At 45.7% G+C, this 72,089-nt stretch overlaps 1 protein-coding gene across 1 annotated transcript; it reads right to left on the bottom strand.

Annotated features, from left to right (window-relative positions):
* Positions 1-9,398: 9,398 nt before the first annotated feature.
* On the bottom strand, positions 9,399-42,959 carry LOC126297910 (cell surface glycoprotein 1-like). Its single transcript, XM_049989218.1, has 5 exons — positions 42,768-42,959; positions 36,447-36,578; positions 34,884-36,371; positions 34,010-34,645; positions 9,399-9,440 (listed from the first exon to the last, which is right to left on the bottom strand). The coding sequence occupies exons 1-5, from the start codon at positions 42,957-42,959 to the stop codon at positions 9,399-9,401; spliced, it is 2,490 nt and encodes an 829-aa protein (XP_049845175.1).
* Between the last annotated feature and the right edge of the window lie 29,130 nt (positions 42,960-72,089).

The raw sequence follows: 72,089 nt of genomic DNA on the forward strand, positions 1-72,089 counted from the left end.
TGTTAACACAACGTAGTTTTCTGTCATATATTATCTGATATAATGGCAGATACAGCTACGAAACCAAGTTTAGTCCATGTGATACAAAAGACTGAAGGAAATACGTATACTAACTTCATTACACGTAAAAGACTTTTCCATTTTTGTCTCTGTATCATCACTGTAATGCACATAGTTAATATTCAGCTTAAGAGTTACTTATTTATTAGAGCCACAGTATGTTTTTACATTTATGATGCACAGGATTATCATTCGACACTATACACTATCTAATGGAGATATAAAAATGAATACCGAACTAGTTGTAATATTAACTGACATCTTTGCCTTGGAACAACACAAATGACTGGAATAGATGTTGCGAATTCTTTCAAGATCTGCTTCCAGAGATAAAGCCATATCATTAAACGCTGAATAGATAACTTTGACGAAATCGTTCATAATTCATAGTCAGCACCGAATCATGGCTATAATGTTATAGATATATCATAGTATTCGCAAACAATCTTAATGGTTGTAGAAAAACAGGTATAGAAAAATACCGCTGCATTAACTACATGTTATTACTCTACTTACAAGAGGACTAATTAATCATAAATGAGAATGAAACATGATGTGTATGATTATTTTCTTAAATTAGTGACAATTAGCATTCAATCATCCACTCACAGATTTATGCCATGGCCTTAAATACGAATATATACAGCATGTAATTTTTTTTATTTCGAGTGGAGCCTCTATGGACTGCGTAGTAAAAACCTATTTCATTTTAGTGTCTAGGTCTTGTTCTTGTGCCGGCTTTGACTTCCTGTCAGTACCTTCTCAGCCTACCAAGAAGTGACTGATTATGCTCTTCGGACAGAGCACCTCTCCATCTTTTGGACGCTGATGCCATTTTAAAACCTTGGTAGCTGTTCACCAATATTCGAAATTTGTTCCTGTCAGGAATTTCTCTCTCTGAGATACCAATCTGCCTAAGATCTTTTTCACGTTCTTCAAACCATCTCGGCCTTGTTTTCTTAGATTGGATGAAACTGCACATTCTTTTTGTTAGTCGGTCACCGTGCGTCCTCATGAGATGACCGTAAAATAACAATCTCTCTTCTTAATGGATTCTGTGATACGTTCTATCTTGCTGTACAAGTTCTCATGTGCTCTCATTCGCCACTGTCCATCAACCCATCTATTAACTAGGATTTTCCTTAATATCCAACACTCTCGATTTCCAGTTTGAAGAAATAGTTTGAAAATAATTTTAAAATTTTCACATATTTTCAATACTCTTAGCTAAGAAATCTTGATGTATCACCTGCAGACATATGTTTAAGACTTATAGTTGAGTAATCTTGACAATTCAGCATGTAAATATATTTCATACTAGAGACGTGAGGAGCTAAACTATACCAAGATCAGCGAATATGACAAACTGTTGTATGGAGGGAGGAACGGTTGGTTGAAACAAGTCATGAACAAACACTTGGGAAAGGAATGAGGGTCTTTTTGTTTGGATTTATTGAACCATACAGTGAACGAATATAAATTCATAATTCCAGAGAAATTACACTGCAAATTGTTTTAAGAAATAGGTTTAAAATTATATTAAAATTTTCACTTATGTTCAATACTCTTGATGTATCAACTGTAGGCATATGTTCAAGACTAATAGTTAAGTGCTCTTGATACGTCAGCTATAGACGAAGTAGAATATGAAAGGAGAACTCAGCAGAGATTGGAAGGATACACATAGCAAAGAGTGCTCGTGCAATCATAGACAGAACACCAAATTTCGTATACACACGTTATCTTACATAGAAAGACAGGGCCATGTACACTAACGGAAAAACAGAAACATCAAAAAATAATGCAGAGTATTGAAATTTCTGGAATACATTTGTCTTGGTAATATATTTAAGTGTTTAACTTTACGAGAACACAGGATAATGTATGCTCGAGATACGCCATTGCAAATGTGAAATGCTTGCACGTTAATAACCAGGAGTAACCGTCAGAATGCTGAATACAGGGAGCAAACGTGCATTATTCTGTTTTACAAGTGCCGGTGGTCAGTTTGTAGGATGGAGCTCCATGTGTGTTGCACTTTGCTGTAAATACAGACACAGTTAGTGTTGTTTGTGGAGGACTCTGGAGTTGACGTCCGATGATGTCCCATACGTACTCAACTGAAGACAGTTCTGGTGATCGAGCAGGCCAAAGCAATATGTCGACACTCTTCAGAGTGTGTTAGGTTACAACAGCGGTATGTGGGCGAGTGTTATCCTGTTGGAAAACACATCCTGGAATACTATTAATGAGTGGCAGCGGAACAGGTTGAATCACCAGACTGATTAACAAATTTGCAGCCAAGGGTGTGGAATAACTAAGAGATTGCTTCTGCTGTCATGAAAACGCGCCCTAGACCATAGCTCTGTGTCTAGCACACTGACTGGTTTGTTGCAAGCCCTCAACTGGCGTACTTCTAAACAACACATGGTCATCACTGGCACCGAGGCAGAACTAGCTTTCATCAGAGAACACGAAGACTTCCACCCTGCCCACCAATGAGCTCTCGCTTTTACACCCTGAACTCGCGGATGGTGGTGGCTCAAAAATGGCTCTGAGCACTATGGGACTTAACATCTGAGGTCATCAGTTCCCTAGAACTTAGAACTACTTAAACCTAACTAAGCTAAGGACATCACACACATCCATGCCCGAGGCAGGATTCGAACCTGCGACTGTAGCGGTCGCGCGGTTCCAGACTGAAGCGCCTAGAACCGCTCGGCCAAACCGGCCGGCGATGGTGGTGGTTTGGGGCTTCTGGCATGCAGGTGCTCTAAAAGGAACTGATTTGTAACAGTTCGTTATGCCACTGTGGTGCCAACTGTTGCTCAGATTGCTGCTGCAGATGCAATATGACGCCCCAGAGCCATATACGACCATACATTCTCATGATTAGCGCTGCTGCGAGCAATTATGTGTAGCTGCTACATTCTTGCCAGTTCCTTTTGCAATATCGCAGAAAGAACAGCCAGCTTCTCGTGGCCCTATTACACGATTTTGTTAAAACTCAGTGAGTTGTTGATAACGGCATTCTTGAGTAACATCAACTCGTCACCTGCAATCTCAATGGGTAACTAACGCTCACGTCCGTTAAAGCTTGTATTTAAAGAAAACATGATTTTCACCCCCCATGTCGCACAACTCCTTCTTTGAGTTATGATTTTATTCCGTCAGTGTATTTAAGGATCTCCATGACAATAATACAGGAGCACTTGTTGGAAGGGGCACCTACAATTTCATAGCACTCCGTCTTCAGGCCACAAGTGGCCCATCGGGACCATCTGACCGCCGTATCCTCACTGGAGGATGCGGATAGGAGGGGCGTGTGGTCAGTACACCGCTCTCCCGGTCTTTACGATGGTTTTCTTTGACCGGAGCCGCTACCATTCGGTCGAGTAGCTCCTCAATTGGCATCACGAGGCTGAGTGCACCCCGAAAAATGGCAACAATGCATGGCGGCTGGATGGTCACCCATCCAAGTGCCGGCCACGCGCGACAGCGCTTAACTTCGGTGATCTCACGGGAACCGGTGTATCCACTGTGGCAAGGCCGTTGCGACAATTTCATAAGGCTTTCAGTAAACTGTTACTCTCTGCTTTGAGTAAATTGCAGGAAAACCGCAAACTGTTTACATCTCCTTTTTTTTTATATAGCACAGAATATAAGTGGGAACACGCTGAACTGTAGTTGGTACCCATTCATAGCTAGATAATTTTCAATTTCATGCCCGCCTGTAATTTTCGAAACAAGAGGAGTTTCAAATTACTAGTTGCATCATAGTGTAGTACTGATGTTTGTAGCAGACTGAAAGCCCATGTTTTCTCGGTCAGTTTCAGCATATATTACTTGAAACCGGAAAAGGATAGACTAACGCTCATGACAGGAACAAAAACACTGGCTTTCTTCGCCAACTAATCGACCTAGTCATTATAAACCAACACTAAATGAGCTGGGGACCTAGAGAGTCTCATGTATCTTCGTTTGTTTAACAATGATTCTCGTATGTTACCCAATACTTGAATATTAATTTTACTGTTCCTTTATGGGTTTTAATGGGCTGCAAAACACTGCTTCAGTTTGACAGCATCAGATTCTGTAGCCCTGCTTGACAGCCTGATAAGAGTTGCTCCTGGTTCACTGTCGTGGTAAAAATTGCTCATTGCTCCAAGGCATGTCCATAGGTATTGGAACTGTACCATGTCCAGTTTATGAAGTGCACCTTTAGCAGCGTTGTGATGTGAGAAACATCCAAAATAGATGACTGAGTCGACGAGACCCTTGTACATAATAAAGAGAATGCAAGATTCTGCACCCCACCATGTCCCAACTACAGATCTAATCGCATTTATGCTTTTCTTACTTTGTCTTTCTTACAAAAGGTGTGTCATCAGTTCATGGGAAAAACAGCGAAGCAGACTGCCACACCCTTTTAATTCTTGTGGTACGTTATTATGCAAATAAGCCACATTTTTGTATGCACATTAGAGTCAGTTCCACATACAAATCAGTTACATGTCAAATTAAATCCAAACGAAGTCAGGGAGACTGCGGAAACGCAAGTTTATTCTTGGTTGCCATACCAGAGGGTTTCCGTAGGTGATAACTTACTTTTCATCCATATAGATCCTTGGATGTTTCACTGCATGTGCTGGGTATGGTATAAAGAGGTGCGTGTTTCGCGTGTAGAGAAGCAGGGCAGCTCAGCGGAAGAAACGTTCCAACCACCGCTAGATTGTGTCGTGCTCTGGTGTCCCAATCAGGAAGGGGCAGGACAGATGCTGCAGATAGCTGTGTACTGTGATCTGTCGGCTTCCTGGAGAGAACTTTCATCCATATACTGTTAAAGGTTCGTAGAAATGTCAGTGCACGATCTGTCAAGATAGAGAGCATAGGATAGTGTACATAATCGATTCTAAGGTCAGAGTTCGTCGAGAGATTCAGCGATTTCTTTAAATTTTCAACTGAAACCATCAGTACAGGAAATGGTATGACTGGGAGAATGGCTGGACGTTAGACGAAGGGAGGAACCAAGTTGTCAAGCTTATCTTCCACCCAGTTCTCATTCATTTCGCTTTGGTCCAGGTTCCAGTTACAGGTTATAAGCTTCCTTATTATATTCCGCACATCTAACATCATACTATCTCCATTCAACTTTTCACATTAAGTTAACCAGTTAAGACTTTTACTTTTTTAAATTGCTCCTAGATAAGCGTCTTTCTCCTTATACTGTAGATAATCTTCTCAAGATGAAGAAATCTTGTTCTACTTAAGTGTTTGTTGATGTTGCACAATCACCCAAGAACATTTCGTACTCAACCATGTCGCGAAGTTTCTAATATGTCATGACGTAGCATGTCGTTTGGAGACACAGAGGCCTGTTACCTCATTTAATACTTGCGCTAGGTTACTTGCACTGGGCCTGTTTCTCGTACTTCGGCGGTTGTATTCTCTATTATTTTTGGGAAATACTGCCAGTTATTACGAAAAAATTTCACATCTGAAGTAAACTGATTGTAACGCGTCGTCCAGTATTGCCCAAGTAGAAACACTTCGATTGCTGACGAGCTTTTGCGGATAAAAGACACTAGGCTAGGAGGGCTATCATTGTCATGTTAGCAAAACTTTGTCTAGGGCCGTCTGTATACGATTTCCTACAGCTCGTGTTGTGGGCAACGAAATCCCCACGGATCAATAGGGTCTTTCCGGGGAAGAATATCCTGATAACATAATGAACGATATAGAATATAAATTATTTTGTTGTACTGCAGCCAACCTCGTGAGAGGGTAAATGATACATATTGCCGAAATTGTAACTTCTTTCCGTAGCAGGATAGCAACACTTTCTTTTCCGTCTCGTCTACACTACCTAATAATAGAGAATATTCTAAAATTGATCTGTCTCTCCAGTTGGAAGCACGTTTCGGAAATGCAGGCTGTGTGTGTTCTCTCAGCAGGCTCTTTCTGTGGGCTAGGGCTGGCCGACTATTCCACTGAAATCTCATGAAAATCATGGTTCGAAATAGTGTTTATAATTCTCTTGCTAAAATCTGTGATGTCTAACTCTGCTGTGGTGGATACCTCACTACCATTTTTAATATGAGACTGCAGTCTGTTTATTCCAGTACATTGAGGGATGACATATGATTCCGACACATACTCTGGGGTCAAACGACAGCACTGAAACTTCCTGAGGGTGAAATCCATTAGGTCTACTAAACTGCCGATTTTCTGGTAAAAACAATTGGTGCGTGAATCTGAGGGGGTAGGTAATGAGGTATCGATGGGAAAAGGGAATCCACCTTGCTCATGAACAGGCCGATGAAGAGATGGGATTGAGCTATAAGCCGGTATATCAAAAATGTAATCCCGAACCTGAGAGTTGAATATATGCCAATAGTTATCGTTAAAGTGGCTCCTGTGGTACTTTGAACGATATGTTATTGAGCATGGCCAGCTTGTTTCCTTGATGCTGTATGTATAAAACGGGAAAGTTAACAGTAGCCAGGTGGCTTCCACCACAATTCAAACACACTAAAATAGTAGCTGTGCTGTTAGTTGACGAGTGTCCTTAGCCACATTTTCTACAGAGCTCGAGACTACGGGATTGGGTGCTGATATTCCTAAACCTGAGGCATTTGTGACAATGACGGGCGGGGGTATAATATGTATGCACTACGTACCTAGTCTCGTGCAGATAAATGTTCTTAGAAAGAATATGTGACTTTAAAGTTAGGCAACATGTTTGGTTTCCAGAAGTAGCTGAATTCCATTTACGTTCCTTTGAAAAGGGCACGGCCGATTTCCTTCCCTAATCCGATGAGACCGATGACCACCCTGTTTAGTCTCTTCCCCCCCAAAAAACCAAACCAATCTATTCACTAATTGTTTTCTTGGAGAATATTTTCACGCCATTCGCTTTAACTGCTGATTAGATTTCGGAAAGTATTTTCAGTTCGTCAGATTATAAAGTTCCTCCTCGAATAGCACCTTACTCACACACCATGCAAGTAGATATGAAAGCCACTAAATCGTGCTTTGCAAAGAAATCAGATTGTAGTAAGTGGTTTGCTGAGAGTACTTTAGTTCCTTCCACTTGTATTATTTTGTCACTGGCAGAGGTAACATTAACAGTAGAACTCAAAAGGGAAATGAAATGTTGCATTGATAGTAAACCGCAGTAAATATTAGTATCCCAAATTTTATTCAAAGAAATATAGTTTATAGATTATGCATTAGTTAATTATAATTATTAGATCACCAAATTATAATGAGAATGTCCTGTTTTATACCTACTATAATCGTAAATATTGCGAAGAATAGTAATCTATGGTTAACAATATTGCTCTTATTTTCAGCATGTGCCAAGTGTACTAATTTCCCAACAAGCATTGGAGGCAATCTTGCCAACACTATTTTGCTTTCAGTATACATATAGTACGGGCCAATATAATTTGGTTTATACTGTTGCTAATAAATACAGCGTACCTGTCATTATTAGCTGTATTGACAGCAGCACTACCATTTTTCCCATCAGGTTTGAGTGGAAACTCCTTCAGTTGCTATACTTGTGGGTTTATTTTCGGTAGCCATCTTTCTCTCAATAACGGGCTGATTGTCTACCTCCCTGGCTCGTTTCCTGTTTTCTTGTCAACCTCCCTGGCTCGCTCACTATTGTAAACTGCTTACTGAACTTCAATATTGACGACATCTTCACAGTGACTGTTCGCAGAGCAAAGTGCACAGGCATCTGCCATAGTAACAGTAGCTTGGCTTGGTCAGCGTCCATACTGTGCAAGATGAGTGGATCACACTTTTCATATAAGGCTGTGGCGGTACGCCACATAAAGTGATAAAAATGATATTAAATAACTTCGCAAACATACCAAAACTGACGTAACGAAATACGTTATTGTGTGAACTTTCAAATATATAAATATTATCTCTTTTCAGAAAAATAACAAAGACTCTGTAATCAATTAATATGATCTGCGAATGTAATTGCAATCTTTTTTTGCAAAATATCTCTTCTCTTCCCTTTTCTTCGTAGTGTAAGAACTCATTTTGTGATGAGGCACGAAAACGTGTAAGTTTCATGTAACATTTAGCCTAACTATAATCAAATATTACTTAAAGGTGTTGTCAATTTTTATATGCACCAGCTCCTCTCCTGTATTCATGAAGTGGTAAATTTAATTTCTTTATGCAAATTTTGTAGGGGAACATTGGTGCAGAGGTCAGAGTCATTGTTCTAAATGATAACGGCCTAGAGTCGTAATAAATATCTTAATATTTTCTAATTATGAAAAGTAAAAATAAATATAAATGTAGGAGATTTCTCTTTATTAGCCGTTCTTCCTTTGCAACAATAAAAGTAATCAATGTTTTCAATATTGAATCATATTTGAGTAAACTGAGTTCAGTAAATTTTCTTAATCCTCGCGTAACGAATTCGCGAGAATCTCCATAGCCTTACATTTTCACAAAAGTAAAAATAATTAACAGAAATCAATTTTAACAACAAATAGTCATATATGTGGAATTTTGTTTGCATATTGGACCACAAGTTTAAAGCCCTGAGATAAAAAGAAGTCGTATGCTTAAGCCATACGCATTATAAAGATTTTCATTCTGATACAGAGTTAGCGGCTCGTAAACCTAAAATAACAGAAAGGCGTCGGCCGCTGGCTTTTCACTTTTTCTTTTGATTTGTTATTTTGTATTTCATTGGAGGCATTATTTTAACTGGTACATTGTAATATGTTTGTGGTGGCGTCTTTTAACATAAAAACACCGTGTCGGGCAGATTAACTGCGAGAAGCACCACAACTGAGTCACTGACTTAAGTAATTGTCCAGTTGTGAAGCACGCACAGCAACATTAACTTCAGCTTTTCATAATACATAAAAACCAGTACATAAAGCACCACCGCAATGGCGCCCAAAGCGTGGGGCACAAAGCGGTTGTGGAGGTACATAAAGCACCACGACCATTGCAGCCCAAAGCGTGCAGTTCGAACCACTTACATAAATATACCCGAACAGATGTGCAAACAGATATATAGTTGTAGTGAGTTTTTGGTTAAACTCAGAATCTCAAATTAAAGCTTAAATGAAAATGTATGTTTTGTGTATGTAGAAATTCCACGTGGTACATATTTTAATAATGTAAAAATAAACTGTTTCATGTACCACCCTCATCATAATCCTACAAGCAGCCTATCCATGTGTCAGAAGTGGGTGCAGTAACTGATCCTTGGGATGCAGCTTTGAGAGAAATTCAAATAACCAGAACCATAAAAAAACTACAAAAGGTAAGTGTGCAGATACAAGTGCTGCTGGCTAGGTGACGACAAGACAGAAACGAGCAGGGGACCAGGCACTCTGCACAGTGAAAAATTTTAAACAGTCTACATATTTTAGTGAATTTACGTATGCATATTTTTGCAGTGAAGTCAAAGCGATTCATTTACTAAAAGCTGTGAATGATAGTGTTCAATCTGAGTGTCTGAAACAGTTTAGTGCAGTGCATATTTCATACGAATTTGCTTGCCAGATTTAGCGTAAAGGAATTTAAAGAAAAGTGTGCGCAAAGGTAATTTCAGAGCATAGATCACATGATAATTTTGCAGTATTTTTGATAATTAATAATTAAGTATAAGTAAAACTTGCAATGCAGCTGCAGAAAGCTCTGTATAGGTGTACCAGCTCAGTTCATGTACAGAGTCAAGTTATGAGTCAATTTGAAAGAATTTTAGTTAACGGTAGGCTTACATAAATAAGAGAAAGTGAATTCAAGTAGAAATTTCTAATTTTTCGTGTTTTTTTTAGTATATTGTGACCCAATTTCACTTAAGGTATGTGTTATATTTCTTGTTTTTCGTGTGTGTCTTCTGTATATTGTCATTAAATAAGCATGGGTAGCCACATAGTGAGAAATGTACCGAAAGTGAGGCTATATCTGAGACGGAAATGGACGATAATGTCTACGAGTTCCAAATAACTGACTCATTGGAGAATACCCGATCACAAATTCCTCAAAAGGAGCCAGAAATGGGACCAACATCTTACGATTTTACTGAAAATACTGATCAAGCCAACTGAGCACACATGTTCATGGCATTAGCACCAAATCGAAGAGTGATGTCACAGCATCAACTGATGGTGCATCAGCAGCAGCAGTTACTAGTCCTGATTTTCTTGCGATGTTGTTAGCAAAATTAGTTACCCAGGACAGACAACTCGAGGAAAAACACAGATAAGAACCCATACAACGCGAACAAGCACTTTGGCATCAGGTAAGAGACGTGTTACAATCAGAACGTAAGGAACGTGAGGAAAGGGAAAAGGTACAAGCCGAAGCTCTTGAAGAAGGAGATAGGGTTGAAGCCCTGGCTAGGGAGAAAAGAGAGAAAGAGCGTAATACCCTTCTTGTTCAGAAATTAAACGCCCTTTTAGAAGGAGAAGGCTATCATCTCACATCTATCACAAGAGATGGATGTGATAAAACAATAAGTTTCGGAACTTGTAGAGCAAAACAAAGATATTCCAGAAAAAATCAGTAAACTTGACAGTAGGGCAAATAGGCTAGGCAATGCCCATGCTGTGCTTGAAGGTCAAGTAAAGGTTATCAGCCGGACCCAAACTTAGACGAGCGTATCTCTGAGGCGGTGGGTCGGTTACAAATCGATCCACCCATCACATCACGTGTTGCCCTACAACACATGAACCGAGATACTCTGGAGAGTAAAGAGCAATACGGCAACTTTCCAGTAAATATACCCTGTGACGATAAATTTGTCTGCGAGAGTCAGCCAAGCCAGACTGCACCGACTTTCACGGGCATTATTGGTGCCGCGGATTCAGGCGTATTAACAACCATTGCCCAACTAAAACATGAGGAATCGTTGATAAAACATAGACAGTTTATAATATACCTTAATGATAAAAAGGTTGTGCATTCTGTGATCTACATAAAAGTTTTTAAAACTTGTTGCCTCTCTCATGAACAGAGGCAAAAGATTCAGTTTGTTACATTCTTTATAACAGGAGATGCAGCGCTGTGGGCACTAGAAACGGCCGAACAGTGCGAACCGTTTTCTGATTATGAAAACAAATTTCTTGCAAGCTTCTGGTCCCGATCTGTACAAGAAAAAATGCTTCAAATGGTTCTGTGCACTGTGGGACTTAACATCTATGGTCATCAGTCCCCTAGAACTTAGAACTACTTAAACCTAACTAACCTAAGGACATCACACAACACCCAGTCATCACGAGGCAGAGGAAATCCCTGACCCCGCCGGGAATCGAACCCGGGAACCCGGGTGCGGGAAGCGAGAATTCTACCGCACGACCGATCTGTACAAAAACGTTTAAGAAAATGGGTCTACAACACCGAACTGTTCAACCCCCACCAGGGGAATTTAAGAAAATGTTTTGAGAAATATCTCAATAAGACGCGCTATTGGGATGAACCGATGTTGACAAGAGATGTACTGAGAGTTCTTAAAGAAAATCTACCCATTGCCATTCGAGAAAAACTCGTGCATGTCCCAGGCACGGACTTAGAGCAATTTATGTCAACACTAGATTCTTTGCATTTAATCCTAGAAGATGCTCGTCAAAATGAATATGGCAATGTGGACAGCAGTCAAAACAACAATAAATCACGACAGTCGAATAGCAGCAGCCGCAGAAATAATGGGCTTGTAAAGAATAATTACTTTTCAAATGATGAAGCGTACAATAAAGGCAGGCGGGGCATAACCAACCAACCGAGTAACAGTAATTGGCATCCCAACCATGCGGAAGGAAACCAATATTCACGATCTACTTACTTACAGAGTAAAAACGGCAATGAGCGATACAACCGCAAAAGGAGAGGTGAAGAAGAGGGTAGCCCCAACTTCTCACAGAAAATCATGCCCACTGCCAACGACACTGGCAACGCCCAGGGCCGGCAAACTGGCAGGCAGAAAGTCAAATGTCAAATAATAATGTACCGATCGAACACATAAACGTTATACCCATGCCACCGTCACCACCGCATTCACCTAACCCCGATGCGCAAATGTATGTACCACAGAGTCAGTCTTGCGCTCAAAATGTGAGCGTGAGGTTTGTGGACGTCACAGATGAGACACCAGTAGCGGGAGACAGGCCGTCTAACAGCGGCCGACCACTGTAGACCCCTTCCAGTCGGTCGCCAGTGGAAGACTGTGTGTGTGTGTGTGTGTGTGTGTGTGTGTGTGTGTGTGTGTGTGTGTGTGAGGGGGGGGGGGGGGGTGCTGAATGTAAACGTGTGTATGCTGAGATACAATGATGGCCAGTATTTAAAGGCGAACTAATACCTGAATCACGATAGCGAAGTACGGATATTACGGAATTAATTCAGGCTGCCTTTCAGGCTGAAATTAACCATATTTTAATGACAGTGATTCTGGACACCGCTGCCAGCACATCCGTGATACATGAACAGATATTTCGTTGTGTGGGCAAGAACAGAAAGCTGCTGATTTTACCAGTGGAAAACTGTAGAGCTGTAGAAGCCCTAGGAGGGATGGGGCAGATAATAAAAAAACCAAATGCAGGTAGAGCTAAGACTGGAAAAAGAATACTAAAACATAGACTTTCACGGCCGGAAATATCATGTCCATTATAATTATCCGGGCTGTTATGCCGTGGTCGGCGTTGGACCTTCCATCGAGCTACGGGTCCCCTTGAAGATGTCTACCGCAGTCGGAGACGAAACGTTGGGAATCGACACAGAATTCATCAACCGACCACGGCATAACAGCCCGCAAATTATAATGGACATCACTGGAAAAAGAAGGATTAACAAGATCACTTCTGGTGGTTAGAAATCTCGCCGTACCCTGTGTCCTGGGTTTCGATGCTCGCCGGAAATGAAGGCGAAAATTGACCTTGCACGGGGCATCTGCACCTTAATATACCATGATAAGCAGATCGAACTGGTATTAATCAGGACGCTTGATGCGTGCACGAACTGTTGTCAGCACGTTAGTGTAGTGTTCCCTGACAATCTCACACTAATGGAGGTGAACAATCTCCCAGTGAAAATGATACGGCAGATGCCAACTGAAAGTTCCCCCATTTATATTTTCCATCTGAAGATCTTTAATAAATGTAATCGTTGGGAAACCATGAGAACAAACAAATAAAAATATAATTGATCAGCGGGAACATTATGACCACCTACCTAATAGCCAGTATGTACACCTTTGGCACGGATAACAATGGTGACGTGGTGTGTGGCGTGGAGGCAATGAGGCCTTGGTAGGTCGCTTAAGGGAGCTGGAATCATACCTGTACACACCAATCACGTAATTACCGTAAAATTCAGGTAGGAGGGCGATGAACTCTGACGCCACGTTCAATCACATCCCAGATGTGTTCGCCGGCCGGGGTGGCCGAGCGGTTCAAGGCGCTACAGTCTGGAACCGCGCGACCGCTACAGTCACAGGTTCGAATCCTGCCTCGGGCATGGATGTGTGTGATGTCCTTGGGTTAGATAAGTTTAAGTAGTTCTAAGTTCTAGGGGACTGATGACCTCAGAAGATAAGTCCCATAGTGCTCAGAGCCATTTTTGAACCCAGATGTGTTCGACGTTCGACTGGGTTCAGATCTACATCTATATCTACATTTATTCTCCGCAAGCCACCCAACGGTGTGTGGCGGAGGGCACTTTACGTGCCACTGTCATTACCTCCCTTTTCTGTTCCAGTCGCGTATGGTTCGTGGGAAGAACGACTGTCTGAAAGCCTCCGTGCGCGCTCGAATCTCTGATTTTACATTCGTGAGCTCCTCGGGAGGTATAAGTAGGGGAAGCAATATATTCGATAACTCATCCAGAAACGCACCCTCTCGAAACCTGACGAGCAAGCTACACCGTGATGCAGAGCGCCTCTCTTGCAGAGTCAGCTACTTGAGTTTGTTAAACATCTCAGTAACGCTATCATGGTTACCAAATAACCCTGTGACGAAACTCGCCGCTCTTCTTTGGATCTTCTCTATCTCCTCCGTCAACCCGATCTGGCATGGATCCCACACTGATGAGCAATACTCAAGTATAGGTCGAACGAGTGTTTTGTAGGCCACCTCCTTCGTTGATGAACTACATCTTCTAAGGACTCTCCCAATGAATCTCAACCTGGTACCCGCCTTACAAACAATTAATTTTATATGATCATTCCACTTCAAATCATTCAGCACGCATACTCCCAGATATTTTACAGAAGTAACTGCTACCAGTGTTTTTTCCGCTATCATATAATCATACAATAAATGATCCTTCTTTCTATGTATTCATAATACATTACATTTGTCTATGTTAAGGGTCAATTGCCACTCGCCGCACCAAGTGCCTATCCTCTGCAGATCTTCCTGCATTTCGCTACAATTTTCTAATGCTGCAACTTCTCTGTATACTACAGCATCATCCGCGAAAAGCCGCATGGAACTTCCGACACTATCTACTAGGTCATTTATATATATTGTGAAAAGCAATGGTCCCATAACACTCCCCTGTGGCACGCCAGAGGTTACCTTAACGTCTGTAGACGTCTTTCCATTGATAACAACATGCTGTGTTCTGTTTGCTAAAAACTCTTCAATCCACCCACACAGCTGGTCTGACATTCCGTAGGCTCTTACTTTGTTTATCAGGCGACAGTGCGAAACTGTATCAAACGTCTTCCGGAAGTCAACTAAAATAGCATCTACCTGGGAGCCTATATCTAATATTTTCTGGGTCTCATGAACAAATAAAGCGAGTTGGGTGTCACTCGATCGCTGTTTCCAGAATCCATGCTGATTCCTGCAGAATTGATTCCGGGTTTCCAAAAACGACATGACACTCGAGCAAAAAAAATTCTAAAATTCTACAACAGATCGACGTCAGAGATATAGGTCTATAGTTTTGCGCATCTGTTCGACGACCCTTCTTGAAGACTGGGACTACCGGTGCTCTTTGCCAATCATTTGGAACCTTCAGTTCGTCTAGAGGCTTGCGGTACACGGCTGTTAGAAGGGGGGCAGGTTCTTTCGCGTACTCTGTGTAGAAACGAACTGGTATCCCGTCAGCCGGCCGCGGTGGTCTCGCGGTTCTAGGCGCGCAGTCCGGAACCGTCGGACCGCTACGGTCGCAGGTTCGAATCCTGCCTCGGGCATGGATGTGTGTGATGTCCTTAGGTTAGTTAGGTTTAAGTAGTTCTAAGTTCTAGGGGACTGATGACCACAGCAGTTGAGTCCCATAGTGCTCAGAGCCATTTGAACCATTTTTGGTATCCCGTCAGGTCCAGTGGACTTTCCTCTGTTCAGTGATACCAGTTGCTTTTCTATTCCTTGTTCACTTATTTCGATGTAAGCCATTTTTTCGTTCGTGCGAGGATTTAGAGAAGGAACTGCAGTGCGGTCTTCCTCTGTGAAACAGCTTTGGAAAAAGGTGTTTGGTATTTTAGCTTTACGCGTGTCATCCTCTGTTTCAATGCCATCGTCATCCCGGAGTGTTTGGATATGCTGTTTCGAGCCACTTACTGATTTAACGTAAGACCAGAACTTCCTAGGATTTTCTGTCAAGTCGGTACATAGAATTTTACTTTCGAATTCACTGAACGCTTCACGCATAGCCCTCCTTACGCTAACTTTGACATCGTTTAGCTTCTGTTTGTCTGAGAGGTTTTGGCTGCGTTTAAGCTTGCAGTGAAGCTCTCTTTGCTTTCGCAGTAGTTTCCTAACTTTGTTGTTGAACCACGGTGGGTTTTTCCCGTCCCTCACAGTTTTACTAGGCACGTACCTGTCTAAAACGCATTTTACAATTGCCTTAAACTTTTTCCATAAACACTCATATTGTCAGTTTCGGAACATAAATTTTCGTTTTGATCTGTTAGGTAGTCTGAAATCTGCCTTCTATTACTCTTGCTAAACAGATAAACCTTCCTCCCTTTTTTATATTCCTATTAACTTCCATATTCAGGGATGCTGCAACGTTCTTATGATCACTGATTCCCTGTTCTGCACTTACAGAGTCGAAAACTTCGGGTCTCTTTTTTATCAGTAGGTCCAAGATGTTATCTCCACGAGTCGATTCTCTGTTTAATTGCTCGAGGTAATTTTCGGATAGTGCACTCAGTATAATGTCACTCGATGCCCTGTCCCTACCACCCGTCCTAAACATCTGAGTGTCCCAATCTATATTTGGTAAATTGAAATCTCCACCTAAGACTATAATATGCTGAGAAAATGTATGTGCAATGTATTCCAAATTTTCTCTCAGTTTTTCTGCCACTAATGCTGCTGAGTCAGGAGGTCGGTAAAAGGAGCCAATTATTAACCTAGCTTGGTTGTTGAGTGTAACCTCCACCCATAATATTTCACAGGAACTATCCACTTCAACTTCACTACAGGATAAACTACTAGTAACAGCGACAAACACGCCACCACCGGTTGCATGCAATCTATCCTTTCTAAACACCGTCTATGCCTTTGTAAAAATTTCGGCTGAATTTATCTCTGACTTCAGCCAGCTTTCTGTACCTATAACCATTTCAGCTTCGGTGCTTTCTATCAGCGCTTGAAGTTCCGGTACTTTACCAATGCAGCTTCGACAGTTAACAATTACAATACCGATTGCTGCTTGGTCCCCGCATGTCCTGACTTTTCCCCACACCCTTTGAGGCTGTTGCCCTATCTGTACTTGCACGAGGCCACCTAACTTAAAAAACCGCCCAGTCCACGCCACACAACCCCTGCTACCAGTGTAGCCGCTTACTGCGTGTAGTGGACGCCTGACCAATCCAGAGGAACCCGAAACCCCACCACCCTTTGGCGCAAGTTGAGGAATCTGCAGCCCACACTGTCGCAGAACCGCCTCAGCCTCTGATTCAGACCATCCACTCGGCTCTGTACCATAGGTCCGCAGTCAGTCCTGTCGACGATGCTGCAGATGGTGAGCTCTGTTTTCATCCCGCTAGCGAGACTGGCAGTCTTCACCAAATCAGATAGCCGCTGGAATCCAGAGAGCATTTCCTCCGATCCATAGCGGCACACATCATTGGTGCCGACATGAGTGACCACCTGCAGATGGGTGCACCCTATACGGCGGACATGCCGCCGCCGCCTCCCCCCGTTCACCTTCTCCAGTTTGCCGATGGCACCGCCTTCCTTGCCCTTGCCCTCACCCTGCAGCGCTCCCAACACCTTCTCCAAGCCCATCTTGACCCTTTCACCGCTTGGTGCAACCAGTGGTTGCTCAAGGTCCTTCCCTCCAAAACTCAGGCGATCATTGTAGGCAAAACCACCCCTTCCTTCCGCCTCCTTGATTTCTATCTCACCGTCTATGGCCGTCCTATCACCCTCACCCCCACCCTCAAGTACCTTGGCGTCACCCTCGACCGTCGCCTCTCCTGGACCCCCATCTTCGGACAATCCAAGCCGAGTCACGCTCCTGACTCCGTCTCCTCAAGCTCCTTTCTGGCTGTACCTGGGGTCTGGAACCCTCCACCATCCTCTACACCTATAAATCCCTCATCCGCCCAATCTTTTGTTACGCCCATCCAGCCTGGATCTCAGGCCCCCCTAACTTTTACAAATTCCTTCAAATCCTCGAACACCATGCTCTTCACCTCGCCTATCGCATCCGTCTCCCCTCCCCCACGCGGATCCTGTACGATCTCATTCCATTCCCCCACCTCCTCTTTTTCCTTGAGAGGATACGCATCCTGTACACCTCCCGCAAACTCGATCCTCTTCACCCGCTTGTCTCGCCCATCGTCTCCCACCCCCACCTGCTGCCGCGCCTGTATTCGCACGTCCCACCCGGTCTCCATCTCTACACTCTCCGTACCCTGTCAAAAGGTGGCTTCCGCCAGGTCCCCCTCCCTGATGATATCCTCCTCCCCTCCATCTACCCCTCCTATCAACTTTGATCCTCCCCCCCCCCAATTCCTGTGTCCTTTCCTCTAGTCCTCTAGGCACCCTCCCTCCCTTCTCTTTCCTTTTCCCCCGTCCCCCTTCCTCCGCCCCTCTTCCCCCGGGCTTCCCCACCCCCTTCCTCCCTCCCCCTATCTCACCTGCCTATGGCATCTCTGCTCTCCCCTCTCCCTCTCCCGCTCCCCTTCCTCCTCCTCCTCTCTTGGCAGGTCCCCGGACTCGCACACGCTCAGTGAACATTCCCGCGCCGGAGATCGTCGCCATCAGTGTCTCGTGTGTGTGCCTTCGATTGTGTGTAGTGTTCTTTCGCCGTCACGCCACCACTGTTCACATGTGCCGTCGCCGTCATCTATGTTATGTGTCAACTAGTGTTAGTGATATTTCTCGTCCAGCGTGAACAGCTCCATGTTTTTTGTTTTTTTAGTGTCTACATATTTTGCCCGCCGTTTTGATTGTATTCTCTGTGCCACCTATATGTAATGCTTATTGTAAAACTGAGGGCTGAAGAGCGGCGTACTATGCTGCTGCCAGCCCACCTTTGTATAAGATGATCAAAATCACAATAAAGAAATAGAGAGAGAGAGAGAGAGAGAGAATCAGATGCGCCAGCAATCGCAGCATGTTGAATTTACCTGAAAAGACGTTTTAGTGAAGCTGTATTATCAGAATGGGGAATGTGCTAGTTCAGCGTTACGATCCTATCGCCATAGGAAGGGAATTCGAACGGGTAAAAGTGCGTTGACAAATGCAGCTGTGGCGAGAATGATTTCGAAGTTCGGGTTGTTTAGACGATCGACCCCGTAGTGGCCGACAGAGCACAAGGATTAATGTTGCTGAGACAGTTCAGGAAGAAGTGGAGACTGTAGCGGGTTCGTCTATGCACGGGGAAGTCAGCACTCCTGCAGTCGCACGTCGCACCGGCATTCCATACACTACTGTTTGGTTTGCACTGAGGCGTACCCTCCGATGCTATCCGTACAAAATCCATCGGCATCATGAACTGTTACCTGGGGATTTAGTGAAGCGGGGGGCATTTGCGGTGTGGGAGTTTCAAAAGATGGCGGAAGATGACGATTGGTTGAGTAACGTGTTGTGGACCGACGAAGCCCATTTCACGCTCCGAGGGTCTGTCAACGCCCACAACTGCAGAATTTGGGCTACTTAGAACTGTCTTGGAAACTCCATTTCACGACGATAAAGGCACGGTATGGGTTGGACTTACCACATCTACCTTTATTGGGCACTTTTTCTTCGAGGAAATGCGTGATTCTGATTTTGTAACTGCTACCGTGACGGGTGAGAGGTACGCCGAAATGTTACAGAATCGCATGATCCCCAGCCTGGCTGATAAACACCTGCTGGAACGTACGACGTTTATGCAGGATGGCGCTGCACCCCATATTGCTAGACGCGTGAAAGATCTCTTGTGCGCGTCGTTTGGTGATGATCGTGTGCTCTGCCGCCACTTTCGTCATGCTTGGCATCCCAGATCCCCAGACTTCAGTCCGTGCTATTATTGGCTTTGGGTTACCTGAAGTCGCAAGTTTATCGTGATCGACCAACATCTCTAGGGATACTGAAAGACCACATCTGACGCCAATGCCTCACCATAACTCTGGACATGCTTTACAGTGCTCTTCACAACATTATTCCTCGACTACAGCTTTTGTTGAGGAATGATTGTGGACATATTGAGCATTTCCTGTAAAGAACATCATCTTTGCTTTGTCTTACTTTGTTATGCTAATTATTGCTATTCTGATCAGATGAAGGGCCATCTGTCAGAAATTTTTTGAACTTTTGTATTTTTTTGGTTCTAATAAAACCCCATGTGATTCCAAGCATGTATGTCAATTTGTACCTCTCTATCTACATTATTCCGTGATTTATTCAGTTCTCAAATTTATACTGACTTTTTGATCACCCGGTACTTGCTGTCGAGAGAGCGTCGGCGGCGTGTTGCTTGCGAGTTTGTCTTTGGCCTCTCTCCTGATTGTGGCAACAGTCCAACGTCTACTATCGATCTTCTTGCTGCATCTTTGCTGACTGGTGTCCTGGCGACCGCTTACGCCAGCACAGAGTAGACCACTGACCACATCGCAAACTTACTAAATTGTATTGCAAAAGACCTTGTTTGCAGAAAATCACCCAGGAACTTTATATGAAGAAGAATATAAAAAGAATTGTGTACGAAGAAACTGTAGAAACATTTCTAGACGATATAAAACTGTGGACCAAAGTGTAATAAAACTTAACTACAGCCAGCCATTATGGCCGAGCGGTTCTAGGCGCTTCAGTCGGAAACCACGCGACCGCTATGGTCGCAGGTTCGAATCCTGCCTGGGGCATGGATGAGTGTGATGTCCTTAGGTAAGGTAGCTTTAAGTAGTTCTAGGGGACTGATGACCTCATATGTTAAGTCCCATTGTGCTCAGAGCCATTTGAACCATTTGAATTTAACTACAAAATTTGAGATCAAGTTTCGTGAAAGAGCTCAAAAAGACAGACGCTTTAGAAAGAAGCGGGAAAAAGAAAGGATGAAACCTTAATCAAAAGCTGCTTTTAGTACCTTCATTATTATGTTAAGCATTACTGTGTTAAACTCTATCCGAACAGGCCCTGGGAGGCCCAACGGTACGGAAAGGCCACCGTGTCATCCTCAGCCCACAGGCGTCACTGGATGCATATTGGAAGAGCATGTGGTCAGCACACCGCTCTCCTAGCCGTACGTCAGTTTACGAGACAGGAGCAGCTACTGCTCAACAAAGTAGCTCCTCAGTTTGCCTCTCAAGGGCTGAGTGCACCCCGCTTGCCAACAGCGCTCGGCAGACCGGAAGGTCACCCATCCAAGCGCTGGCCCAGCCCGACAGCGCTTAACGTCGGTGATCTGACTTCAACCGTTGTTACTACTGCGGCAAGGCCGTTGGACATTACTGTGTTACATTTCTTATTTTAAGGTAGGAGTGTTTTTTCTTCACAAAAGATGTATATCAAACCTTTACAATTCTCAGAGGAGTGCAGACTATTCAGAAACCTACTCCGCTCACGTGTGGGTAGCGCAATGGTTAGCACACTGGACTCGAATTCGGGAAGACAACGGTTCAACCCCGCGTACAGTCATCCTGACTTAGGTTTCCCATGATTTCCCCTTAATCGTTTAAGGCAAATGCCGGGATGATTCCTTCGAAAGGGCATGGCCGCTTTCCTTCTCCATCCTTCCCTAATCGGGGCTTGTGCTCCGTCTCTGATGACCTCGATGTCGACGGGATGTTAAATTCTAATATGAAGATGGTATCTGTTCTTTCGGACATGCCAGAAAAAACAGATACCATCTTCAAATAGTTAAGACTAACCGGCCACTGACCTCCTTCTTCTTCTTCTTCTGTTCGGATGCACACGTAATGCCCGAACTCTTACGGGATTCGGTAAGATTGTCTACCGCGAGTAATGAGTGTAATGGGCAGGGGCACTACGAATGTAGTGTTTGGGCATTAAGTTGGGAATGTGGGTCTCACGGGGAGCGTGCAAGGGATAAGTCCCTGCAGTCGCACTATTCTCTGTGCCCTCAGTTGCTCAGTTGGATGGAGCGTCTACCATGTACGCACACATTTTTAACTGTCCCCGTTGATGTGTATCAACGCCTGTCGACACCGTAGGGTCTTAATTTAATTATCATTTCATTATAAAGGGTGTTACAAAAAGGTACGGCCAAACTTTCAGGAAACATTCCTCACACACAAATAAAGAAAAGATGTTATGTGAACATGTGTCCGGAAACGCTTAATTTCCATGTTAGAGCTCATTTTAGTTTCGTCCACCTACGCTCAATGGAGCACGTTATCATGATTTCATACGGGATACTCTACCTGTGCTGCTAGAACAAGTGTCTTTACAAGTACGACACAACATGTGGTTCATGCACGATGGAGCTCCTGCACATTTCAGTCGAAGTGTTCGTACGCTTCTCAACAACAGCTTCGGTGACCGATGGATTGGTAGAGGCGGACCAATTCCATGGCCTCCACGCTCTCCTGACCTCAACCCTCTTGACTTTCATTTATGGGGGCATTTGAAAGCTCTTGTCTACGCAACCCAGGTACCAAATGTAGAGACTCTTCGTGCTCGTACTGTGGACGGCTGTGATACAATACGCCATTCTCCAGGGCTGCATCAGCGCATCGGTGATTCCATGCGACCGAGGGTGGATGCATGTATCCTCGCTAACGGAGGACATTTTGAACATTTCCTGTAACAAAGTGTTTGAAGTCACGCTGGTACGTTCTGTTGTTGTGTGTTTCCATTTCATGATTAATGTAATTTGAAGAGAAGTAATAAAATGAGCTCTAACATGGAAAGTAAGCGTTTCCGGACACGTGTCCACATACCACATTTTCTTTCTTTGTGAGTGAGGAATGTTTCCTGAAAGTTTGGCCGTACCTTTTTGTAACATCCTGTATACTTTGCCAGCGCTGTCCGTTTCCCTGTTGACACCCGGGCTCAGCCGGCTACCCGAACGAACCACGGGCCTCGCGGCGTATCGCGGATGGCCCACTCTGTTGTGTTCCTGGTACGGCTGAGCTCGATTGCCCATGGTGTGGGGAGCAGAACGGAGCGGTCGGTCGCAGGCGGGCTCAGGCGGGTAAATGTAGTTCGATGCAAGACTCCGGTTACAAGTGTTTAAGAAGGCTAGTCCAGGCAAACGACCCTTCAGTTTTTGCTGGTGTTAATGGCAATAGAGACTCAACAATGTGTGTTCCAAACACGAATAAGAATATCTTTAGGAGAGCTGTGACACTCACTCTGTCACAAATATCTCACTCTGACTAACGCTACGTAACTGGAGTAATAAGTCGGTGATGATTTTGAGGTGATTGCTAATATCCTGTAGGACATGTATTACAAGCCTACAACTTAATATGTGTGAAGGTGTTAAACACAAACAATGATGTATCTCAATATTCACATTTTTTCATAAACACGTTTATGAGATCAACATATTAATGAATAATCAAAACCTGTGATAAAATGGCTCTGAGCACTATGGGACTTAACTGCTGAGGTCATCAGTCCCCTAGAACTTAGAATTACTTAAACCTAACTAACCCAAGGACATCACACACACCCGAGGCAGGATTCGAACCTGCGACCGCAGCGGTCACGCGGTTCCAGAATGTAGCGCCTAGAATCGCTCGGGCACTCCGGCCGGCCAAAATCTGTGATGATTATATCTATCCAGGTTTATATAAATATTGAATGAAAAACAGTGTCACTCCAATATCAGTTATTACCTACTCCCCTCGTAAGAATTTAGTATCTCCAGAAGTTCAATGATAACTGACCTATTGAATCCTATAATGCTTGATCGTAGCAGTGACTGAAAGTTGGTAATTAAAAATCCGGAAAATCACACATTCAATACCAGTCCAAAGGAGATAAGACAGACTATAGCCTGGACTCTGCGAGTGTGAAATCAATTTTACTGCTCTGCCGGTGGCCCGCCCGGCTAGCCGAGCTGACTAACGCGCTGCTTCCCGTCTCCGGCACGAATCCGCCCGGGGGATTAGTGTCGAGGTCCGGTGTGCCGGCCAGCCTGTGGATGGTTTTTAGGCGGTTTTCCATCTAGCTCGGCGAATGCGGGCTGGTTCCCCTTATACTGCCTCAGTTACACTATGTGGGCGATCGCTGTGCAGACACTGTCTTCACGTATGCGTACACCATAACTACTCTACCACGCAAACATTTGGGGTTACACTCGTCTGTTATGAGACGTTCCCACGGGGATGCACTGGGGGCCGAACCGCAAAATAACTCTGTATTTGGTGTGGGGCGGCGGCGGGTTGAATGGACTGCTGTGACCTGTTGTGGGGTTGTGAATCACTGAACGCTACAGCTGGGCGAAGCGTTTACCCCGGTTCAATACACACACCCTCTGGCGATGCTACCAATTATGCTCACCGTACGTAAGACTGGGACGTGCCGAGCGGCACTGTGCAGACGTGCCAGCCCCTTCGTGAAGGCGGAATCGCCAGCACTCGAGAAAGGCTCACAGATGCAGCACCCACAACCGCGCCGCTATGTCGAGTGTATCCGGACTCTTTCGCGTCCTACCCGCAAGAACTTGTTTGACGTGGACACCTTCGCGTCCTACCAGCCAGTGCCTCTCAAGCGGCGCCAGTGGTGCCTGTCGCAACATTACGGACCATCGCGGCCCAACCACGAGGTGTCCCTCCGACAGAGAATCCTGTCAGAAACGGCGCATCTTATCCAGCCTCTAACGACAACATGAAACTGCTACCAAAAAGTATTCATTTCGACACTAAGATCTGACATCACACATCTTTATAACAACCACAACTTCTCTCACCAATGTCCATTGCCTCGCAACTGGGTTTGAGAAATTCAGAGGGGAACGCTACGAGGCTCGAGCTTGCTTTCGGTGGGCTGCATTTTCTACAAGCGGCAGATACTAATTATCAAAAGTCAGATAAACGTGGGAAAGTCGCCGCTGACTCCTTCACGTGGCGCTGTACCGCTCGAGGCCGGACATTAGCTACCAGCAGTTGTTGTTGGAGGACAATGTTTGCCGCCCCTTGTAGCTAACTTCTCAGAATATTACGGCGCCCAGGATGTGTTCCTACACATTGGTCACTGAGCTTCTCGGCCGGAAAGTTTACTGTCGCTCTATCTCGAATCCTTTGAACATTCACACGCACCCCACGCATTCACAGTCCATTAAAAACGGCCATAAATATAATAAGCCATAAATATAATAAGGAAAGACGTGCAAATTACACGGGGCCACTCACTGGTCTTTCTCATATCGGTAACATTTTCCGTACCGAATTTCCCTTTTGTCAGCCTCAGTATGATTAATATATTCTAATTATTAATGAAATCGGCACGCACAAGTCTTCCCAACGTGTTTTGCAATCCCAACACAGTGGGTGGATTAACTAGTATCTTCGCCGGAAATAACCCTTTATTCATCGATTTCTAGATATTTTTGTGTTGCCAGGATTAGCATAGTTCTCTGGGGATGCATGATTGCTTCTGTCAGTGTACAGTCCGTGAGGAGGCTCCTTTCAAATAAATAAAAGTTGGACAGATCATGGTGGGATCTGCAAAAGTTGTCAATAGTACGGCAATGTGATCTACACTGAATATTAATTTGTGAAACACGACAGTAAAAACTTATTTAACTCCCTCAAGTCTGTAAACAGGTACATAGCAAAGTTGTTAACAGATAATGTTCCCAATTTGGATGGACGTGTTGCAGATGAGTCCAACATTGCTTGACTGGGAAGTCACCATGTATATGCTGGTAAGATTTTTATTTGTTCTGCTTATTACAAAAGTAAGCCATACATGGTGACATAGGAATGCAGAATAAGATTCATAGGAACGCACATTTAAATTAAAATCATATTCAGGCGATTTCCCTACGTCTGTCGATTAAGATTCTTAGTCAAGCTGGTGATCCATCTGCCAGTCAGGAGAAGCTCTACATTATGACCACCGACCTGCTATCGATACAAACCTGTCCAGGCTATAGCAGAGTCACCTCGCGAGGAATGACTGCAAGTCAGACACACGCACGTTGCATGTCGTATCCGTGTATAGAATGGGGAATGCGCGCGATCTGTCTGACTTCGACCGAAGGCAGATTGTGATAGCCCGGAGACTCGGCACGAGAGTTTCGGAAACTGCACGACTTGTCTGGTGTTAGAGGAATGCTATGATGAGTGTCGTCAACATGTGGCGAAATCAAAGTGAAGCCACGTCCAGACGTCGTTTGGTTGGGCAGCCACCCCTCATTACAGATGCTGGACGTCGTAGGCTGGGCAGTCTTGTAAAACAGGACAGGCGGCGAATTGTGACAGAACTAACCTATGATTTGAATGCTGGGCTGAGTGTAAGTGTGTCCGAATACAGAGTGCACCGAATACTCCTAACGATGGGTCTCCGCAGCCGACGACCCATGTATGTCCAGTGTTGAAACCACGACATCGATAACTACGACTGAAATGGGCAAGTGACCCTCGTCACTGGACATTGGCCCAGTGGCAGAGCGTTGAATGGTCTGATGAATTTCATTACCTTTTTCATCATGCCGATGGGAGGGCGAGAACCCGCCGTCTTCCAGGGGAACAGCTCCTTGACACCCGTACTGCTCGACGGAGAGATTCTGGCGGCGGCTCTATTATGCTCTGGGGAACGTTCACATGGCCATCCATGGGTCTAATGGAGCTAGTGTAAGGCACTATGACAGCCAAGGAGTATCGTACACTGATTGCAGACCACGTCACCGCTTCATGACGATCATGTTTCCCGATGACAGTAGTATTTATCAGCAAGATAATTCGCCATGTCACAAGGTCAGGAGTGTGATGGAGTGGTTCAGGGAACACGGTGGAGAATTCAAGCATATGCGCTGCCGCTCCCCTTCCCCACCTCACCACATCTGCACTGCATTCACCACTGCAACTGCTGTGTTCGGATGCAGGCTGAGTTGGCATTTCTTCGCTCCCAGCTTCAGGCAATGTTGGCTTTCGTCACACAGCTTGAGGCTGTTGCCAATGGGCATCACAGTGGGGGTCCGGATAGGGGTTTGTCGGGGACGGCCAGCTCGTCCCACACATCCCCCGATCGGACTACGGCTGTGACTGCCCGGGATACTGCCCACATTGAGGCTGATCCCTCACCTGTGGTAGAGTGGGAGGTCGTCTCGACATGTGGCAGGGGGCGAAAGACATTCCGCAGGGCTGAACGGAAGGCCTCCCAAGTTTGTCTGACGAACTGGTTTCAGGCTCTGTCTCCGGCTGATACTGATGTTCGGCCAGAGATGGCAGCTTGTTCTGTTCCAGTGGTTGCCCCTCAATCTGCGAGCTCCAACGTCAGGCGCGTAATGGGGCTCCTTAGCAATATGGCAGCAAGACAGTGGAAGAAAACCAATCTGCACTCCGTGTGCATACCGGAGGGAGTCATTCCAGATGTGGAAAGGGTCCTTCCGGTTGTCATGAAGGGTACAGGGTGCACCCATCTGCAGGTGGTCACTTATGTCGGCACCAATGATGTGTGTCGCTATGGATCGGAGGAAATGCTCTCTGGCTTCCAGCGGCTATCTGATTTGGTGAAGACTGCGAGTCTCGCTAGCGGGATGAAAACACAGCTCACCATCTGCAGCATCGTCGACAGGGCTGACTGCGGACCTATGGTACAGAGCCGAGTGGATGGTCTGAATCAGAGGCTGAGGCGGTTCTGCGACCGTGTGGGCTGCAGATTCCTCGACTTGCGCCAAAGGGTGGTGGGGTTTCGGGTTCCGCTGGATAGGTCAGGAGTCCACTACACGCAGTAAGCGGCTACACTGGTAGCAGGGGTTGTGTGGCGTGGACTGGGCGGTTTTTTAGGTTAGGTGGATTCGGGCAAGTACAGAAAGGGCAACAGCCTCAAAGGGTGTGGGGCAAAGTCAGGACATGCGGGGACCAAGCAGCAATCGATATTGTAATTGTAAACTGTCGAAGCTGCATTAGTAAAGTACCGGAACTTCAAGCACTGATAGAAAGCACCGAAGCTGAAATCGTTATAGGTACAGAAAGCTGGCTGAAGTCAGAGATAAATTCAGCCGAAATTTTTACAAAGGCATAGACGGTGTTTAGAAAGGATAGATTGCATGCAACCGGTGGTGGCGTGTTTGTCGCTGTTACTAGTAGTTTATCCTGTAGTGAAGTTGAAGTGGATAGTTCCTGTGAAATATTATGGGTGGAGGTTACACTCAACAACCAAGCTAGGTTAATAATTGGCTCCTTTTACCGACCTCCTGACTCAGCAGCATTAGTGGCAGAAAAACTGAGAGAAAATTTGGAATACATTGCACATACATTTTCTCAGCATATTATAGTCTTAGGTGGAGATTTCAATTTACCAGATATAGATTGGGACACTCAGATGTTTAGGACGGGTGGTAGGGACAGGCCATCGAGTGACATTATACTGAGTGCACTATCCGAAAATTACCTCGAGCAATTAAACAGAGAATCGACTCGTGGAGATAACATCTTGGACCTACTGATAAAAAAGAGACCCGATATTTTCGACTCTGTAAGTGCAGAACAGGGAATCAGTGATCATAAGGACGTTGCAGCATCCCTGAATATGGAAGTTAATAGGAATATATAAAAAAAGGGAGGAAGGTTTACCTGTTTAGCAAGAGTAATAGAAGTCAGATTTCTGACTACCTAACAGATCAAAACGAAAATTTATGTTCCGACACTGACAATGAGTGTTTGTGGAAAAAGTTTAAGGCAATTGTAAAATTCGTTTTAGACAGGTACGTGCCGAGTAAAACTGTGAGGGACGGGAAAAACCCACCGTGGTTCAACAACAAAGTTAGGAAACTACTGCGAAAGCAAAGAGAGCTTCACTGCAAGCTTAAACGCAGCCAAAACCTCTCAGACAAACAGAAGCTAAACGATGTCAAAGTTAGCGTAAGGAGGGCTATGCGTGAAGCGTTCAGTGAATTCGAAAGTAAAATTCTATGTACCGACTTGACAGAAAATCCTAGGAAGTTCTGGTCTTACGTTAAATCAGTAAGTGGCTCGAAACAGCATATCCAAACACTCCGGGATGACGATGGCATTGAAACAGAGGATGACACGCGTAAAGCTAAAATACCAAACACCTTTTTCCAAAGCTGTTTCACAGAGGAAGACCGCACTGCAGTTCCTTCTCTAAATCCTCGCACGAACGAAAAAATGGCTTACATCGAAATAAGTGAACAAGGAATAGAAAAGCAACTGGTATCACTGAACAGAGGAAAGTCCACTGGACCTGACGGGATACCAGTTCGTTTCTACACAGAGTACGCGAAAGAACTTGCCCCCCTTCTAACAGCCGTGTACCGCAAGCCTCTAGACGAACGGAAGGTTCCAAATGATCGGAAAAGAGCACCGGTAGTCCCAGTCTTCAAGAAGGGTCGTCGAACAGATGCGCAAAACTATAGACCTATATCTCTGACGTCGATCTGTTGTAGAATTTTAGAATTTTTTTTGCTTGAGTGTCATGTCGTTTTTGGAAACCCGGAATCAACTCTGCAGGAATCAGCATGGATTCCGGAAACAGCGATCGAGTGACACACAACTCGCTTTATTTGTTCATGAGACCCAGAAAATATTAGATATAGGCTCCCAGGTAGATGCTATTTTAGTTGACTTCCGGAAGGCGTTCGATACATTTTCGCACTGTCGCCTGATAAACAAAGTAAGAGCCTACGGAATATCAGACCAGCTGTGTGGCTGGATTGAAGAGTTTTTAGCAAACAGAACACAGCATGTTGTTATCAATGGAGAGACGTCTACAGACGTTGAGGTAACCTCTGGCGTGCCACAGGGGAGTGTTGTGGGACCATTGCTTTTCACAATATATATAAATGACCTAGTAGATAGTGTCGGAAGTTCCATGCGGCTTTTCGCGGATGATGCTGTAGTATACAGAGAAGTTGCAGCATTAGAAAATTGTAGCGAAATGCAGGAAGATCTGCAGAGGATAGGCACTTGGTGCGGCGAGTGGCAACTGATCCTTAACATAGACAAATGTAATGTATTACGAGTACATAGAAAGAAGGATCCTCTATTGTATGATTATATGATAGCGGAAAAAACACTGGTAGCAGTTACTTCTGTAAAATATCTGGGAGTATGCGTGTTGAATGATTTGTAGTAGAATGATCATATAAAATTAATTGTTGGTAATTCGGGTACCAGGTTGCGAGTCATTGGGAGAGTCCTTAGAAGATATAGTCCATCAACAAAGGAGGTGGCTTACAAAACACTCGTTCGACCTATACTTGAGTATTGCTCATCAGTGTGGGATCCATGCCAGATCGGGTTGACGGAGGAGATAGAGAAGATCCAAAGAAGAGCGGCGAGTTTCGTCACAGGGTTATTTGGTAACCATGATAGTGTTACTGAGATGTTTAACAAACTCATGTGGCTGACTCTGCAAGAGAGGCGCTCTGCATCACGGTGTAGCTTGCTCGTCAGGTTTCGAGAGGGTGCGTTTCTGGATGAGTTATCGAATATATTGCTTCCCCTACTTATACCTCCCGAGGAGCTCACGAATGTAAAATCAGAGATTCGAGCGCGCACGGAGGCTTTCAGACAGTTGTTCTTCCCGCGAACCATACGCGACTGGAACAGAAAAGGGAGGTAATGACAGTGGCACGTAAAGTACCCTCCGCCACACACCGTTGGGTGGCTTGCGGAGTATTAATGTAGTAGATGTAGATACAAAGGTACAGAAGGGGGGAGAGGACGGAGCCTTGGGGCACACCGGCGGAGGGAAAAAGGTGTAGGAATCCGTGCTATGCATGGTGACGTAGGAAAGACGGTGGGAGAGAAAGGGGCAGATCAGACGGACGCAGTTAATTGGAAGGGCGAAGGTTTGGAGCTTGAAGAGGAGACCGGAATGTCATACGCGGTCATAAGCTCGTTTGAGGTCCACGGTTAGGAAGATAGTGGAGCGACGGGAATTAAGCTGGTCGGAATGGAGATGAGTGAGGTGAAGGAGAAAGTCGTCGGAAGAGAAGGACGGCCGAAAGCCACACTGGGTAACGGGAAGGAGGCGGTTCTGGCGGAGATGCTGGTGGATGCGTTGGGTGAGGATAGATTCCAGGACCTTGCTGAAGACCGAGGTAAGGCTGATGGGACGGTAGGAGGAGACGGCGGACGGCGGTTTGCCAGGTTTAAGGAACATCAGGATACCGAAGGTTTTCCACAGGTCGGGGTAGTGACAGGTGGACAGGACGTCATTGTAGAGCCTGGCCAAGGTGGAGAGGAAAGAGACAGGAGCTTCACGAAGGGTACAGTAGGTGACACGATCGTGACCAGGTGCGGTGTTGCGATTTGTGCGGAGTGTAGCAATGAGATCCTGTGTAGTGATGGCGGTATTGAGTTCCGTATGTCCAATGTTGTCCAAGTACTGAAAACCAGGTGCGAGGGGAGGGACAGAGGTGTCAGTTCGATCGCGGACATCCGGGAAGAGGGAGTAATAGAACTGGGGATCATCGGGGATGGAAAATTCATCGGAGAGGTAGGAGGCAAAGTGATTGGCCTTACTAAGGGTGTCAGGGAAGGGGTGATCATCATGGAGAAGAGGATAGTAGGGGGAGGGTTGAGTTTCGGTAAGGCAATGGAAGGCTGACCAGAACTTGGACGAGTTGATAGCCAGGGTAGCATTTAAACGCGTGCATGTCTGTCACCAGTCTCGGCGTTTCTTGGCCGCGAGCAAATTACGAATGTGTCGCTGGTGTTGCCAGTGGCGTCGTAGTGTGTCCGGGTCACATGCGCAGAGGAAGGCATGGTAGAGACGGCGGGATTCACGGAGGAGGAGGACGGCCTGTGGGGGTAAGGTAGGACGGTGGGGGTGGATGGCGACAGTAGGGACGTGGGCCTACACGGCCTCAGACAAGGTCTGCTGGAGAAAGGAGGCGGCATGGCTTACATCGTCAGGGTGGCGTTAGGTCAAGGGGTGGCTATCGACCTGGTATGAGGGTATCCCGGTAGGCATTCCAGTCGGCACGGGAATAGTCATGGACGTACTTAGGGGGAGGGTCATTACGAGGGTCAGGGCGGGGGCGACGACCATCTGAAACGGTGAGGAGGACAGGGAGATGGTCGCTACCAATAGGCTCCAGGACATCCACCGTTATGCGGCCAAGGAGGTTGGGGGAGGAAAGGATAACATCGGGAGTGGAGTTGGATTCGGTGCGGGTGTGCTGGGGGATTGGGACGAGGTCGCCTTAAAGGGAGAGAGGAACCGATGCCACCGCCGTAACTGGGCGGAGGAACGACTATAGATGTTGAGCTCGGCGGCGATAACGTAGGAGGAGAAGGTACAGTCAATGTGGGAGAAGAAATCGAAGGGAATAGGGGCGTTAGGGCGGACATAGATGGTGGCGAAGGTAATGGTAAGGCCGGGGAAGAAGAGACTAAGGATCAGGTGTTCAGTGGGCTCGGGAAGGAGAGGTTGGAGCCGAACGGGGATCTGGAGGTGGTGACCAATGGCAACTCCGCCATGTGCAATCGGGAGGGGATTATCGGAGCGGTGAAGGAGGTAGGGCTAAGTGTGGACGGTGTGGTGGGGTTGGAGGAAGGTTTCATTGAGGAAAAAGGCATCCACACAGTGGGTGGCAAGGGTGAGCAGGAAGAGGTTCTTGTTGGCGGGAAGGGAGCGGATGTTGTTGAAAATGATACGGTACTGTTGCGCCATGATCGGGATTTAGTCAAGGGTGTCAAGATGGGAGAAGGTGAAATGGGCCTGGTTGTTGGAGTAGGTGGTGTACATTTTAAGGTGGAAAACGAAACGGGCGGCGAGGGATATCTGTGGAGGGTGTGGGGGCGCTGAAAAGGATGAACATTCTGAAGGACGATGGTGAGGAATCTGATGATGTCCTCAGCGTTAGGGGGTGGGCGAAGGGAATTGCCGGGAGGGGTGGGTGTGTCCAGAGGGCAGACAGGAATGGTGAGTTCAGGAGTGGTAGGAGGGGGTCGGGCCTAACATTTCTGGTAGTAAGTAGGATGAGGGAGGTTATAGGTATTATAGGAGGGGGGGACTGGAGATTTGGGTACTGCCGTAGAAAGTGGGCTTGCCTACATTGCGGGCAGGTGGGGGCCTCGCGGCCCTCTGATGTTGGGAGTGTTGGATTGAGGAGGGGAACAGTAAGGGTCAACTGGGTTGTGTCGGTGAAAGAGAAGGGCACCCTCCTTCAAGAGACGGGGAAGGAGCAGGGGTAAGGGAGGCATTGGGTCCAAAGCAGGTGACAGGGATGCAGGAAAGGAGGTCTGTGTGGAGGGTAGGGCTGGGGGAGGAGATGAGCACCGAATCACGGCGAGGGGTGAGGAGGGAGATGGAGGCACCAGAAAAATTCTGGCAAAGGAAGAGGGTGAAGAGGGTGAGGTTCCAGGCTTCAAGAAAGGAGGGATCAGGATGGGAGAGAAGGTAGGAGGAGGAGGAGGGGGGGGGGAGGAGGAGGGGGTAGGTGGGGAGACATCCATGGCATCATGGGTTGGGGAAGGGGGACGAGGCGGAGCCTTTTTGGGAGTAGAGGAGGCAGGGGTGCCACTGGGGCGCTTGACGGTGGCGGAGGAGGTGTGGGGGATGGGAGCGACTGGAATGTGGCGGGGAGTGGCAGGTCTCAGTGCTGGAGGTGGCGCCAGAGATGGTGAGGGCGGTGGTGAAGGCGACGGTGAAGATGATAACGATGACGATGATGGCGAAGGGGAGAGTTGAGCGTGGGCCGTAGCCCTCAGAGCGACCACCCTAGCGGGGACCACAGAAACGGAAGGAGCAGAGGGAGGGAGTGGAGGGAAGGGATCAGAGGAGGTACAGGAGGGAGGAGCTGGGGATGGGGCGACAAACAGGGAGGGAGATGGGAGAGTGAGGAGTGGGGGGATGGACTGAGGGGGGAGTGAAGTGGCACACCACGTGATAGTGGTGGCAGCGGCTGAGGGGGAGGTGTATATGATGGCAGTGGTGGTGGCTGTAGAAGAGGTGGTGGGGGTTGACATTATGATAAGAGAAAAAACACAGGACAAGACAAAAAAGCAACGAGAGACACAGAGGAGAATGGGACGGAGACTGACGAAGGAGAGTGGTGCCAAAGCCCCACTCTGCTGTCACTGGCGGGGCGGGGCGGGGGGGGGGGGGTGCGACCCGAATGGCTGTCCGGCGGGGATGCCTCCATGCTGCTGCTGGTGGTGGTGGCGGTGGCAGCTAGGACCACTGCTGGCTGCTGGCTGGGACCGCTGCTGGCTGCGGGATGTGGGCGAGGACCACTGCTGGCTGTGGGCGAGGACCACTGCTGGCCTCTGGCTGCTGGCTGGGAACGCTGCTGGCTCCAGGCTGCAGGCTGCGGGCCAGGACCACTGCTGGCTGCTGGCTGGGAACGCTGCTGGCTGCTGGCTGCTGGCTGGGAAAGGTGCTGGCTGCGGGCTGCAGTTGAGGATCACTGTTGGCTGTGGGCTGTGGGCGAGGACCATTGCTGGCTGCTGGCTGCTGGCTCCTGGCTGCTGGCTGGGACCGCTGCGGGCTGCGGGCTGCAGGCGAGGACCATTGTTGGCTGCGGACTGCTGGCGAGGACCGCTGCTGGCTGGGACCGCTGCGGGCTGCGGGCTGCAGGCGAGGACCATTGTTGGCTGCGGGCTGCAGGCGAGGACCACTTCTGGCTGCTGGCTGGGACCGGTGCTGGCTGCGGGCTGCAGTTGAGGACCACTGTTGGCTGTGGGCTGTGGGCGAGGACCATTGCTGGCTGCTGGCTGCTGGCTCCTGGCTGCTGGCTGGGACCGCTGCGGGCTGCAGGCGAGGACCATTGTTGGCTGTGGGCTGCTGGCGAGGACCACTGCTGGCTGCTGGCTGCTGGCTGGGACTGGTGCTGGCTGTGGGCTGCAGGCGAGGACCATTGTTGGCTGCGGACTGCTGGCGAGGACCACTGCTGGCTGCTGGCTGGGACCGCTGCGGGCTGCGGGCTGCAGGCGAGGACCATTGTTGGCTGCGGGCTGCTGGCGAGGACCACTTCTGGCTGCTGGCTGCTGGCTGGGACCGGTGCTGGCTGCGGGCTGCAGTTGAGGACCACTGTTGGCTGTGGGCTGTGGGCAAGGACCAATGCTGGCTGCTGGCTCCTGGCTGCTGGCTGGGACCGCTGCAGGCTGCGGGCTGCAGGTGAGGACCATTGTTGGCTGCGGGCTGCTGGCGAGGACCACTTCTGGCTGCTGGCTGCTGGCTGCTGGCTGGGACCGGTGCTGGCTGCGGGCTGCAGTTGAGGACCATTGTTGGCTGCGGGCTGCTGGCGAGGACCACTGCTGGCTGCTGGCTGCTGGCTGGGACCGGTGCTGGCTGCGGGCTGCTGGCGAGGACCATTGTTGGCTGCGGGCTGCTGGCGAGGACCATTGCTGGCTGCTGGCTGCTGGCTGGGACCGGTGCTGTCTGCGGGCTGCAGTTGAGGACCACTCCTTGGCTGTGGGCTGTGGGCGAGGACCATTGCTGGCTGCTGGCTGCTGGCTGGGACCGGTGCTGGCTGCGGGCTGCAGTTGAGGACCACTGTTGGCTGTGGGCGAGGACCATTGCTGGCTGCTGGCTGCTGGCTCCTTGCTGCTGGCTGGGACCGCTGCGGGCTGTGGACTGCAGGCGAGGACCATTGTTGGCTGCAGGCTGCTGGCGAGGACCACTGCTGGCTGCTGGCTGCTGGCTGCTGGCTGGGACCGGTGCTGGCTGCGGGCTGCTGTTGAGGACCACTGTTGGCTGTGGGCTGCTGGCGAGGACCACTGCTGGCTGCTGGCTGCTGGCTGGGACCGCTGCGGGCTGCGGGCTGCAGGCGAGGACCATTGTTGGCTGCGGGCTGCTGGCGAGGACCACTGCTGGCTGCGGGCTGCAGTTGAGGACCATTGTTGGCTGCGGGCTGCTGGCGAGGACCATTGCTGGCTGCTGGCTGCTGGCTGGGACCGGTGCTGGCTGCGGGCTGCAGTTGAGGACCACTTCTTGGCTGTGGGCTGTGGGCGAGGACCATTGCTGGCTGCTGGCTGCTGGCTGGGACCGGTGCTGGCTGCGGGCTGCAGTTGAGGACCACTGTTGGCTGTGGGCTGTGGGCGAGGACCATTGCTGGCTGCTGGCTCCTGGCTGCTGGCTGGGACCGCTGCGGGCTGCGGGCTGCAGGCGAGGACCATTGTTGGCTGCGGGCTGCTGGCGAGGACCACTGCTGGCTGCTGGCTGCTGGCTGGGACCGGTGCTGGCTGCGGGCTGCAGTTGAGGACCATTGTTGGCTGCGGGCTGCTGGCGAGGACCACTGCTGGCTGCTGGCTGCTGGCTGGGACCGGTGCTGGCTGCTGGCTGCTGTCTGGGACCGCTGCGGGCTGCGAGCTGCAGGCGAGGAACATTGTTGGCTGCTGGCGAGGACCACTGCTGGCTGCTGGCTGGGACTGGTGCTGGCTGCGGGCTGCAGTTGAGGACCATTGTTGGCTGCGGGCTGCTGGCGAGGACCACTGCTGGCTGCTGGCTGCTGGCTGGGACCGGTGCTGGCTGCGGGCTGCAGTTGAGGACCATTGTTGGCTGTGGGCTGTGGGCGAGGACCATTGCTGGCTGCTGGCTGCTGGCTCCTGGCTGGGACCGCTGTGGGCTGCGGGCGAGGACCATTGTTGGCTGCGGGCTGCTGGCGTGGACCACTGGTGGCTGCTGGCCTGGACCGGTGCTGGCTGCGGGCTGCAGTTGAGGACCATTGTTGGCTGCGGGCTGCTGGCGAGGACCACTGCTGGCTGCTGGCTGCTGGCTGGGACCGGTGCTGGCTGCGGGCTGCAGTTGAGGACCACTGTTGGCTGTGGGCTGTGGGCGAGGACCATTGCTGGCTGCTGGCTGCTGGCTCCTGGTTGCTGGCTGGGACCGCTGCTGGCTGCGGGCTGCTGGCTGCTGGTTGCTGGCTGTGGGCTGTGGGCGAGGACCACTGCTGGCTGCGGGCTGTGGGCTAGGACCACTGCGGGCTGCGCGCTGCTGGCTGGACTGCTGCACGTCGACGGGCTGGTTGGTTGGCACCTGCAACACCTATCGCTTCGATTGGTACCGTAATAGCACAATCGAAGGGCGGTATTCAAACGAATTACCGCCGGAGATGCTGATTCCCTCTCTCATTACAACTACTTTTATACACGATTGTCATGCGCAGTCACTGACGTTTTGCTGTCCAGCGCCATCTGTCGCACATTTTGTGAACTTTTTTTTGTTCTAATAAAACCCCATGTCATTCCAAGCATGTGTGTCAATTTTTACCCCTCTATCTACATTATTCCGTGGTTTATTAAGTTTTCAAATTTCTACTGACTTTTTGATCACTCTGTATTTGGATCGCCGCTGTTGACAGGAGGGCCTCATCAGTCTGAGTCTCAGTTAGTCAGTCAGGGCCTCAGTCGCTGGTGCACCAAGCTGCATCCTAGTTTGGCGTCTGTCATTCATCGCTTAGTGTGACTTGTACTTCACCAGCAGTGAGGCTAACATGGGGTATTAGTGAAGACCTTGTAGCGCAACACATGGACTCATAGAGATAAGTAGCTTCCTGCAAATATGCTTCTGGGGTTTGCTGCTGGATCGTATTGTGTAACTCGCACAATACTTCATTGATGCAACTGCTCGCCAGCCGGAGTGGCCGTGCGGTTCTAGGCACTTCAGTTTGGAACCGCGTGACCGCTACGGTTTCAGGTTCGAATCCTGCCTCGGACATGGATGAGTGTGATGTCCTTACGTTTCATATCGGAGTGCGATCGGCCGTCATCTGACTCCGCCGCAACCAGAAGGAAAGGCAACCTGTTAGTGTCCAGCAACAATGGTAGATCGGAAGGAATCTGGGTTGTACATCCGAACCTTCGCAACTTTAGTGTAGGTGACAGGGAGTACTGTAGGTGTCACGAGTGGTGCTACATCTCCTACCGACATCTGAATGTCGCGTGTGTGGAGGCAATCCGACCAGACTTGGCTCACCTCACCACCCACCAAGTTCGAATCTGATCATCGTACGTTACGATCGCCAGACGTCGCCAATCATCAAATAAGAAAGCAGATGTCTCATCAGTTTTAGTTTAATCTGACGAAAGCCATTGAAGACGTGGTATGTCGCGAAGGTCTGCCATTTTTCTACGACTGATGACGTCGCCGTAAGGTCGACATCTAGATACGACCACGTCTTTTCGTACCTCAAAAGGACGTTCGAAAACACAGAGGGGGTTGAGGCCGAACCCTGCGATCGACCAAACAGCTCCGATGTGGCCATCAGGGTACCTGAATTTCAGTCCCTGGGTGAAGCGTCGCACAACATCAGCGCAGACTTCTTCGGTCTGTAGTATAATGTACACGATGGTGCTTGTGATGGAGAAGTGAATTCCTACATCTTGAGGTGCGAGATGAAGTTCGTCACGTATTAACTGTTCCATTTCGCGCTCTCAAGGTCATGTATGTTCCGCTTGAAACGCGATATTCATAGTCGCACAGTGGTAAGACAACACCACTGCAGGTCAGCACTTAAGGGAAGACAACAACATAGTACCGCGCGCTAACGTTTAAACAGCAACACGCCTGCGGATCGCTGCTTAGAGAGGCGAATACGTCCTCCTCGTTTCACGGCTTTGGAAGAAAGTACCATCTTGATCGTCGCACGGAAATTCAAGCGGCCTGTCCGAAACCGAACGAAAGAGATATACAAAAATTTTACATGGGACGGTAGTAAGCATTGAACCCGAACCAAACACTGAGCAGTTCCGTGCGCTCTCACCCGAGCTATGATAACAACTGATATTAATCGTATCTGACAGCCCGCTCGATTCTGGCGCACAATGGCCTGATGGGCTAACTTCAGTGCTAATTAACACGGAAAAGGCGCAACGTAACAATTATTTCTGAGCACAACCTACCCTGCAACACACCTACAAGCTTTTGAGACTGTTCCTGACCGTAATGCATATGATGTCTCCCCTATGAGTCGTCAAGCGCATTCTCTGGTGATTCAGAATATATTAGTTTTTCCAAAGTGTAGCTGGAGACAGCCCTGTGTTTACCATGTGTTTCTTGCGACGCACATGATAGATGGAAATCGTCGGTTTATTTCCCGTTAAAAACGGGTTCGAATCCTGCCTCGGGCATGGATGTTTGTGATGTCCTTAGGTTAGTTAGGTTTAAGTAGTTCCAAGGGACTGATGACCTCAGAAGTCCCATAGTGCTCAGAGCCATTTTTTTTTGAGTCACGTAAGACTAATGCCTGTTTTATATCCTGAACGGTTGCAGATACCGAAACGAGGCTTTTGGCAAATGGTAATAATCTAAGTGGCATGTATTTTGGTATGTGGTAAAGAGTCTAGAGTCTTCTATCGCTCGAGATACTGAAGCAATCTTTTTAATGGAACCACATACTTTTCATAACTGCATTCAGTAGCCCTTGGAAAGATACTTACAGTGATACAGCGCTTGTCAATATTGACTTCGAAACCTTTCGCAAATAATTCCCAGAAACGTACTAAAATTGGAAAGCAATAGAGTCTGCTGCTGTGGTGTAAACACCGCCAGCAGAGGTCTCATGCTAGGCCCAACCGGTACACGCAGCAGCGAATGCTTCCGCTACTAAGATCACTCATTGCCTGTACGACAACAGTACAGAGTCAGCTATAGTTTTTGTTTCCGGAACTACTGCATGTGCTAGCTTCTGTCGCATCAGTTGAAGCCTAGGAAAACTATTTCAAATGTCTGCAGGTTTCCAGGTGTTTATGTGAACAACTGAAGTTACTTGAGGCAGTAGTCCATTTAAATCTTCCTCGTTGCTGCCTACTTGTCAAAGCCGAAACAGAAACTTCGGTCGTTCATACTTCATATACAGCCCTATTCACGGAAAAAAGTAACTAATGCATTAACTTTCTTAGATTGGAAAAACAAAAATAATACCTGACCTGTCTCTGCCTCGAGACGTCTGAATGCCTCTTGAAGATAAAACACGTGCTGTCGCACGAATGTCTCTATAGACAGTACTCAAAATTGTAATTACATGGAAATCACTTAAAATAAACCAAACGTTTTATTCAGGATGACTGGCTACATTCACCCACAATATATATATATATATATATATATATATATATATATATATATATATATATATAATTTTTTGTGCTCAAATTGTTTACCATCGACTAAAGAGCACATTTGTATTCAAGAGGAGTCAAATTAGAGGACCTTGCCGGTCATGGTACCGCTGCATTCTATCCTGTCCAAAGTTTAGGAAACTTTTCATTCTGTATTTGCGTTGCAACACGCAAACAGTGAGCTGGGCAGCCGTCGTGTTGGAGCCACGTAATTGTCGCTTATCTAGCAGTACGGTACCTCTTCTAGAAGAACGGGTAGAAAGTTCGTAAGAAGGTGTGCATACGTATTTCCATTGTATACTTCTGGGATGATGCAAGGCTCCACAATGGAATTTCCTATGATGACGCAACATACACCCATGTTCCACGGTCGTTGGTATTGTATCTCATAAAGCCAGCGTGGACTTTCCGCTGACCACTAGTGCGTGTTTCCTAAATTCACGTTGCCATTGTTCGTAAGCCTTGCTTCGTCGATAAAGAGCACTACGTTGGAAAAACGTAGGGTCGTGTCGCAGGCGCTGCAGTGCAAACCGCCAAATTCTGTATGAAGTTCGAAGTCATGTCTTCGGCGTTCATGATGTAGCGACAGATGATAGGGGAGGAATTTGTCGATGATGATAGATACGGATGACGCTCCTCTGGCTAATCCCACATTTCTTGGCCATACGTCTCCTGCCACCTCGCGTATTGATAAGCTTAAAAGTCAGAACAGCTTCTTCATGTGCTCTGTCAATTACAGTCTTTGCCCTTTGACTTTGAAGCTGCCTGTTCGCGCTAGTGGCCTCATAACTCATGAAAGTGCCTGGCACGACGGCCAGCTACGATCAGGAGAGACATTCACATACTGCCGGACCGTTTCGACAGCCTTTCTTTGGCATTCGCCGTATAAAAGTAGGATGTCTAACTTCTCTTCATTGACGTATATGTCTGCATGAAAGGAATGTTGAAGCGGAATAGGCGACACCGTTCCTGGTACTTCTACAGTGAAGGCAAGTAAACGGTCGAAAGCTTGAAACAACGACGTAGCCTTGCAGGAGTGTGCTTACAACGCAACATCCCATACCGGCCGACGTTCTTTCAGTTTTAGAATATTTCAACCTCAAAGTTAACGAGCTTTATTGTCAACTGAAGGAATCCGGGTTCGATTCCCAGCTGGTAGAAGATTTTCTTCACTCGGCGATTGTGCGTTATGTTGTCCTTAGGTTCGTATCGTCGTAACTAACAAACTCGTCTCCAGTACACTATCGTATCGTCTTCCATTACTGACGTGGCTGAATGGGCACGACCCGCAAGCCAATAAACTGAAATAAATAAAATAAAAGCAGTATGCCATTGTACTCGTCTTTTTAAGCGCTTTCAGATGCTGTAAACAAAAGTATATCATTCTATTTTAAAAAATCTTCCTTTCTTCAATATGTCGATCGATACAGGAGTAGGAAAGACTCTTAATCACATAACAAAATTAGTACCCTTTTGCGCACAATCGTCTGCCGAGAACCACGTTTCGATATGTGGAGTCGTTCACGAGATAAAAGCTGTGAGACTTCTTACATGATTCACGGTATGTGCAGGGTTGAAAGGTATCCTGGCATGGGACGCCACAATGAAAGTTCAAATGGTTCAAATGGCTCTGAGCACTATGGGACTTAACATCTACGGTCATCAGTCCCCTATAACTTAGAACTACTTAAACTTAACTAACCTAAGGACATCACACAACACCCAGCCATCACGAGACAGAGTAAATCCCTGACCCCGCCGGGATCAATGAAAGTTAACACGTTTGGGGACTATATAAAAAATAATTGAGAATGTATGAAAAATCGTCTCTGTAGACAAAACATACATGTGCCATTACGTTTGTGTTGAAAGTGATGTTTGTTTACATTTTCGGATTGTGCATTCCTGCCCATTCTGAGAGCCCCAGACATAGATAGGTGCATCGCTGGCCAATTGAGTTTTTCACGTTTTGTTTCGTTTCAGAAATATGAGGTGTCAGAGTTAGGTGGAACACCCTTTAATATTTTTCACCCGTGGGATTCTAGGTATTAGAACAGACGTCTCAAGTCTTGAAAATGGTTATGAACATTCTGTAATTCAGTTGATGTTTCTTGAAGTGCTGTCCGCATTTCTCATAGATTTGTCTAGGTGTACATTTCTTCTTAAACAACTTGAAACACTTCCACGACTCTGTGTTTTGCTTATAGAGTTCGCACGGTTTTCCTCCGCCTAATTTAGTTGGCTCGTTGGCGAATTAGCGAAAGCTTAAATGTTTGATAAGCGGAAGTTGAAATTCCTTTGCATTGCGCATAATAGCACCTATTGCTTCCTGCACTACAAATACAATTTTTCGCAAAAGACCTAACTTAACAATAAAAATGTCCAGTGAAGTTCCAGTGACTGCTTATGTGCTGAAACGTTTCCTCAGAAACGTTGACGGGTGATATTGAAGATGTGGTATTTGCAAAATACTTCCTACTGCGATAGGAAACCAGAGCGCTGAGAAGAAAATGAGAGTACTTGTTTGTACAGCACTGATTTGACGTACGCAGATTCAGAGACAGCAAGCACTGATACCGACGTCTGACATTAACGACCACTTCAGTAGTCTTCGTTTCTCGCGCTTGACGCTTGTTTGAGCTCTTTGCGGTATTATATAACACCTTTGTGGTTCAAATCGGTCTGATCACTGTGGGACTTAACTTCTGAGGTCATCAGTCCCCTAGAACTTAGAACTACTTAAACCTAACTAACCTAAGGACATCACACACATCCATGCCCGAGGCAGGATTCGAAACTGCGACCGTGGCTATTGTCGATGGGGCAGCCTTGCTAACACTGTGAGTTCGTGATGTATTTCCCGGGTTCGTATTTTTAATTTTATTAAGAAGTGACTAATTACTAAGATTTCAACATTTGCGTCCGATGTGCACATAACCAGAATGGTTTCATTATCAGTTAAATGGGCTCAGTCACCCACCGTCAAAAAACCTGTGACCTCGCATGCGAAGCATGGATCCCGAAAAACGCATTCACACACAGGGAAGCAGCGAGCTGCAGGACGTGGCGTCCACGCCGCTTCTGGGTCGATGTGGCAGGTTAGTACCAGAGGCCGACAGCAGATGGTGCACAGGGCGTGGCCGGCGTAGAGAGCCTGTATAGGCCTATACAGACTCTGTAGGCCGGCGTAGAGAGCCTGTATCCCTATACAGGCTCTAGGCCGGCGTGCCTGCTGCTGCCTCTCACTGCTGCTACTGCCCACTGCCAAGCTACGAACGTAAAAGCCAGCAATAATCATCAGCCCCGGATCTGCAATATTTCCGAACCAGAAGAAAAACTTGATAGTGCCCCCCCCCCCCCCCCCCCCCCGCGAGCGTTTGAGATAGGACGTTAAACATTTTAAAAAAAATATCGATCTTTCAAAAATATGTTCATTTTGTAGCGCACATCTTTCTGAAGAGTTTGATATATAAAATATATACGTTCGAGGAAATGCAAAACATATTTCGTCTTAAGTGTGCCTAAGTGCAGTGTCTCTAAACACAGCGTTAGTCTATCGCACGTCACGTTATTTCGCTCTGTGGAAGTCAAAAGTGTATATTTTGTACTGGAAACCATCAAACCAATTTTCAGGACAGTGGAAGTTAAAATGTCCTGTGGTACCTCTCCCGCTACCAGTCGGCCGGTTTGACATCCTACCCCCTTTTCATTAAAAAAAAAAAATCCTCGCAATTAACACTCGATGGGATTATTTGTGACCGGGAGAGTAACAACTCTTCAGAAACTTTGCGCTCTTTATTGCCTATTAGCTAATAACTTTCTCTTTAGTGTAATATAAAATTAAATATAGGAAATACACACACCAAAATAAGTTTTTTATCACCTCAGTTCAGAGAGTTTCGGAACCTGCAGAGAAAATTGGAATAGAGATCAACATAAACATCATTTCCGCCCTTTCTATTGCTCATGAAAACCACACATTACATATTGTACCACCATACAGCGAGACCTTCAGAGGTGGTGGTCCAGATCGCTGTACACACCGGTACCTCTAAAACCCTGTAGCAAGTCCTCTTGCATTGATACATGCCTGTGGCATACTATCCACAAGTTCATCAAGTCACTGTCGGTCCAAATTGTCTCACTCCTCAGCGACGATTCGGCTTTGATCCCTCAGAGTGGTTGGTGGGTCACGTCGTCCGTAACACAGCTCTTTTCAATCTATCCCAGGCATGTACGATAGGGTTCACGTCTGGAGAACATGCTGGCCACTCTAGTCGAGCGATGTCGTTATCATGAACGAAGTCATTCACAAGATGTGTACGATGGGGGCGCGAATTGTCGTAGATGAAGAGGAATACCTCGACAATATGCTGCCGATGTGGTTGCACTATCGGTCGAAGGATGGCCTTGTATCGTACAGCCGTTACGGCGCCTTCGATGACCACCAGCGGCGTACGTCGGCCCCACATAAATCCACCCCAAAACGGCAGGGAACATTCACCTTGCTGCACTCGCTGGACAGTGTGTCTAAGCCGTTCAGCCTGACCGGGTTTCCTCCAAACACGTTTCCGACGATCGTCTGGTTGAAGGCATATGCGACACTAATCGGTAAAGAGAACGTGACGCCAATCCTGAGCAGTCCATTCGGTATGTTGTTGGGCCAATCTGTACCGCGCTATATGGTGTCATGGTTGCAAAGGTGTATCTCGCCATGGACATCGGGAGTGAAGCTGCGCACCCTGCAGCCTATTGCGTACAGTTTGAGTCGTAACACGACGTCCTATGGCTTTACGAAAAGCATTATTCAACATGGTGGCGTTGCTGTCAAGGTTCCTCCGAGCCATAATCCGTAGGTAGTGGTCTTGCACTGCAGTATTAGCCCTTGGGCGGCCTGAGCGAGGCATGTCATCGATAGTTCGTCTGTCTGTATCTCCTCAATGTCTGAACAACATCGCTTTGTTTCACTCCGAGACGCCTGAACATTTGCCTTGTTGAGAGCCCTTCCTGGCACAAAGTAACAATGCGGACGTGATCTAACCGCGGTATTGACCGTCTAGGCGTGCTTGAACTACAGACAACACGAGCCGTGTACCTCTTTTCTAGTGGAATGACTGGAACTGATCGGCTGTCGGATCCCCTCCGTCTAATAGGCGCTGTTCATGCCTGGTTGTTTACATCTTTGGGCGGGTTTAGTGACATCTCTGAACAGTCAAAGGGACTGTGTCTGTGATGCAATGACATCAGTTATCTTCGGGAGTAGTGGGAACCGGGGTGATGGAAAACTTGTTTCAATGTGTGTAGAAGAAACCAGTAGAGACAAGAGCGATGCAAGACAAAACACATGTCTTCAATCGTTACGTCCCAGCATATTTTTTCCTCGCTAATCTTGCCACAGCTTTACACGGCGTGCTTTCATTTCTGAGAAAGAATCTCTTACCTCATCAAAGTTCGTCTCATAGGCAATTTTATTTTCAGTGGCTAGAATCGTAGGGCAAGATAGACGTTCCTGACTTGTTATTGAGTGCAGATAGCTTTTAATTATTTTCAGTTTGCTGAAGCTTCTCTCACAGCTTGCAGATGTCGTCTGCAACGTGCAGTACATCCTTAATGCTGTACTAATACTACGAAAAACTTGCAAGTTATGCTTGCACTGATCTTGTGAAGAGGTCGAACACACTTGAGTTTTCGTTTACTAACTTTTTGAATGCGGCGATTCCAGGCAAAAATCTACTGCATTCAACTTTTTTTCTGCAGATCCTCCATTTTTCTGCAGATCCTCAGTCGACATATTTAAAATGTTTGGGCGATGAGGAAGGCGAAATTTTCATGTAGACTCTTTGCGCTCTCCACCTGTGTATCAGTTTGTGTTCAAATATTGTCAAATACTACTTTTATGGCTTTGGAAAACAACTTAGCCGGGTCTACTGTTCTCGATTCGTCCACACAGATTTCGTCGTGTTGCCTTCTTTTTCTGGAAGTTCGTTTGCTTTTGAGAACAGGCCCTATTTCCGACTTTTCTGAAACATGTGTAGCTTCTTCGATTCACTGCGCTATTGGTTTCTGTGTGTGTGTGTTCGTGAATTCCGAAGGGACCAAAATGCTGAGGTCATCGGTCCCTAGACTACTACACTACTTAAACTAACTCACGCTAAGGACAACCTCAGAATTATTAGGTCGAGAATAAATTGGAAGTCCATCAGCGTATGTAGTAGATGGCCAGCTTCATACTTAGACTCTGCGGCAAAACACTATTCTTCAGTTTCTTCCACAGCTTTGACAATTTCTGCTAAATTATTTAATAATTCTGTAACATCTACGCGTTTACCCGACCGTCTTGATGACTAATTCCCTTTAAGTTGGTCTCTGTACACTCTTGAATCATTTTCCACCACGTGGTGGATCCAACAAAAAGGCAATAAAGTTTCTGTACAACCCCAAATAAGCTAACTGTCTCTGGACATGATGACGCAGTATGCAAGCCCATAAGATCTAAAGAGTGTGCTAGACATGGTGCAGCCTCTGCTAGCTCTTTAATTTCCATAATTCTGGATTGGACCCCTATATATATGCCGGCCATATTAGATCTGTTATCGTAAGGTTGTCCACGACATTTTTGCTTATACAAACCATGAGCTTCAAGTTTTTCTAGTATTCGCTGTGTGATATATTCTTCAGTCTTTCCGTCAACTTCCATAAAATCGATAAGCTTTACTTTATTTCACATTCAGTTTGTGCTGTTTTTATATAACGAATCACTTGACTCATTTGTCCTGTGTGAGATACATCTGGAGTGCAATCAAATAGAATGGTGAAATCTCATGTTATCTCATTGATAATGGTATTTCGAACTTTGTTTATCATTATATCGATGGTTTCATTTTGTACTGTCTTCGACAAATGGGATATCTGTCCCTTTTTTACGTGATCTAACTGGTACTTTAGAGTAGAATTGTATTTGGAAAGCAACATTATCAAATTAAGAAAATTTCATTGACTAGGCCGACGAAAATTCTCCTTCAGATTACTCGGTGTTCCTTTAGAATCTCGAAAAGCAAGACATTTTGTGGCAAGAAACACGACAGCATTCATTACTGCATGCACAATATGTCTCCATTTTTCTTTCTCAGAATGAGTTAATCTTTTAATCTTGCGATCGATGCCCTGGTACTATTTCATTTGCTGCAGACGGATTTTCCATTTGATAAAAATTTTCTTATATGTTTGTGATGGTTCATGGTCAGATAATCTTTCTGAAGCATTTTTCCAATTAATGAGATCCTCCCTAAATAAGGCAGATATAGAAGAGCTGCTGTATAGCTAGTAGGCAGTACAGTAAATTGCATTTTTTGCTTTCGAATAAACAAACCAGGATATTTTAATGTTTTCCTGATTTGCCAGTATTCCGAACCACATATGATGTACCAAATTCCTACCGATGCGTTCAGTGGACCTAAACTCTATGTTATCTGGAAGTTTATCACTTAGTAATACAGTTTGTTTGCTAAAGTATAACTTTTATTCACCTGTAATTTCTTTTGTGGTCCTGCCATTAGATCTATAATTTTGTTTTTGCTATCCGTCTGCAAGAAGTCAGCATATGCTAGCTCAACGTCATCTTCCTGCTGAGATAATACCGACGATGAAGACTGTTTACCATCACCTGAGACTTGAAGCTTCGACCGTTCAGTCGGTTTATTTTGAATGTCCAAACTACAAGAATTATTAGAAATACCTGCAATCATAGTATCAGAAGTAATAGTGGAGCTTAATGATGTGCCTGCTTCGTGAAGCTATCTTTACATCTTAGAAGCTGATTTATTTATTTCTTTAGTTTTATCTTAGTTTTTTTCTGTTTTGAGCCCCAGAAAACTTCATTCTTGGTGCACTCATCATTTTCTCTTTATTGCCTAAAAACATAAATAAACATATTTTAACACCGATGTATCGTTCTTGCTTTCAAAATCCCGATCATGTTTGCGACTTTGTAGGCCTATGTATTATATATATCTTTAATACTGATAACAAACACGTACTTTTTATTTTAGCCTATGTAGAACCTGTTATACAATCTTATGATAAATCCAGGGATAGCAATCAGTGGAATAGGCTAGCCGCAGTATAACTTGGGGCGCACATAGTAAGACGTCATTTTCTTCTCTGATAATTTATCCCTGGAATAGCGTACTCGTCCAGTTAGGTTGACGACAACAGTAGAGCATGTGCGTAATTTCGCGTACGTCATTCGTATTTAAGGCCCTTATTACACGGTACAACTACCAAATACAAATCTGCGGCAGTGCACCTACCGTACATGACTGGAACTGCAGACTGGTTCACGTCTACGGATTATTCGACATAAGCGGCATACTCATGGTTTGAATCCGCGTATGCGTACCAGATGGAATAATGTGCAAAACTAGAAGGGGAATGAATGATTTCTTATAAAGCCGTACTAACGGCCACGGAAATAATACGGCTGTGGTTACACGAATACTAGCCGGCCGGAGTGGCCGTGCGGTTCTAGGCGCTACAGTCTGGAACCGAGCGGCAGTTACGGTCGCAGGTTCGAATCCTGCCTCGGGGATGGATGTGTGTGATGTCCTTCGGTTAGTTAGGTTTAATTAGTTCTAAGTTCTAGGCGACTGATGACCTCAGAAGTTAAGTCGCATAGTGCTCAGAGCCATTTGAACCATTTTTGAAGACGAATACTTTTAGCAGTAAGAGTCTGCTGGGATGAGTGCATTTTGTAGCACGGTAAGGTGCCTCAAGGAAAGCAAGAGGGTCACTCCACCGCCTCGTCCCGATGTGTAGACAGGTTTGCCACCACGACCACGAAAATATCTGCTGGTTTTACAACCATTATCTACAGACGTTCATTGGAAGAACAGGGAAATCCTCTTGGAAACTGCACTTCCCATGAAGTGTTTGCCTTCGAAACCCTGAAACATGGGGAGAGAAGAGAAAAGAAAGAAAAAATAGCACCTCGTGACCACGAATTGGGTTTTACACATGAAACCTACAGTGGCCGTATAGCAGATCTTCTGTTCACATGGTTTCTACGTCAGAAGCAAGAGGTGAGAGAAGGTGTCGGCGGTCGGGTGCTGTGCGAGAGAAGTCTATTCGCGGTCAGGGCATTGCTCTTAGAGGGCAGGCTCGTGCATATTGGAATAATGTCAGGGAATATTTCGAACGAGAGAAAGACAATTGTGGACTCTTGCTACCCTTGGCTAAACTCATTGACAGAACCTCGGAGGCATTAATAATTGACAAAAACACTCTTGCGAGAATAGGGGAGGAAAAGTACGGGGCAGAAGAAAGTGAAGCTGGGACCATCTCCCTTAGCACAGGACAAAAAAGAGGCAATTCGAGAAGCGTGTGACTAACATCGATAATTTTCCGGGAGATAAAATTTGTCGTTATATTTATAGTTACTATTCGAGAAAGAAACATACGACCCTCTTAAGAGAAGCGGAGCTTTTCAGAGGCAAGAAATCGTCACTGCTAAATCTGGTGCACGGCTTGGGCTTCATATAGAAAAAAATTAACAGAGGAAAGGTTATAATGCAGAGAGGTGACGTTCTAGCATGACGATGTCGATTTTTGAGGACAATATCAAAGGAAAATTTTGATAACTTTGTTTGGCTACATGAAACATGGGTAAATCACGCCATTCAGTGAGTAGAGGCTGGACAGATGATTCAGTGTCTGGCTCCAAGCCACAACCCATTGGAAAAGGTAGGAGGCTGATTCTTCTCCGTGCATGTACATCTGCAGGATTTATAGAAAACTGTATGTTGTTATTTAGATTGAAAAAAAAAACGCTGATTACCACGAAAAACTGAACGGAGAAACAAATTCAGCGATGGTTCAAGGACTCGCTCCTGAAAAACTTGAACAAGCCCTGTGTAAGAGTTATGGACAACGCCTCATAGCATTCAGCTATCCTTAATAGGGCGCCCACAGTTGCTTCCAAGATGGAAAACGTTATCGACAGACTACAGCGAAGAAACACTCCCATACCAGACGACGGTAGAAAGGACCAATTGTTGGATGTCGTGGCTCAGAATAAACCACTTTTACCTCTGTATGTTGTACATGAACTGGCAATGGCCACAGAGTCCTCGTATTTCCACCATGTCATTGACACTTCAATTCGATTTAACTCATATGGGCTCAAGTAAAAGCTATTGTGACATGGGACAACAGAAATGTACTTCAGCGGAAGTGAGAAATCTGACAAGGGGTGCTGTAAACCAAATTTCGTCGTCAGATTGGCGCAATGTTGTAAGAGAGACGAAGAAGTAATAATGAAAGCATGAAAGAATGAATGTGTAGTGGAAAATGATACCGAAGAACGTATCATTTCACTAAACTCTGTCAACAGTTCGAGTGACACTGAGGAAAGTGAGAGTGATTCAGATGTAAGTGGCGTGTATCCGATAGTTTTGTGTGCACCGTTTACATTTTTCTTTTCCTCTTTTGTTTATTTGTTACTTTGCGATAGACACGTGACTAAACGCTCATCCGTCTTGTTACTGTTATTTGCCTACAACGTGTTTTTACAGCATGTTACGAGGCCAGCCTCGCTGCAGCAGCAGTAGTAGCGACCGCTACCACAGCCCTTTCCACTACCTACAAGGATGGCGTAACAGACAGTTAGTAGATTTTTGGTGGTAAGTGCAAAAAATGATTCAAATAGCTCTGAGCACTGTGGGACTTAACTTCTAAGGTCATCAGTCCCTAGAACTTAGAAATACTTAAACCTAACTAATCTAAGGACGCCACACACATCCATGCCCGAGGCAGGATTCAAACCTGCGACCGTAGCGGTCACGCGGTTCCAGACTGTAGCGCCTAGAACCGCTATTTTTCTTTATTTTTCGATATAGTTCGTTGCGTTTGGTCTGGGCGGACGTCACAAGACATCCGTTCAAGTTGATCGTTGATTCCTTGACTCAGTTTTTTTTTTTATTACAGAGGGCACGCAGCCCTCTGACCGAACACGCTGAACTACCGTGCCGGCGTCCGCTCCACCCTGGCCGGCGGTGGTAAGTGCCTATGAGATCAAACTGCTGAGGTTGTCGGTCCTTAGGCTCACACGCTACTTACAAGGTGAGGCCACGACGGCTGGCCGTCGTGGCCGAGCGGTTCTAGGCGCTTCAGTCCGGAACCGCGCGACTGTTACGGTCGCAGGTTCGAATCCTGCCTCGGGCTTGAATGTGTGTGATGTCCTTAGGTTAGTTAGGTTTAAGTAGTTCTAAGTTCTAGGGAACTGATGACCTCAGATGTTAAGTCCCATAGTGCTCAGAGCCATTTTGAGGCCACGACGTTTAGAACGTGGATTTACTGTAAAGTTCGTACAATCGTAGTACTCCATGAGGACAACAAAATGTGTAAGCAGTAGCGCGTACTTCTCAAGCGTTACTGAGAAAGCGCAAGATATTTTCGGTCGTCAAATATACACTCCTGGAAATTGAAATAAGAACACCGTGAATTCATTGTCCCAGGAAGGGGAAACTTTATTGACACATTCCTGGGGTCAGATACATCACATGATCACAGGCACATAGACACAGGCAACAGAGCATGCACAATGTCGGCACTAGTACACTGTATATCCACCTTTCGCAGCAATGCAGGCTGCTATTCTCCCATGGAGACGATCGTAGAGATGCTGGATGTAGTCCTGTGGAACGGCTTGCCATGCCATTTCCACCTGGCGCCTCAGTTGGACCAGCGTTCGTGCTGGACGTGCACACCGCGTGAGACGACGCTTCATCCAGTCCCAAACATGCTCAATGGGGGACAGATCCGGAGATCTTGGTGGCCAGGGTAGTTGACTTACACCTTCTAGAGCACGTTGGGTGGCATGGGATACATGCGGACGTGCATTGTCCTGTTGGAACAGCAAGGTCCCTTGCCGGTCTAGGAATGGTAGAACGATGGGTTAGATGACGGTTTGGATGTACCGTGCACTATTCAGTGTCCCCTCGACGATCACCAGAGGTGTACGGCCAGTGTAGGAGATCGCTCCCCACACCATGATGCCGGGTGTTGGCCCTGTGTGCCTCGGTCGTATGCAGTCCTGATTGTGGCGCTCACCTTCTCGGTGCCAAACACGCATACGACCATCATTGGCACCAAGGCAGAAGCGACTCTCATCGCTGAAGACGACACGTCTCCATTCGTCCCTCCATTCACGCCTGTCGCGACACCACTGGAGGCGGGTTGCACGATGTTGGGGCGTGAGCGGAAGACGGCCTAACGGTGTGCGGGACCGTAGCCCAGCTTCATGGAGACGGTTGCGAATGGTCCTCGCCGATACGCCAGGAGCAACAGTGTCCCTAATTTGCTGGGAAGTGGCGGTGCGGTCCCCTACGGCACTGCGTAGGATCCTACGGTCTTGGCGTGCATCCGTGCGTCGCTGCGGTCCGGTCCCAGGTCGACGGGCACGTGCACCCGCCGACCACTGGCGACAACATCGATGTACTGCGGAGACCTCACGCCCCACGTGTTGAGCAATTCGGCGGTACGTCCACCCGGCCTCCCGCATGCCCACTATACGCCCTCGCTCAAAGTCCGTCAACTGCACATACGGTTCACGTCCACGCTGTCGCGGCATGCTACCAGTGTTAAAGACTGCGATGGAGCTCCGTATGCCACGGCAATCTGGCTAACACTGACGGCGGCGGTGCACAAATGCTGCGCAGCTAGCGCCATTCGACGGCCAACACCGCGGTTCCTGGTGTGTCCGCTGTGCCGTGCGTGTGATCATTGCTTGTACAGCCCTCTCGCAGTGTCGGGAGCAAGTATGGTGGGTCTGACACACCGGTGTCAATGTGTTCTTTTTTCCATTTCCATGAGTGTATATCTGTACGTGGCCGTTACAACCATAAAGTGGCAGCAGCCGAATGGTACGCCAGCACGGTATCTCAGCGTCTTCGGTCAGAGGGTTAGTTGCCCTCTGTAATAAAAAAGTGAGTTAATCGATCAATGACGAACTTAATCGGATGTCTTACGACGTCCGCCCCGAGCAGATGCAACGAAGAATATCGAACTAAATGAGATCGGATGTCCGCCCGTAACAAATTCAGCGAACAGCGTAGAACAAAATGATTTTTTTTTTTAAAAGTGGTTGGCGTACAAGCCGCTAGATCGTTGGATCGAGTTCCGTTCGTCAGTTTTTTAATTTTTTTATTTTCAATACAGTCATTTTCTTTACCATTTATATTACAATTGATATAATGGGAAAAATATGTTTAATCGGATGGACTTTTATTAAATTTACAATGTTATTTGGCAGTCTACTAATTTTTATTACCACAAATAATATAATATTCATAACTATCGACTAGTAAACGACCAAACGCATAAAGTGATACTGAAAATGTATGCTTGTCCGTGTCTTCAACACTGTTCGTATTTAATCGAAAAAGAACGAGAAATTGCTTCTTGGAAGACGCTATTAAAATACACTCGATACTGCATAACCAATTATCAGCGCCGATTTTTAAGGAAATACTGCGTTATGCATGGTTTGCTTCCAAACTATCGTCTGAAAGAGAAGTTTTTGAAAATGTTAACGAGGTTTGTTTTTCCACGGAAAACTTCAAACGTCCTTGCGTATGCGGAAACGTAGCATTTATTCAATGCAACTGGTGCCGTTTAACTTTATGTTTTCCATGTTTTTACGAAAAATACCATCCTGCAACTTGTACTCGTAAAGTCGAAAGCGACGATTAATTGTAAATCTTTCGAAAGCCGTCTGTGCCGGTCAAAACTTGGAGGTAACAAGTCGTTTCGGGCTCCTTCCAGGTAGAAGGGATTTCTCAAATCACGGACAAGCATACATTTTCAGTATCACTTTATGCGTTTGGCCGTTTACTAGTCGATAGTTATGAATATTACATTATTTGTGGTAATAAAAATTAGTAGACTGCCAAACAACATTGTAAATTTAATGAAAGTTCATCCGATTACAAGTATTTTCCCCAGTATATCCATTGTAATACAGATGATAAAGAAAATGGCTGTGATGAAAATATAAAAAAAAAAAAAAAACTGAAGAACGGAACTCGATCCAGCGGCTTGAACGCCAACCACTTAAAAAACTTTTTTTTCTATTTTATTCGTTGAATTTGTTCAGGGCGGACGTCCGATGATACCCGTACAGTTTGTTGGATTGTCCGTTCGCTCAGTTCTTATATTAGAAAGGAAAGCTAATGCTCTGACCGAACACGCTGAGCTACCGTGCCGGCACCCCTGGGACGGAGCCGCATCATGGTTAAAATCGATACGCACAGATATATATTTGACGACCGAAATTATCTTGCGATTTTCTCAGTAACGCTTGAGAAGTACGCGCTACTGCTCACACATTTTGCTGTCCTCGTGGAGTACTACGAGTGTACGAAGATTGCAGTAAATCCGCATTCCAAACGTCGTGGCCTCCCCTTGTTAAACTAACTTACGCTAAGGACAACACACACACAGCCATGCCCGAGGGAGGACCCGGACCTCTGACCGGAGGAGTTGCGCGAACCGTGGCAAGACCTCGCGGCTACCCCGCTCTACAACTTGATCCTTTTTTGGGGTGCGCGCAGCTATTGATCTCTTGAGCTCATGGCTTGCTGTGTAAGAGCCGGCAACTCTGCTCGCCACCACTGCCGTCTGTCAATCACTAAATAATTTTAATCAAGCGGTAAACGTTACAGGGTGCAAAATTGTTCTCTTGAAGATACTTTCAGGCTGATAAATCAAGTATCTGTTGACTGATGAGTAAGAGGCCATCCTAAATTTCTGAATAAAGGATGGGAAAATAAATGCAACAGTTTCAGCTTACAAATCACTTCATGTATACTGGTAGAGCAGCTACAGTAGGCCTACAGTCCTTTAAAGAAAAGAATGCAAATCGACAGTGACCCATATGTGGAACATAAGTTCTAAGGTATGTACACTAAAATACACAATTTGATAAAGTTATGAACATAATGGCGCCACAGTATGATTGATTCTAATGCCAACATTTATAAGTACTATAATATTCTATCAAACAAAGCTATATGGTAAATGACGACCTGTAAGTAGACACCTAATATATTAGAAACTTTGAAGTGCAATCTGCTTCACGGAAAAAATGATTCTTTTCAGAGTCTTAATTAAACTGTGAGAACATAGACATCACAGGGATTGATTTGACTGACAGTTCTAACGCTTTTACTCATTGGCTATCTTGCTGTTTTAGTGGTGTCACCGCCAGACACCACACTTGCTAGGTGGTAGCCTTTAAATCGGCCGCGATCCGTTAGTATACGTCGGACCCTCGTGTCGCCACTATCAGGATTAGAGACCGAGCGCCGCCACACGGCAGGTCTAGTCTAGAGAGACTCCCTAGCACACTCCCAGTTGTACAGCCGACTTTGCTAGCGATGGTTCACTGACTACAAACGCTCTCATTTGCAGAGACGACAGTTTAGCATAGCCTTCAGCTACGGCATTTGCTACGGCCTAGCAAGGCGCCATATTCATCTTCAAGAATGTATTTTGAACAGATAATATTGTGAATCATGTACCGTCAAGAGCGGCGTTCATCATTAATGGATTAAAGTTAAGTATTAAACTAATGATGTCCGCTTTCTGAATTGTAATTCCCAGTCATGTTCCAGACCTCACGTCAGTATAGCTCTTCCCTCCTCATGCCATCCTGCGTGAGCTAAAACTCGTGCATTTCGGCCTCCTCTAGTAACACGGTGTTGACTCTTCTGCCAACACAACAGTTGTACTTACGTTTTATGACTAGAATGATTAACTTATTATAGCAGTAACCGGTGTTCTACAGAAACTGCATTTGCTGAATTATTGATCACTATTTTGGACAAGAAGAGAATAGAAGCTTTCGAAATGTGGTGCTACAGAAGAATGCTGAAGATTAGATGGGTAGATCACATAACTAATGAGGAGGTATTGAATAGAATTGGGGAGAAGAGAAGCTTGTGGCACAACTTGACTAGAAGAAGGGATCGGTTGGTAGGACATGTTCTGAGGCATCAAGGGATCACCAAGTTAGTATTGGAGGGCAGCGTGGAGGGTAAAAATCGTAGAGGGAGACCAAGAGATGAATACACTAAGCAGATTCAGAAGGATGTAGGCTGTAGTAGGTACTGGGAGATGAAGAAGCTTGCACAGGATAGCGTAGCATGGAGAGCAGCATCAAACCAGTCTCAGGACTGAAGACCACAACAACAACAACATTTGTGCAACCACTTTTACAGTTACCGAACACATACAAAACCAATTTCTACTATGTGACGTTTATTAATTATTATAGTAGTGATATATGTACATAATAAGTTACCAACAGTTTCAGTGAACGATCATTATTTTTTTTTTTTATGATGATGGGGTAGAAGTACCCCTATGCACACACCCAAACTGGATGCTGTTGTTGTAGTCTGAAGAACAGTAACAATTGCATACATAATTTTTTCATGTGCAGTCATCTCTAACTGCTTTATGTAGTGAGGGAGGGAGGGGGAAGTAACTTGAAACATAACACTTACACTGTGTTGTTCTTTTTTTAGTGCAATCCTATCCTTAAAACAGTCAGAATAAAAACACCTATTCTCAGATGTGAAAAAACTATCCGAATTGCAGATGGTGCTGCTTCATAAGTAACATGAAGAGATCCTAGAATGGAGGAACAACTGTAGCAGTTTAAAAATGGCATTGTGTTCAAAGCAAGATTTATAAAAGAGGAATTAAAAAAAGATTTCAGCAAAAAATAAATTAATCAATATATTTCTTTATTTTATTTTCATTAACTTACAACAGATAACTGAAATAATTAACAAAACTGTCTGTTGTGCAAGTTGTCCCACACAACCTCTTACTAATCCTGCTGGCTGTCTAGTTATCAATGTGAATGACGCCTGCAATGGAAAGAAAAGAATCACGGGAGGCAAAGTATTTTAACGTCAGTAGCAGCTGACTCATTGGTGGAACGGAGATATTTCTAACAGAAAGAAAGAATTACACGTGACATTTCTGGATGTCAGAGGTAAACTATCATTAAGTGGAATTTCACTAATTTTACAGGCGAACTCAAAGATGATGCTGCGGCTCGGACTTTGCTACATGAAAGAACAGACACCACACATTCATATAAAGTGCTACTCCTATTGTCAGCAGCATAATATCCTCCCAGTGAGTGGTCACATCACTGCCAGGTGCATAATGTTATGGATATCCAGCTACAAAACCATTACAAACACTATAATGAGTATGTTCATCAGAAACAGATTCTAATATGTAAAATACTAACAAGAAAGTAAAAAGGATGAAAATTTCCAGAATAAAACTAGGGGCTTGCAATTGACCCACAGAGTAAATTTGGAAATTTGTGGTAAGGTCTTATGGGACCAAACTGCTGAGGTCATCGGTCACTACGCTTACACACTACTTAATCTAACTTACGCTAAGCACGACACACACACACACACACACACACACACACACACACTCACACACACATGCCCGAGGGAGCCGTGTGGACCGTGCCGAGATACCCTAGACCGCGCAGCTACCCCACGCGGCGATCCACAGAGTAAGCAAGGATTTGTAATCTGCTGCCGATGAAATGATATCCGTGAAACAATAATCAAATACAGAAGGCAGTTGCGAATGGCAGCGCCTCTGAACGATGGAAAACTTTCTTAATAAGGAAATATTGACTAATATTTATGCAGGCTTGTAAGTGAGACTGGAGATGCTGATTGACAGAATTAGACTTTAAAGGAGAAGACTGATGTTTAAACAGTAACAGTACAAAGATAAACCAAAGAAAATAAATAGCTCTTTGATTGTTTTTGGGCAACATTTGAATCAAAAGTACTACAAACTAAGTTCTCGCCAGTCTCCTGGTAGGAGCCTTGTGCAAATGAAGATGCAATGCATGTTCTGACCAGACATCAGCCAAGAATCTAGGGTCTGTTGAAAATGACTAATCACCCATACCCGATTTAGTCATTAAATAAGTCACTGCAATTTACTTCCTTCTCAAAAATAATGTGCTGTCTACCTATAACAACTCAAATGTGAACAAGTTATTTGCAGTAGGAAATATGCATTCTCCCGTGTTCGTAAAGCAGACCAAACTGCACCAACAGTTCCAGTAAACTGGTTTCGGCGATTGATAATGGCTCTTAAACGATCAAATACAGTTTTTTATTTATTCCTCCAGATTTTAACCCGAGGAAGTCCAGGCCCAATAGCAAAATTATCAGTCTCGAAAAAAAAAAAAACAACCTACAATTGATCGTAATTATTGTGTTTATATTGTGGTTTTCTGCTCTTATAGCTTTTTTTTTTCAATACTTCAGTTTCTGATTTTTTTTAAAATATGTACGTGTTTTAAGGGAGAGGGAGAGTTTTAAAAGGTTTTGACAGTTTCGCAGCTTGTTCATACAGTCCTATCCGATTTTAGCGTGTGTGTTTCGCAAAGAACATTCAGACATCGTGCGGTACTCTCCGGTTACTACTCTCGTCATTTCTGCTCAGTTACTGGATTGGTTTGTAATCTTGCGGAGTTTTGTAATCTCGATCATTGCTTTTTGTAAGCTGCTTCATTGAATCCAGATTGACGAAAGGCGCTCACAGTAACAGCTTTACAGCGAACTGTATGGCGCGCTGTCCACTGCCTGTAGCAACTGGGAGGTTGGCAGCAATGGCCGGTGGGAGTTGGTTTGCGGGCACAAGGTAGTGTCAGCAGCCGCCAGCAGATGGCTGGTATTTCGGAAGGGGCCAATGCGCCACCTTCTCAGCTCTTTACTTCCCTAGTTGGACTGCGGGAAGGCAACTGCGGCTTTTCTCCGAATGTGGACCGGTGGTTGTCGAAATTTACCGAAGCTACTACTACTACTACCGACGTACGCTCTGGCTCAGCGGGCCCAACGAACAACATATTTGTAGTTAAACAATACATGAAATGATGGAATATTGTTTCTTGGCACTACTGATTTAGTTTACAGCAATCATCAGGTGGCTTCCATGCATTTACGACGAACATTATTGAATTCCTGATCATCCATAATGTTGTCTGAATGCTCCGACGTCATACAGTGAAATCTTCTCGAAGTTTTTCCGTAAATTTACATAAGAACGTATTGCTAAATACAATTATGATTCTATTTTCATTTTATGTATTACTTGCAAAACCCCACTTTTAAATCTTTTGCAACGGATTTGTCATGGAATTGCTCTCGAGGCACTTGTCGCTTTAAATCTCTACGAAAATTAGAGATTTCGACTACAACCACCACTGCTGTGTCAGGGAACCAAATGGCTATCGAAGAAGTAGAAACAATCGGATTTCTATTAATTTGAAATACTGTTCGATTTCTACGAAAGAATGGTGCCATATTCAATACTTTAGTTAAAAACATTTTGAAATTACGCTAATGGAAGGAGTCATGACGAATAAAAACATTCAACAGGTGATCAGTAAATCGTCTCACTGATGTACTGCCATGTCTTACAAAACCGTAAGGAGTAATGTTGTGATTGGAATATTTAAGGAGTTCATTGACAACTAGCTGTTTTACAACGTGTGTTACCATACCACCATGGTAATCTTAACATTTAATACAATAGCTCTGGTAGTAATTCTGGTATATAAATAAAAATATGAAAGTGACAAAAAAAATAAAAATAAACACAGAACACACAACACACAAATGCAATATTGAAAGTCATGTTTTACTTGCGACTGAAATTACTTATAACAACTTACAATAAACTGTAATTTTCTATAATTACCCACAGCTCCGTCACAATTCTTCATCTTCCATGACGAAACCCGCCCTGCTTCGGCGCTTTCTATTTAAACTTTTGCGCTTTTCACATTCCTCTTTTTTTTTAAAAAAAAAAACAAAACATACCAATTTTTGTAAAAACGGTTCACTCATCCTCAGTGCTCCCGCGACTTCAAACGAAATGCCTGTCGCGGCCGCGGCAGCAGTCACAGCGCTTAGCGACATAAGAGACGTACGCTCAGCAGATGTGCTTTGTTGGCGAAAACGCATCAATTCTCTGGACTGGTAAAATCACAGTAAAGCAGAGTCGCCTGCCTCCCTATGACTCACGAGACAGGGTTTAACTCCTCGCTACTCCGAAGTCGATATTTAAACACACTGTAACTATATCACTAATCTCAGGAAGATTCCGAGATCCGACCGCTGGACTGCAATACGTGCATCGCTGACAGTTCGCACTCAAGCAGACTACCAGTCACTTGAGCCGATAATTTCCATAACAGCAAAGCAGGAAAAGGGAAAAGTAATAAAAATGGTTCAAATGGCTCTGAGCACTATGCGACTTAACTTCTGAGGTCATCAGTCGCCTAGAACGTAGAGCTACTTAAACCTAACTAACCTAACCTAAGGACATCACACATATCCATGCCCGAGGCAGAATTCGAACCTGCGGCCGGAGCGGTCGCTCGGCTCCAGACTGTAGGGCCTAGAACCGTACGGCCACTCCGGCCGGCGAAAAGTCATACAAAAACACAATACTCATATTTTCACGAAAAGCAATATAATTTATTGACTTCGGTTAAAACTTGGTAGTTCAGTCTCTTTCACTAAACACCACCATTCAGCTAGCACCTTAGCCACAGAGCATATTCTGACATCTCTGCTTACAAAGTGTGTGCACACTCGCTAAAGGAGAACATCCACTTATGAAATCGGAAATGACTCTACCAGAATGAAAGAAAGGATATTGCGGAGACATGGCTTAGCCACTTCTGAGGTTTTATCAACAAAATCGGTATAGTTTGTGAGCATTCCTCGTGTTCAAATAATAAATCGTCGAGAATGAGGACATTACGCTCTTATTTATTTCAGGTTTCTGCTACCAGTCACTTTTTATTTTATTTTATGCTTAATCTAACATAATGCAACGCGTTTCGAACATGTTCTGTTCATTTTCAAGCGTTAATACATACATACATAGAGAAATGTTACTTAAAAATAATCAGTCTTGAACTAGATTAGTCTAGATCACTTTGTCTATTGTTTTTTAATTTTTTTAATGTAGCTGCTGGTGTGGAATTCGGGGGGAAGGAGGGGGCAGTGTACATCTAGAAATCGAAATCAGTGATGTCTTCTGCTGGTTTTCTTCTTTGTTGTTGACTATGTATATTACAGCCTGTATCGGATGTAGATACATTTGCTTCAGTTATGTGCTACGAAAATACCGTGAAAGGTTTTTATATGACAGTTGTCACTTACAACCTTTCACAGTATTTTCGTAACACATAACTGAAGCAAATGTATCTACATCCGATACAGGCTGTAATATACATAGTCAACAACAAAGAAGAAAACCAGCAGAAGACATCACTGATTTCGATTTCTAGATGTACACTGCCCCCGAAACGCGTTGCATTATGTTAGATTAAGCATAAAATAAAATAAAAAGTGACTGGTAGCAGAAACCTGAAATAAATAAGAGCGTAATGTCCTCATTCTCGACGATTTATTATTTGAACACGAGGAATGCTCACAAACTATACCGATTTTGTTGATAAAACCTCAGAAGTGGCTAAGCCATGTCTCCGCAATATCCTTTCTTTCATGAGTGCTAGTTCCGCAAGTTTCGCAGGAGAGCTTCTGTAAAGTTTTGAAGGTGGGAGACGAGATACTGGCAGAAGTAAAAGCTGTGAGTACCGTGCGTGAGCCGTGCTTCGGTAGCTCAGATGGTAGAGCACTTGCAGAAACTTGAAATAAATAATTATCCTATACAGTCACGGTCCACAAACATAGCCATTATGACTGAAAATAATCATTGCGTTCTTTTCAGACGATTGAATTACCAATATAGAATGACTTTTATACAGCCATTCTTTTGCGTTTGACTGCAGGGTACATTTCACGTTTCTCTCACTCCCTTCCTCTCTCTCTCTCTCTCTCTCTCTCTCTTTCTCTCTCTCTCTCTCTCTCTCTCTCTCTCTCTCTCTCTCTCTCTCTCCCCACCTCCAGTTCTTCAGTTCTTTTGTGACACCCAGGTACAGCACTGCCACCGATTACAGATGACCAAACTGCAGAGGTTGCAAATATTTGTCCTTTCAACGGGTTTTTCAACTTTGGAAATAAAAGACAAAAAGAAAAAAAGGTCTGGAGTTGAAACGCCCCCTTAGAAAAATTATAAATGACTGTGCTTAAACTGACACACAATATTTTTAGCGCAACGCAATCTGACTTCTAATAATCCCTACAAAAAAATGCCCCTGACTAGCAATAACATATACCTCTCATGAATCACTTACCACGGAGCGAGGTGGCGCAGTGGTTAGCACACTTGACTCGCTTTCGGGAGGACGACGGTTCAATCCCGCGTCCGGCCATCCTGATTTAGGTTTTCCGTGATTTCCCTAAATTGCTCCAGGCAAATGCCGGGATGGTTCCTTTCAAAGGGCACGGCCGACTTGCTTCCCCATCCGCCCCTAATCCAATGAGACTGATGACCTCGCTGTCTGGTTTCCTCCCCCAAAAACCAACCAATCACTTACCTCACAAAAATCTACATCTACATCAACATCTACATCCATACTCCGCAAGCCACCTGACGATGTGTGGCGGAGGGTACCCTGAGTACCTCTATCGGTTCTCCCTTCTATTCCAGTCTCGTATTGTACGTGGAAAGAAGGATTGTCGGTATGCTTCTGTGTGGGCTCTAATCTCTCTGATTTTATCCTCATGGTCTCTTCGCGAGATATACGTAGGAGGGAGCAATATACTGCTTGACTCTTCGGTGAAGGTATGTTCTCGAAACTTTAACAAAAGCCCGTACCGAGCTACTGAGCGTCTCTCCTGCAGAGTCTTCCACTGGAGTTTATCTATCATCTCCGTAACGCTTTCGCAATTACTAAATGATCCTGTAACGAAGCGCGCTGCTCTCCGTTGGATCTTCTCTATCTCTTCTATCAACCCTACCTGGTGCGGATCCCACACTGCTGAGCAGTATTCAAGCATTGGGCGAACAAGCGTACTGTAACCTACTTCCTTTGTTGTCGGATTGCATTTCCTTAGGATTCTTCCAATGAATCTCAGTCTGGCATCTGCTTTACCGACGATCAACTTTATATGATCATTCCATTTTAAATCACTCCTAATCCGTACTCCCAGATAATTTATGGAATTAACTGCTTCCAGTTGCTGACCTGCTATTTTGTAGCTAAATGATAAGGGACCTATCTTTCTAAGTATTCGCATCACATTACACTTCTCTACATTGAGATTCAATTGCCATTCCGTGCACCATGCGTCAATTCGCTGCAGATCCTCCTGCATTTCAGTACAATTTTCCATTGTTGCAACCTCTCGATACACCACAGCATCATCTGCAAAAAGCCTCAGTGAACTTCCGATGTCATCCACCAGGTCATTTATGTATACTGTCAATAGCAACGGTTCTATGACACTCCCCTGCGGCACACCTGAATACACTCTTACTTCGGAAGACTTCTCTCCATTGAGAATGACATGCTGCGTTCTGTTATCTAGGAACTCCTCAATCCAATCACACAATTGATCTGATAGTCCGTATGCTCTTACTTTGTTCATTAAACGACTGTGGGGAACTGTGTCAAACGCCTTGCGGAAGTCAAGAAACACGGCATCTACCTGTGAACCCGTGTCTAAGGCCCTCTGAGTCTCGTGGACGAATAGCGCGAGCTGGGTTTCACACGACCGTCTTTTTCGAAACCCATGCTGATTCCTACAGAGTAGATTTCTAGTCTCCAGAAAAGACATTATACTCGAACATAATACGTGTTCCAAAATCCTACAACTGATCGACGTTAGAGATATAGGTCTATAGTTCTGCACATCTGTTCGACGTCCCTTCTTGAAAACGGGGATGACCTGTGCCCTTTTCCAATCCTTTGGAACGCTTCGCTCTTCTAGAGACCTACGGTACACCGCTGCAAGAAGGGGGGCAAGTTCCTTCGCGTACTCTGTGTAAAATCGAACTGGTATCCCATCAGGACCAGCGCCCTTTCCTCTTTTGAGCGATTTTAATTGTTTCTCTATCCCTCTGTCGTTTACTTCGATATCTACCATTTTGTCAACTGTGCGACAATCTAGAGAAGGAAGCACAGTGCAGTCTTCCTCTGTGAAACAGCTTTGGAAGAGGACATTTAGTATTTCGGCCTTTAGTCTGTCATCCTCTGTTTCAGTACCGTTTTGGTCACAGAGTGTCTGGACATTTTGTTTTGATCCACCTACCGCTTTGACATAGGACCAAAATTTCTTAGGATTTTCTGTCAAGTCAGTACATAGAACTTTACTTTCGTATTCATTGAAAGCCTCTCGCATAGCCCTCCTCACACTGCATTTCGCTTCGCGTAATTTTTGTTTGTCTGCAAGGCTTTGGCTATGTTTATGTTTGCTGTGAAGTTCCCTTTGCTTCCGCAGCACTTTTCTAACTCGGTTGTTGTACCACGGTGGCTCTTTCCCATCTCTTACGATCTTGCTTGGCACATACTCATCTAACGCATATTGTACCATGGTTTTGAACTTTGTCCACTGATCCTCAACACTATCTGCACTTGAGACAAAACTTTTGTGTTGAGCCATCAGGTACTCTGTAATCTGCTTTTTGTCACTTTTGCTAAACAGAAAAATCTTCCTACCTTTTTTAATATTTCTATTTACGGCTGAAATCATCGATGCAGTAACCGCTTTATGATCGCTGATTCCCTGTTCTGCATTAACTGATTCAAATAGTTCGGGTCTGTTTGTCACCAGAAGGTCTAATATGTTATCGTCACGAGTCGGTTTTCTGTTTAACTGCTCAAGGTAGTTTTCAGATAAAGCACTTAAAAATATTTCACTGGATTCTTTGTCCCTGCCACCCGTTATGAACGTTTGAGTCTCCCAGTCTATATCCGGCAAATTAAAATCTCAACCCAGAACTATAACATGGTGGGGAAATCTACTCGAAATATTTTCCAAATTATTCTGCAGGTGCTGAGCCACAACAGCTGCTGAGCCCGGGGGCCTATAGAGACATCCAATTACCATGTCTGAGCCTGCTTTAACCGTGACCTTCACCCAAATCATTTCACAATTCGAATCTCCGTCAATTTCCTTCGATACTATTGCACTTCTTATCGCTATAAACACGCCTCCCCCTTCACTGTCCAGCCTATCTCTGCGGTATACATTCCAATCCGAGTTTAGGATTTCATTACTGTTTACGTCTGGTTTCAGCCAACTTTCTGTTCCTAGTACTATATGGGCGTTGTGACCGTTTATTAATGAGAGCAGTTCTGGGACCTTTCTATAGACGCTCCTGCAGTTTACTATTAGCACATTAATATTGTTATTCCTTGTTGCATTTTGCCTACTCCTGCCTTGCCGCGTCTCAGGAGGCGTCTTGTCGGGCCTAGGGAGGGAATTCTCTAACCTAAAAAAACCCCATGTGCACTCCACACGTACTCCGCTACCCTCGTAGACGCTTCCGGCGTGTAGTGCACGCCTGACCTATTCAGGGGGACCCTACATTTCTCCACCCGATAGCGGAGGTCGAGAAATTTGCACCCCAGCTCTCCGCAGAATCGTCTGAGCCTCTGGTTTAAGCCTTCCACTCGGCTCCAAACCAGAGGACCGCGATCGGTTCTGGGAACGATACTACAAATATTTAGCTCTGATTCCACCCCGCGAGCGAGGCTTTCCGCCTTCACCAACTCCGCCAACCGCCTGTACGAACTGAGGATGACCTCTGAACCCAGTCGACAGGAGTCATTGGTGCCGACATGAGCAACAATTTGCAGTCGGGTGCACCCAGTGCTCTCTATCGCCGCCGGTAGAGCCTCCTCCACATCTCGGATGAGACCCCCCGGCAAGCGGACAGAGTGAACACTGGCCTTCTTCCCCGACCTTTCCGCTATCTCCCTAAGGGGCTCCATCACCCGCCTTATGTTGGAGCTCCCAATCACTAATAAACCCCTCCCCCCGTGTGCCTACTCGGACCTTGCTGAAGGAGCGGCCACATGTCCACTCACAGGCAGAGCGGGCGATGCTACACGGCCAGCCTCCACATTGACCCTCCGCCTCGTGCGCCGCGAACGCCGCTGAACCCGCCACTCCCCTTGGGGAGAGAGTGGCCCAACCGCGCCCGGTACCCGCGAAGATGTCTCGACAACAGGGACAGTGGGTGAAGCATGTTCGTTACTCAGACTACTGCAATACAGCGAGCGCCAATACTGCCAGCTAACTAAAAGATTCTAACTACTGAAGGCACTAACTTCTGATAGGCATAATTAGCAAATGAAAGTTTTTGATAAAGAACACACAATGTATACACCTTAACAGAGTTCAAAGGTCATAATATATATCAGTTCATGACATACAGTCTTACAAATTTACTGTCTCTGATGGACACACGTCCAGATCATCCGCTCTCAAAACTCCGCCATCTCTCTCCCCACCTCCACCACTGCTGGCGGCTCACCTCCAACTGCGCAACGAGCTGCCCAACACTACAATTGCGAACAACAATGGAAACCAACCACAGACTGCACACAGCACAGCCAGTGATTTTCATACAGAGCGCTACGTGGCGTTACCAACATAAAAACCTAAACAGCATACTTACAGAGTGTACCGAGGATGAGGCAACACAGGGATTTCGTTTCTTGTGCAATAGTCACGCACCAACAGGGATGGCTGTGTGCGTGCATTAACGTGATGCATGAATTGTCTCGTCACATTTCAGGCCGTTTCCTTCTCACATTTTCTCGCCGGCGTCGCAACGCTTACCGATAGTACCATCGACTAACAGTCTGTCCCTGTGGCACAAATTTATGGCTGGCCGGAATGGCGGAGCGGTTCTAGGCGCTACAGTCTGGAACCTGTGATATACCTTTTGCATTTCTTACTTTTATGTTTTCATCCTCTTTAAAAGCAAAGAGAAAAGATGAGGTGGCTGTAGCCCAGCGTCGAGCCTGTGCCTACCGTCAGGTATTTTTGACTTTCAGATGTTAAAAGACAGAGCAGTTTTTGTTCTTGTACGAGTTGTTGGAAGGAAGGTTTCGCTCAGTGAGTGAACGAGTGAGAACCGCCATTTTTTAGCGAGTAATTGCAGACCGCCATTGTGTGTATTTTCTATGTGCATCGAACAGAAATATAGTAGTGTTTTATTAACAGAATATTTGTGAGAGTTATTATTATTTCAAGTAGTAATGCAATAAGAAGAACGGAAGCCCACCTGTGTACTTCGGAAAATTTACGAAGATCCGAATATAACAACACGGCCACAGTCAAGGAGACGGCGATCGGACATAATATTAATAATTGGTACGCATAAAATACTATGAAGACGATTTATTTATATAAATATAAACTAAAATGATTCCTTTCCCGTTACAGGCAATGCCTAGCTTATTGTGCATGTCCTTCATGCCAAAGAATTAATCTCTTTAATTCATCCATTTTAAAAAAAGCCACACATTCCAACATTTTATTATCATTCATTCCCTATCCTATTATATTATCATTTTATTATATTATAAACAGCGCGACCGCTACGGCCGCAGGTTCGAAACTTGCCTCGGGCATGGATGAGTGTGACGTCCTTAGTTAGGTTTAAGTAGTTCTAAGTCTAGGGGACTGATGACCTCTGAAGTTAAGTCCCATAGTGCTCAGAGCCATTTGATTTGAACGCCGCAGGACGTCCTGAACGAGGGACATCTTTAACTTCCGTCCGGTCATTTTTAAACTGTGTGAACCATTCGTAACAGCGAATACGACTGAAGCACCCACGAGCGTTGGCTTTCTGCATCGCTTGGTGTGCCTCGGTAAAGGTTTTCTTGAGTTCCACCCAAAATTTAATGTAGACGCGTTGCTCCTCCGTCTCTGCCATCTCGAAATTCGAAAACCGTAAACAGAACATTCTACTCAATTCAGCACTGAAAAATAACTAACAGACATACAACACCGAGAGACGTGGCGCATGGTTAGCACACTGGATTCGCATCCGGGAGGACGACGGCTCAAAAAACAAAAAAACAAAAAAAAACAAAAGAAATTGTCCGCAGCTCGTGGTCGTGCGGTAGCGTTCTGGCTTCCCACGCCCGGGTTCCCGGGTTCGATTCCCGGCGGGGTCAGGGATTTTCTCTGCCTCGTGATGACTGGGTTTTGTGTGATGTCCTTAGGTTAGTTAGGTTTAAGTAGTTCTAAGTTCTAGGAGACTGATGACCATAGATGTTAAGTCCAATACTGCTCAGAGCCATTTGAACCATCAAAAAATGTTCAAATGTGTGTGAAATCTTATGGGACTTAACTGCTAAGTTAAGCCTACACACTACTTAACCTAAATTATCCTAAGGACACACAAACACCCACGCCCGAGGGAGGACTCGAACCTCCGCCGGGACCAGCTAGTCTGTGGGACGACGGTTCAAACACGCGTACGGCCATCCTGATTTCGGTTTCCCGTGATTTCACTAAATCGCTTCAGGCAAATGCGAGGATCCTTTTGTAGGCCTCCACGCTGCCATCCAATGCTAAATTTGTGATCCATTGATGCCTCAGAACATGTCCTACCAACCAATCCCTTCTTCTTGTCAAGCTGTGCCACAAACTCCTCTTCTCCCCAATTCTATTCAATACCTCCTCATTAGTTACGTGATCTACCCATCTAATCTTCAGCATTCTTCTGTAGCACCACATTTCAAAATCTTCTATTCTCTTCTTGTCCAAACTATTTATCGTCCATGTTTCACTTCCATACATGGCTACACTTCATACAAATACTTTCAGAAACGAATTCCTGACACTTAAATCTATACTCGATGTTTACAAATTTCTCTTCTTCAGAAACGCTTTCCTTGCCATTGCCAGTGTACATTTTATATCCTCTCTACTTCGACCATCATCAGTTATTTTGCTCCCCAAATAGCAAAACTCCTTTACTACTTTAAGTGTCTCATTTGCTAATCTAATTCCCTCAGCATCACCCGACTTAATTTGACTACATTCCATTATCCTTGTTTTGCATTGTTGATGTTCATCTTATATCCTCCTTTCAAGTCACTGTCTATTCTGTTCAACAGCTCTTCCAAGTCCTTTGTTGTCTCAGACAGAATTACAATGTCATCGGCGAACCTCAAAATTTTTATTTCTTCTCCATGGATTTTAATACCTACTCCGAATTTTTCTTTTGTTTCCTTTACTGCTTGCTCAATATAAAGATTGAATAACATCGGGGACAGGCTACAAACCTGTCTCACTCCCTTCCCAACCGCTGCTTCCCTTTCATGCCCCTCGACTCTTTTAACTGTCATCTGGTTTCTGTACAAATTGTAAATAGCCTTTCACTCCCTGTATTTTACCCCTGCCATCTTTAGAATTTGAAAGAGAGTATTCCAGTCAACATTGTCGAAAGCTTTCTGTAAGTCTACAAATGTTAGAAACGTAGGTTTGCATTTCCTTAGCGTGGAGGGTAAAAATCGTAGAGGGAGACCAAGAGATGAATACACTAAGCAGATTGAGAAGGATGTAGGATGCAGTAAGTACTGGGAGATGAAGAAGCTTGCACAGGATAGAGTAGCATGGAGAGCTGCATCAAACCAGTCTCAGGACTGAAGACAACAACAACATAATAATTATGTCTTATTTATCGTTCTGTTTAATAATAATATGATATTTATGGTTTTTCAAAGCAGAGATCCGACAGAAAGATACTTACGAACTTATCATAGATTAAGTGAACAATTTATACGTTAAGCCACAATGTTCGGAGGCGGCAGCAGTCGAAAAAAAAGGAGGTCGATGACTAACAGAGTTTGCACAGCAGCAGTCAGCACTTTGACAGATCGACGACCGAGCAGATGGACAATACTTCCAACGACCAGCGCAGTTCGCACATCGGCGATCAATGCTCCAGGAACTATCAGCATACTGAATTCACGGGTGTGACGTTCTGGCGATGCGGAGGAGGACGACATGGCAATGCCCGACCACGCCAGCGTAGAGGTAAAACAAAGAGAGCCAGCGCATGTGTCGAAATCGGTCACGTGTCTGCACAACATGATAAGTATAGATCAACGACTGCAGAGTCAGTCACCGCACTAGAAACTTCGAGACATTGGCAACACCATCGAATAAATACCTCCGACAAACGGGTATGAGGGAGGCCTTTGAAGGGCGAAAGAAGACACGAAGAGACGTCGTCTGGACGGACACGCCGATGGTTAGTCAGCGGACGTCATATTTCCCTACAACGACTTAGCCTCTAGGCTGCTCGACAGAAGAAGATGTCGGTACCACACCAATAGGTCAATGCAGAAGATGCCATCCCAAGTGTTACCAGAAGGAAGTTCATGTGGTGCTTACCAAGGTGGCTGGTGAGGACGAAGGGACTGCGGCCTCAACAGATGGGTCACTTGTGATACTAGAGGTTGATGAACTCCACCAGAAGACGCTGAACCTGAGGGCTGCTGGTTCGATTCTGGGACAGAGCACACCACATCGATCTCACGAGGAGACGATTGCGCCGCCGCTGCAGTGAGACACAGGTGCGGAACTGAATGGAAGAATACGCCGGTTGGCGCTCCGCTGCAGCACGACCTGTCGCCGCATCAGCAGACACTGGAACCTGGACGCTACGCCTCTGCACCGCACCGCTGCCGTGGGGAGCTGAGTGAGTTAAAATACAATGTATTACTCTGTTTCTTTAAAGGGTCTTATGTCTCAATAAATGAGTGATAGTGGAGCCACCATTGTTTCACTCACACCTCACCCACTGAGCCAAGGTAAGAGACCATTTCACCGCCCACAAAGTGTCTCTATCCCTCCCGCCATTCCTAACAAAATAATGACCGTCGCCGCCCTCTGTCACTGACTCTCAATGTCTAGGGTCACAGAAACCCGATCCACTTATGAAACGTCCCCTTAGAAAAATTGTACACGACTGTGCTTAAACTGAAACACAATATTTTTAGCGCAACGCAATCTGACTTCCAAAAATCCCTACGAAAGAATGGCCCTGATTAACATTAACCTATACGTTTCACAAATCACTTACCTCACAAAAATCTTCGTTACTCAAGCTACTGCAATACAGCGAGCGCCACTACTGCCAGCTAAATAAAAGATTCAAACTACTGAAGGCACTAACTACTGATAGGTATAGTTAGCAAATGAAAGATTTTAATACAGAACAGACAATGTATTTACCTTAATAGTCATAATATATATGATAGTTCATGACATCCAGTCTTACAAATTACAAAACTCCACCATCTCTCTCCCCACGTCCACCACTGCTGGCGGCTCACCTCCAACTGAGCAACGCTACGCGCTGTAAGCATCCAGCTACCTCTGCTCAACACTACAATGGCAGACAACAATGCAAACTAAACACACACTGCGCACAGCACAGCCAGTGATTTTTCATACCGAGCGCTAAGCGGCGTTACCAATAAGAAAACCTAAACAGCCTACTTACACACTACACAGTGAAAGGGAATGGCCGATTTCCTTCCTCATCCTTCCCTCTTCCGATGGGACCAATGACCTCGAAGTTTCGTCCCCTTTCCCAACCAACCAACAGATATATAACGATGAAACTTCCGTCAGTTGCACATTAAACACAGGCGTGAGCAGGAATGCCAACTTCATTCCACACCAATCCACCAATTGCAAGAAATTACGAATGTTCTGGAATTTTTTGAACAGACTTCGTACATCTGTCGTTTTTATTCCATTAAAAAGGATATGCTGAGTCCTGTGTGCAAGGAAGTCCTGAATCGAATCGCAGTTCGGTCCAGTACCTGGTGGGCTCGTATTTTGTTCACTAAACTACAAAACTGGTTCAAATGGCTCTGAGCACCATGGGACTTAGCGTCTGTGGTCATCAGTCCCCTAGAACTTAGAACTACTTAAACTTAACTAACCTAGGGACATCACACACATCCATGCCCGAGGCAGGATTCGAACCTGTGACTGCAGCCGGCACTAAACGACAGAGCGGAACTGTATTGAAAGCCATCTGGAAGTCAAATTGGAATTAATGTATAAAAGAGCAGCGAAATGAGAATTGCCAAATTGGAGCTAGCAATCTATTTTGAAAAATATTTGTCATTCACTGTTGTCTTGGTTGCTTTCGGTGGAGTTACGGCACCTTACCGGGTTAGCCATGATCGGAACCAACATCCTGCCACGGTCGTGAAACGTCAGATAATCGCCTATCGTGTTCACTTGGATACGAGTTCCGATGGCGAATTAATAAAGTCCTCCAAATGCGACCGAGACGAATACGAATTAAAAAAAAATCTTACAACAAAAACAGTCTGTTACCCTGCACCAGTACATTCCTCTCAGTGTTCAACAACTACTCTTCGGAAACCGTGGAGGGCAGA

The sequence above is a fragment of the Schistocerca gregaria genome, chromosome X (assembly GCF_023897955.1).
Source record: "Schistocerca gregaria isolate iqSchGreg1 chromosome X, iqSchGreg1.2, whole genome shotgun sequence".
NCBI classification, from domain to species: domain Eukaryota; kingdom Metazoa; phylum Arthropoda; class Insecta; order Orthoptera; family Acrididae; genus Schistocerca; species Schistocerca gregaria.

Coding starts and splice junctions, on each gene's coding strand:
- LOC126297910 (XM_049989218.1), bottom strand. CDS start 42,959: ATGATTATTGCTGGCTTTTACGTTCGTAGCTTGGCAGTGGGCAGTAGC. Junction 36,579..42,767: donor CCATCTGCTGTCGGCCTCTG/GTACTAACCTGC, acceptor TAGGTGTTGCAG/GTGCCAACCAACCAGCCCGT. Junction 34,646..34,883: donor GCAGCCCGCAGCCAGCACCG/GTCCCAGCCAGC, acceptor CCTTGCCCACAG/CCCACAGCCAACAGTGGTCC.